The sequence below is a fragment of the Peromyscus maniculatus genome, chromosome 11, assembly GCF_049852395.1.
Source record: "Peromyscus maniculatus bairdii isolate BWxNUB_F1_BW_parent chromosome 11, HU_Pman_BW_mat_3.1, whole genome shotgun sequence".
NCBI classification, from domain to species: Eukaryota; Metazoa; Chordata; class Mammalia; order Rodentia; family Cricetidae; genus Peromyscus; species Peromyscus maniculatus.
The window spans coordinates 62860050-62930944 of NC_134862.1; the positions used below are offsets into that span (position 1 = coordinate 62860050).

The 70895-nt window shown below is 46.3% G+C and overlaps 3 protein-coding genes and 1 pseudogene across 4 annotated transcripts in view; 3 read left to right on the forward strand and 1 right to left on the reverse strand.

Annotated features, from left to right (window-relative positions):
- Positions 1 to 21925, forward strand: part of LOC102911187 (transmembrane epididymal protein 1A) — a 22589-nt gene extending 664 nt beyond the window's left edge. The window contains exon 2 of the mRNA XM_076547644.1: positions 19414 to 21925. Within this exon, the coding sequence (XP_076403759.1) occupies positions 19414 to 20187 (774 nt within the window). The 3' untranslated portion in view covers positions 20188 to 21925. The remainder of the gene's footprint in view (positions 1 to 19413) is intronic.
- A 9531-nt stretch (positions 21926 to 31456) lies between these two features.
- LOC102910872 (transmembrane epididymal protein 1A-like) lies at positions 31457 to 32821 on the forward strand. Its single transcript, XM_006979913.4, has one exon. The coding sequence runs from the start codon at positions 31576 to 31578 to the stop codon at positions 32491 to 32493; it is 918 nt and encodes a 305-aa protein (XP_006979975.1). The 5' UTR covers positions 31457 to 31575; the 3' UTR covers positions 32494 to 32821.
- Positions 32822 to 39978: 7157 nt separating this feature from the next.
- Glul (glutamate-ammonia ligase) lies at positions 39979 to 50129 on the forward strand. 2 transcript variants are annotated; one of them, XM_006979912.4, is made up of 7 exons: positions 39979 to 40113; positions 42783 to 42961; positions 44755 to 44916; positions 46434 to 46580; positions 47075 to 47202; positions 47604 to 47803; positions 48306 to 50129. In XM_006979912.4, the coding sequence occupies exons 2-7, from the start codon at positions 42796 to 42798 to the stop codon at positions 48622 to 48624; spliced, it is 1122 nt and encodes a 373-aa protein (XP_006979974.1). In that variant the 5' UTR covers positions 39979 to 40113; positions 42783 to 42795; the 3' UTR covers positions 48625 to 50129. The 2 variants fall into 2 exon arrangements, with proteins under 2 accessions (XP_006979974.1, XP_042114258.2); XM_042258324.2 differs by lacking the exon at positions 39979 to 40113 and adding an exon at positions 40620 to 41224.
- Positions 50130 to 61035: 10906 nt separating this feature from the next.
- On the reverse strand, positions 61036 to 61981 carry LOC102925074 (pre-mRNA-splicing factor CWC22 homolog pseudogene; annotated as a pseudogene).
- Between the last annotated feature and the right edge of the window lie 8914 nt (positions 61982 to 70895).

The window sequence follows — 70895 nt, forward strand, 5'->3', positions numbered from 1 at the left end:
ACCATCCACTTATTTATGTTCCAAGGCAGTGTGGATGGAAGGGACTATTTAAGTTATCTCTGCAATCAAAAGGACAAAGCTCAGACGAATTTAAATCTCTCAGTCAGCTTTTGTGAGTCTAGAATTGGGGAACATCTCGTTCTATAAAGTAGCAGACAAAGGGGCCGAGGGCAGCAGAAATGAACAAAAATGGGCTTAGTCATTGCCTTGTCATTTTCTTTGTGAACTTCAGAGAGAAAACCATTCATTATCCTGTTGGCTTACATTGGCAGCATTTGGCAATTATCTCTCCAGATCTCTTGGGATGTCAGACAAGTTGATGGCATGGGACTTCATTGTGGGTTGACTTCATTTTGGCTTGGCCTGTTGGGCCTGGTGTACCAGCTCAGTCCAAACCAGTGGCCTCCTATAAATTACATTGAATGGCCGTCACCTTGACCCAGGGTTTGAGGAGGAGGAAAGTGTGTGGGTGTAGGGGACAGGGGTTCTCCTAAGCAGTCATGAGTATTCAGCCACTGGAAAAGCATCCTTCAATGTTGACCAATAAGTCTACTACCAGCCAGTCCCTTTGGAACATAAATAAAGTAATGCGGTAGGGTTTCTGGATCTGTAAAGCAACTGTGCTGATTTTGCTTAAAACTTACCCTTGCCCTTGTGGACCCAATCCTGCCCCCAGTCTGTCTTTCTGCCATTCCAGCTGTAAGAACACTGGTGCTGTTCAGTAATATATTTTCTTTAAAAAAGGAATGCCCCAGCATCCTTGGCCCTTCCGCTGCAGCTCGGCAAAGATATACGAGTCACCTGCCATTAGCCAGAACTGTGCTGGCAGCTGGTAGTAGATACAGAAGATGTTCCACTTGCCTTTAAAGGAACTCAAAGCTGTAACCCCACCACTCAAAGTGGTCCATAGGCCTCCAGTGTCAATATCACCCAGGGTGTGTGAGATATGTAGAATCACAGACCTGTTGAATCCAAACCTGTATTTGACCAAGTTCTCCAGTTGATTTGGGTGCATACATAATACATTTGAAAAGCATTGGTTTGTACTTAATTAAATTAGTCTTGATTTAGATTTTATGGTGGTGATGTAGTCGGAACATATAAATGTGACTGATGATCTTTGCAAAGCATTTGAAGATTGTTTGGAAATTGGAGTTGAACTGATGGGTGTCTGGTAAATGGGGAGCGGTTAGGGTGGGGGTTTTCCGGTGGTGAGGGTTGTTGGGGGTGGTGCAGGGGCAACAGATCGCATTGGCAGAACAGGACAAAAGTCTTTTAAGGGCTCTCACATCTCTCTCCGGCATAGATAGCCCTGCTCAACCTGCCCACATGTCCTTGGCACTGACCTATGTGGTAAGTCCCTCCAGGCCCTTGTCACCTGACTTCCTCTCTTGTTGTCCACTGGTGTGTGGACAAGGAGAAGCTTCCCAGCTCCTCACCCTCGGTGACCCCTCAGGGAGAAGGGGCTAATGCTTGCAATCAGCAAAGGGTACCGAGTCTCAGATCTCATGCCAGGCCATCTGGTCTCTGGCAGCAGCTCTGAAGATGTGGTAAGATGTGGGTGCAGGATCCACGTGTATTCCAGGTAGTCCAAACAGCCTATGGGGAGAAGGTTTCCTCTCATGCAGACCATAAGGGAAATTGGCTCTAGAGAAGGTAGAAACCCAGTGAAAAAGTTGGGAAAGGGACCCCGGCCTGGGCTCTTGTGTCCCTTCCAGGCCCGAGAGCCTGGAGTTCTGGCATCATCTAGACAATTTGGGAAAGGTCTGCCATTTTTGTCTTTTTCAAAGTACTTACATTTCCTCTGAATTCACTTACCAGTGTCAAAACCAAAACATTCTTCTTGGGGACATGATCTCCATCCACATCACAAAGGCAGTGTTTACATTGGGGTGTTCATCATGGTTACCGCTGGGGGAAAAGTCTATTGGCTAATGATGTTTGTTATTAACTATCTTGTGAGCAAATCTATCACTTTTCTTCATAAAACAAAAAAGAAAAAAAATCTACTGTAGTGTTTGGAAACTGAGTATGTTCTGGCCAAGTGTTCTGATTCATGTCTTTGAAGAGTCTGATACTAGGAAAGAAGAAATGAAAAGTTCCACAATGAAGTGTTTTATTAATAATTTTAACATTTCACAAAGCTAAACACTTTATAGGAAATACCTCATTTGTTCCGCACAAATCGATGAGATAACTCATTTTCTGTTATTTGGGTTATAAATAATAGGAAACCCTGATCTCATTGACTTGAAGTTTTTTTGTTTTGTTTGTTTGTTTTTTGAGACAGGGTCCCTCTATATAGCCCTGGCTGTCCTGGAACTTGCTTTGATTGGCCTCAAACTCAGAGATCCGTCTGGCTTTGCCTCCTGGGGGATTGAAGGTGTGTACCACCACAGCCCTTCTAGAACTTTAAAAAAAAAATTTACTTTAATCTAACAAGCGTTCCAGAGGAAACCTACCACTTGAGCTGGTGAATCTGGTTGGAGAAATGATTAGGATCCAGGTTATTTCTAGTTTGTTTTCCTCAGCCATTCATAACTAGCCTTTGTCCTCAGATTAGAGAGCACCAGTTTCAAGATGGCTGCCACACTTCTAGCTACCACATCCGCACCGCTTCATTTTACGTATGTCAAGCTGTCTATATGGAGACATATTTCTTCATGCTCCTCATTCATATATGTGATAAGGGAAGGCCTCACCCAGAGGCCCTGTAGCAAACTACCATTTCTCTGACAACATCTTCATTTTACACCTGTCCCTGAATTCGTCACCAGCGAGGGAAATCGCGTGACTGACCGGGTGAGACCCTTCCTTACCATAACATATAGGGTTGCCATAGCGCTAAATAAGTGGACACTATTATTTTGAGTGAACTAAATTTAAAATTAAAATCTTGCATAGTATATCACAGTTTTCAAGGTACTCGCTTGGATTTTGTCAAGTCCGGTCTTTCTAACCACAGTATTAAGTGAGGGCTGCTCCCTCTCCATAACAGCTGAGGAACCTGAGTTTGAGCCTGAGTGGCAGAGACTCCCCTTGTCCAGATGGCTGCATTTCTTGACCGGGGAGTTTCTTTTCCATCATGAGTGTATGCCCGCTGACCCTCTTTGTGGATTCACTCTGTTATGAGGTGAATTGTGTATTCATATGCCAAAGTCCCCAGCGCTACAGAAGATAATCTTATTTGGGAAAAAAAAAAAAAAAAGACTATTGCAGATGGGATTGTCTAAGTTGGGTCCTGTTGGAGTAGGGTGGGCCCCTGATCCAATATAGCAGGTGTCCTTATTAAAAGAGAAGATTTGAATGTACATCCAGGGCATATGGACCAGCACACAAACAATCCGGGTAGTGTTTCTGTTGCCTTCGGGAATCAGTGGCTGGGTGATGCCTTGCTCTCTTTCTTACTCTTTGTCTCCAGAACTAACAGTAACTTCCTGTTGTTTAAGTCACTTTGTCTTTTGGACTTTGTTCCAGAGGCCCTGGCGAACTCCTAGGTCAGAGCTATGTAGATGATCAGGAAACCCACAGCAGCTGAGGGTGTTTTGTCCTTTGGGAGCCTCCTCTGTTCCTGCAAGGCACCCCCAAATTTCACCAATTAGATTTTTTTTTATTGTGTCAGATTTTACATCACTGTCTTGGTTGGGAGCTTTGCGCTACCTAAACTTGAATAGCATGAATTTGGAGAATTTCCAGAGTCTCTGCTTTGCTGGTTTCTTGTTTCCCCCTCTTTGATCTTGCTGTGTTTCCAAGGATGACTTTGAACTTCTGGTTCTCCTGCCTCCACCTCCACAGTGCTGGAATCATAGGTGTGTGTCACTGTGCCGGATGCTGGGGAGGAAACCCAGGGCTTCATGCATGCTGGGCAAGCAAACTAGCACCGGAGCCACATCCCCACCCCCTTATTTTATTTTCTGTCTTGAACTAGCGGAGAGCAGCTTCCTTGTCTTTTGTGAATACATGGGTTGTTTAGTCTTTCTCATGCTGACGGGGAGCATTCTCAAGCTTCCAAATCCAGCCTTTATGTAGGAATTCTGTTCCCATTCACTAAGACTGTACCTCCTACCCATCAACATTAAACTCCCATATATGGGTCCATCCCCACCTGCTTTGCCCCAGAATTAACCCATAAGATTGACGTCTAATTATTAATAGTGTTTAATATTTTATCACCTGAGGATTGGGGTTTTGATTTTGACTAAAAACAAATTTTCCTGTTCCATCAATCCATCATGTCTTTTCCTGAAGGAGTGGGTGGGGGCAGGTTAGATCAGTCTGCATAGGTCCGTGGAGTGGGATTTAGGGAGGGTCTTGTTTTCTAGGGAGAATGGAGGTGTTGGGGCAGTTCTTCACATTTATTTATATGGGTCTCTTCTTCCTTCTCAGGGCAGGGTCTGTGGATGCTTCACAGTATGGAAAGAGCTGCTTCTGGGGGCAGAAGTTCCTCCCACATTTCCATCACAGGCCTTTGGTACCCAGGGAGTCAGAAAACATTGATGCACAGGTACTGAGTCCCAGGTCACCTAAAAAGGATTTCTGTACCTCCTCACTTGGGAGGAAAGGCTAAGGAACCAAGAACAGAATATCCAAGCTACTTGAGTCAGTGTTAGAGGCAGCTTGACTATATCAGGTGAACCCCATAATCTGTTAATGGTCATGATTAAGAGGACCTTCCCACTCTTGTTAGCAACACTCTGACCTGGAGCTAATCTTCTCATGTGATTTCTCCTGCAAGGGAAGGGTGAGTGTGTGCTCCTGTTACTTTAAAAGTCTCTTAAGAACCCGAATTCCCCTCAAAGGGTCTTGAGCACCTCTCCACTTGCATCAACATAGAAAATGCTGGGCCATGACTTTGAGACTGGGCCTTCCTGTAGTCCTCTGAGAATAAAAATGTTCAGTACATGCTTCTTAGTGATCAAAAAACCTTCTTCACCGCCACCAATCACTCAGAGAACTAGAATGGAGGTAGAATAAGGGATAATGAATTTCTTCTTTTCTTTTTCCTTAATTTTTATCTGGTTTCAAGATGAACCTGAATGTATTTGGACATCTCTGCCACTATTTTTTAAAGATTTATTTTAATTGATGCATGTGTGCCTAGTGTGTGTTTGTGCACCATGTCCATGCAGGTAGGTGCCCCTGGAGGCCAGAAGAGGGCACCAGAGTCCCCGGTACTGGAATTACAGGCAGTTGTGAGCCACCTGCTGTGGGTGCTGGGACCCAAACTAGGGTCCTCTCAAAGAGCATCAAGCGCTCTTCCTGCCCAGCCATCTCTCCAGCCCCTCCACTAGTAATTTTTTTTGGCAGTCCTGGGCCTTCCTGCATGCCAGCCAGGTACTGTACCCCTTCTCTGACATCTTAATGAAGTGTGTTGGGTCTAGTTTAATTTCTGTTTCTTCTGGCTCACTTACTTGTCCTATTTCTATGGACTGGACTGTGGAAACCAGCAGTGAGGGGAGCAGGATGGGGGGTGTTCTGTGATCATCTGCACAAAATCCCAAACTTTTATTAATGTTTAGATTTTGTTCTGCATGTCAGTTTATTCTTTTGCCAGTATATTATCTAACTCTTCCTGCTGTCAATTTCAACTTTATTTTTCAATTAATATGCATCTTATAATCCCCCCAACCTTGGGAATGAATCAGTTGGCTAAACTGGTGAACAGTGTCTAAAGAGTGACTGGACAGGCTCCAAGTTATGTGATTATCTTCACGAGATGCATACTTACCACATAAGATCCCTGAGGTTTGTAAGAGTGACCTTCTGTTCTCTTTGGACATTCTCCCTCTTCTGGATGGTTTCCCATAAACAACCTATCAGATCACAGTAGCACATAACTGCGTTTTCCCTCAAATGTCCTACTACTGAACATCTAATTCTAAGCGTTTGAGTACAAATTTGGGGCACCTTTTCATTTTCCCTTTCTGCATGGACTCCATCTTCCACCATGCCTTCTTTCTCATGCCGACATCATAAAATCAGCTTTCAAGGTTGGACCGTGAGGTTCAGTTCCCAATCTTTTCTCACTACAACTTGGAAAGCAGCATAGCTGATCTGAATATCACAGTCACCATATATTTAAAAAGAGTGCTAACTCTTAGTCACCAGGGCGTTGCGAAAACTGAGAGGACAATGCTTATAAAAGCATGATTAAGATGTCCTGCTTCCCTCTTGGTACCTCTGTGAGCTGTGCACGTACACACTCAAGCTGCACACCGTCTGCACTGTGAACTGGGGCGTAAAGTTCAAAATGAAAAGGACTGGGCAGGGAGGGTATAGAGATGGCTCAGCGGTTAAGGGCACTTGCAGCTCTTGCAGAAGACCCGGGTTTGAGTCCCAGCACCCACGTCGGGCAGCTCATAACTACCTGTAACTCCATTATATTTTGTGCATGTGGATTAGTATATTAGTGATGCCTGCTAATGTCTGAGTAAAACAACTGTTCTTGCTGTATAGCAATGTTATCTCTTCTTCCGATTTTCATTTAAACAAATACCTGACGGAACATTCAAAACTTGTGTGGGACATCAAAGATCCCTTTTGCCTGAGACGGTCTCATACATTATGGAATGTTCAATATCTCTAGCCTTGGTCTATGTAACAGCAGCAACATTTCCAATCATTATGAAACTGAAAATGCCCCTTAAAACTTTCAAAGGGTTCCCAAGGAGAATTCCACCATCAAAATGTTGGGGGGACAGTTCTCCATGGAGCCTGTTTATTTCTTTTTCCAACACACACATATATATTCTATAACAATATGATATATATATATATATATATATACATATATATATATATATATATATATCACATATATATGCAAATATAGGCTCCACCTGTCAAAGAATGTTTATGATCCTGTGTCTGGCTTATTTTACTTAATCATTTTCAGTTCTATCCATTTTCCTACAAATGTCATGATTTCATTTTTCTTTTAAAGTTGTTTGTTATCACATTTATTTGTTTTGTGTAGATGTGTGGGGGTTATGCGCATGTGGAGGTCAAAGGACAACCTGAGGGAGTTGGCTCTCTCTTTCACCATCCAGCTGTGGCCTTTTCATCAGGTGATTATCTCCTTTGCTGTATGGAAGCTTTTTACCGTTATTTTGCTTATTTGTTTATTTTCAAGACAGGGTCTCCCTGTGTATCCCTGGCTGCCCTGGAACTTTCTCTGTAGACCAGGCTGACCTTAAACTCAGAGATCTGCCTGTCTCTGCCTCCTGAGTGCTGGGATTAAAGGTGTGCAACCACCACAATGAGCTAATACTTTTTATTTTTTGAGACAAGGTCTCACTATGTAGCCCTGGCTGGCTTAGAAGTTGTACATAGACCAGGCTAGCCTTGAACTCATAAAGCTCTGCCTGCTTCTGCTGCCTAAGTGCTGTAATCAAAGGCATGCATCACCAACAAACACACTGGCTTCAGTTTGGACTTTTTTTCAAGGATATTGAAAGGCAAACATCTTTGGGCCTGGAGATAGGGATCCCAGAGCAAAAGGTAGCATGCTGCTTGCTATTGCAAAAGATCCAGTCTTGCTAAGCTTGGAGTTCCTTCCTGTATGCAGTCTCTTGTGTGGCTAAGCGTCGTCTGACGTTCTCCACACTGTCCCTGAGAACTGTGGCTGGGAAGCAGGGCAGGAAAGCGCGGGTGCTCTGGTTTCTGCTATTGGCATAAATAAAGTTCGTAGTTTGTAAACTGGGGGCCTCTAGTTGCCCGCAAACACACACGAGACTGCTGGGCTAATGTTCAGTTTACAAACAGGGTAAAGAAGTTTTATTCTTTTACTGTTCTTGACCACTGCTCCCTTGAAAGTCTCCAGAGCCAGATGTGCTGGCTCACACCTGGAATCCAGTACTCAGGAGGCACAAACCGGAAGATCCGCGCAAGTTTGATGCCAGCGTGGCCTATATGGCCTATAAGACCTTGCCTCAGAAAGTCAAAACCTAATAAACAGACAAACAAAAAGGACTCATCGGAAGTACAGTTAACACCCCAAAGTATATCTTAGCATATCTAGTCCCAAAGTCCAGGCATTTATAGCAGATTGCCATCAAAACCTGAATGTCAGACTTAGGTAAACTGGTCCATTTGATAATCTCCCACATCTTATTAATCCATCTTTGTTCATTTCAACAAAATGCAGATTTATCTTTCCAATTTCTTGCCCTAAAGCTTTGCCATCTCCTCCATGTTGCTCTGTCTGCCATACCAAACACCCGACTCATCTGCACGTCCTCTTGACACTGCCTTCAAAAGCACACAGAATTTGAGCCCTTCTTTTCCTCATTTCCCTCATCTGGGTTTTTACCACCCCCAGTTCCCTTCTAGATAACTGCCAACACCTCCCATGGTCTCCTGTTTCCTCCCTGGCTCACTTAATGCCTTTTTAAAAATTAAATTTATTTATTTATTTTTATATCTTATGTGTCTGAGTGTTTTGTCTGCATGTCTGTCTGTGCACTACCTGCATGCCTGGTGCCCGAGGAGGCCAGAAGAGGGCTTCTGCTTGCTTACATTTTGTTATCAATATCCTCCCACTTAACCTATTACACTACAAATCATTAGATCTTTATAATCAAGATTGGCCTAGCCCCATTTTACTTATGAGGAAACCAAAGATAAGCATGACTGAGCAAATTTTCCCATAAAAACATAAATAAGAGGCTGGGGAGATAGCACAGTGGGAAAGAGCACTTGCTGTATAAGTGAGTGGAGCTGAGTTCAAATCCCCGGGACCCATCAAAAAGCTAAGCACGGCTGCCCGAGCGCCTGTAACCCCAATGCTATAGGGGTGGCAGAGGAGTCGGAAGGACTGGGGCTTGCTAGCTGTCAGCCAACTTGAGGTTCAGTGAGAGACCCTATCTCAAGGGGATTAAAGAGAATAGTGGGTTAGGAGAGAGGATAGCCTTCTCTGACCTCTGTAATGCATATACATCACACATACATATACCATACATATTCATAGCCACACCAAAAGTATTTCAGCACCACACATAAGTCCAGGTATGGTGGTGCACACGTATAATCTTAGCACTTGAAAGTAAGAAGATAATGAGCTTGTGGCCAACCTGAGCCATGGAGCAAGACCCTGGCTACACACACACACACACACACACACACACACACACACACACACACACACACACACACACACCAAACCAAATACCAAAAAGCAAAGATAGAAGAATCAGGGAAGGTAGCACTCGCTGTGCTCAGAACATCCTCTGGACTTTTGAGGCCATGCTCATAGCATGTACTTCACCTGGCACATTGGCTCAGACTCTGTACTCTTAAGAGTCTTCCTGAATAGAACTTCCCCAGTCCCCGCAAGGTGGGTGTAACTGTGCATTCCTCTACTGGACAGAAGCTGGCATCTCTTTTATGACACCCCCCACACAGCCCCCTCTTCTTGGGGAACTGTGTGCTGTTTGTGCGCACTCCATTGTCGTTCCTGAGCATGGGATTCTGGGAACGGAGACAGTGTCTTCTTCATCAGGCACTACCTACATCATGCAGTGAGGGAATCAGATCAAGTTTCTTGCTCGAAGTAGATGTCTGGCTTTTGTTTGCTCAGGGCGGCACACAGAGGCATTGCAAAAGGTGGAATCCAGTCTTCTGGTACCACAGCCCCTTGTTTTCAGCTCAGATGGATGAGATCTGAGGGTTTACTGTCATCAAAAGCAAACGCTGGCCGAGTGCCAGAGGGCATCTGCCCCATCCTGGCTGGCGCTTCAAAGGTCCCCCAAGTCCCAGCCGCGGCTCTCTTGATCTTTCTTTGTTTGCTCATTAAAGTTAATTTGGGACATGAAAAGATCTGGGACTGAATATTTCATTAAGGCCAGGTCTTCCTAATTCAGCAACTACAGACTAAACAGGTAAAAACAGGGCAAAAGTGAGAGGCACAAGGCCAGTCACTCTAGCACCTGCTTAACTCTCAGGCCCTCTGTTCAAAGGCTGCAACTTTGGGGATGCTAAGGACACTGAGGGACATGCCTCTGTCTTCCAGAGACACGATCCATTTTCAAGGAGCCCCGCTGCAGTCCTTAGGGAATTTCTGTGAAAATGGTCGTGTCCAGCATCCTGGGCTTGGGCTAACATGCTCAATGTTGCTATCAGCCACCATTTCTGGAGTTCTTGCTATGTGCCAAGGGTTTTGCGGAGGTTTTTTTTTTTTTTTTTTTTTTTAATTTAATAGAGTTTCTGTGGTGGAAGTGGGATTCCAGCAGATTCTCAGAGCATACATAACTCACTACCTCACTCCATTGCTTCTTAGGTGTCTAAAAACATTTCAGTCTTTCTCACTGACAGGGAAGACACTAACTAGTAATGGCTGTGTTTTGTGCTGTTGCTGAGGTGACATGACCTTTTGTTTAATTTCATTGTTTAAAATCTTTTTAAAATTGTGGGTGTGTGAAAGTGAGAGAGAGAGAGAGAGAGAGAGAGAGAGAGAGAGAGAGAGAGAGAGAGAGAGAGAGAGAGAGAATGTCAGGGGTCCTGCTCCAGCACTTTTCAACTTACTTCCTGGCGTCAGGGTCTCTCACTGAATCTGGAGCTCGGCTGGCAGCCAGCAAGCCCCCGAGATCTTGTCTCCCTTTCCCTGACCCCAGAGTCCTTGCCCAGTGGGGGCTGGGGGTTTGAACTCACATTTGCATATCAACTGCTTCTATCTGCTGAACCATTTCTGAAGTCCCCCAAACTGCATTGATTTGAGGAACAAAAGAACAGAGACTGTCACACAAATTCTGGGTGTTCTGAGAAGCCAAGAATAGCTCTGCCTAGGTGACATGTCATGATTTTCAGTGACATAAAGTTTTACACAGATGAGAAGTGATGAATATAAAGACATGTCACTAATCTAAACTTAGTGGACTCTCTCTCTCTCTCTCTCTCTCTCTCTCTCTCTCTCTCTCTCTCTGTGTGTGTGTGTGTGTGTGTGTGTGTGTGTGTGTGTGTGTGTGTAACTGGCTGTCCTGGAACTGCTATGTAGATCAGATCAGGCTGACCTTAAAAACTCACAGAGGATGGCCTGTCCCTGCCTCCCATTGCTGGGATTAAAGGCATGAACTACCATGCCCTACCTGGTTTCCACCTGGTTTTTAAAGGAAGAATTAGAGCTTAAAATTCAATAATAAATCCAAATGCATCAATAAGCATAATAAATTTAAGTATCTTAAATTCTGCCAAAGTAACACAATTGTCTAGAACAAGGTAAAATTCTAAGTCAGACTACATAGTATTTGTGAGGCATGTGATTAAAACAGTGGAACATATACACACACGTAAAGTAGAAATGTAGGCCTTAATGGAAAATAATGATGTTGTTGTAATACTACCATGAGACAAAAGAAAATGCAAGGTAAGGCCATTAGCAATGAAGAGGGACAAAGACATTGTCCTTTTCTATTATGTTCACTCACCAAGAAGATGTAACAATTATGAACTTAATAAGTTGACAGTGTGGTGAGGTATTTAAGCATATATGCATATATATATATATATATATGCAGAAAACAAAAACGGTAAAAATAGACAGAGCCATAGTCAAAGAGCAGAACTTACCCACTTAGACGTAAATGTATCAGGTTAAAGTTGATATGAATATAGATGATTTGAATATTGCTCAAGGAACAGATATAATGAAAAGCAATCTACATATTTCATGAAAATGGAGAAATAACATCAACGTAAAAGGAACTGAAAGAGGGATGGTGCGATTTATTTTGAAATTAAAAGGTATCTTTCTAGGACCAGTGAGATGCCTCAGTGGGTAAGGGTGCTTGCTATCAAGTCTGACCATTTGATCCCTGGGCCCCACAAGGTGACCGGAAAACCAAGTCCCTCAAGATGTCCTTTGACCTCCACATGTGATCTGTAGCATGTGCATGCATGCATGCATGTGCGCACATGCCCCGCCCCCAACACTCACACACACACATACACTAAAAAACCATAATTAAAAAAAAAAAGACATTCTTCTAGATAGTTTTGGGGTTAAAGAGAAAATACAAACAGAAATAAAAAAAAACTACTCCTCAAAAAAGAAGGATGGAAACTCCATGTATCAAAACCTACATGCCTGCAGAATGGCTATTCTAACTGTATAGAAGTTCACTGAGGTGCACATACTTTGGGTCTGATTAATTTTACTGTGCAATATTTTTTTTTTGTTCACAAGCTCTTTATAAGAAATTTAAAACAAAAATAACAAGAATCAACCAGTCATGTGAAGCTACAGTGTGATCAGAAGAAAAAGTACTACAAGTCCCTATGATTGGGGCAAGGGATGGCTGAACAGCTTCTTTCATCCAGGTCCATTCTCCTGAACCTTCCCACTCCTTACACTACAGTGTCACAGTTCAGCAGCTGCTAGACATGGGTCTTAAGGAAATTTATTATGATCAAGTAAAATGTGAAACTCAATCCCTTAGTTGTAAATTGACATTTTTTACTTGTTCAATAACCACGATAGCTACAAGATTTGGAACAGTACAAATACTAGGAAAATTCCCATCACCGCTGAAAATTCAATCTGACAAGAGTGATGGTGCAGTTTTGACATGCCAGTTTCACTAAATGTAGATAATGTAGATATCTCCTCCTCCTCTTCCTCCTTCTTTCCTTCTCCTTCTCCTCCTCCTTCTCTTCTTCTCTTTCTCCTCCTCTCCTCCTCCTTCTCCTTTTTCTCCTCCTTTTCCTCCTCTTCCTCCTCCTCCTTCTTCTCCTCCTTCTTCTCCTTCTCCTTTTCTCTGTCTCCTTCTCCTTCTTCTTCTTGTTTGTTTGGTTTTTGAGACAGAGTTTCTCTGTGTAACCTGGCTGTCCTGGAACTTGCTTTGAAAACCAGGCTAACCTCGAACTCCCAAAGATCTGCTTGCCTCTACCTCTCGAGTGCTGGGATTAAAGATGTGTGCCACCACTGCCCGACGGTAGCTAGTTTTTAACTGGCCCACTGAACAGATGACTTACATCTCTCTTAGATGTCTCACCTCATGTTGATAACTGTGGTACCATCAGCTCCTTAGTTTCACTGCACGAAGTCAAACATTTGTACTACTGCAAGAGCCAGCAATCCCTTTGGGCGAGGCATGCATTCATCTTCATCCTCTGCCCATCTGAGTTGGATGCTTCAGGCTTTCACTTTGTCGTCTTGCTCTATGCACTATCTTGGGTTGCATTTTCCAGTGTGACCCCCTGCAGTAATAAAGATGCTCTATGTCTGTGCTGTGCTGTAGCATGGTGTCCACTTGGACGTTTGCCACTAAAGTGACCGAATTTTGTATTTATTTCACCTTCAAGTTAATTTAGACATTTTTAGTTACTTGAGTGTGGAAGCTAGCAGACGACTTTCAAGAGTCACTTCTTGCCTTTCTCCGTGGCTCCCGGGGATTGAACTCAAGTCATTGGGTTTGCATAGCAAGAGCTTCCACCCACTCACCACCTCACCAGCTCTAAATAAATAGTTTAGGTTAGCATACAAAGTCATGGGTTTCATTATGACATTGTTATACATAAGCATCTTTGTTCTAATTCACCCCCCTTCTTCATACGTTTTAGTTGATTTTAATTAATTAATTTGAATGTAAATAGTCACAATTAGTGTCTACCCATAATGGACAGCACAACTGCTGTGCACTGCAAGCTGATCCCCAAATGTTTGGAGTCACTATTGAGAGCGCATCATGGAATTGCCAGGGTCGTTTCCCCTCTCAACCCTCAGTTCTCCTAATTGCAATTCAGGCAATGAATAATTATTAATCAAATTAATAATCAAGGAGTAATTGTGATGTCACTATGTGGTAAAAGCTAAATGTCACATTTTTCTCTGAGAAGGAGATTATACATGCATTTCTCAAATACATGAGGAACTATAGTGGGTAGTTTTATACAACTTGACAGAAGCTAGAGTCGTCAGAGAGGAGGGAGCCTCAGTGGAGACAATGCCTCCATAAGATTTGGAGGCAAGCAAGTAGGATATTTTCTTAATTAATGATTTATGGGGGAGGGCCTAGTTGATGGTGGGTGGGGCCATTCCTAGGCTGGTGGTCCTGGGTTCTATAAGAAAACAGCCAGTAAGCAGTGTTTCCCCAGGGCCTCTGCATCATCTCCTGCCTCCAGGTTCCTTCCCTGTTTGAGTTCCTGTCCTGATTTCCTTCAGTGATGAACTATGATGTGGAAGTGTAAGCCAAGTAAACCCTTTCCTCTTCAAGTTGCTCCGGTCATGGTGTTTCATCACAGCAAGAGTAACCCTAACTAAGACAAGGATCTTGTTCAGAATTCCATCTTGAGGGTCACTCCTGAAGCCACTCTTGATATCTACTACTGTATCATCCACGGATCCAGAATTCCATGTTCCAGTCGAGTAACAGTATTAAATACATTATCTAAAGAAGCATTGAAGGTGTGCTGGCATGGATGCTAAAAGCATCCAAGGGTTAGCAATGGTGAAGAGCTATTAACTGCATCTTCCTGAAGTCCAGGGACATGGGCAGCCCGAGCTATGGGAGCTATGGCCTTCTGTAACCATACAACCAACCTGCCATGAGGGGCTCCAGGGAAAGATTGCTCCCCAGAGTCCTGCCATTCCTCTCATGAATCAAACCCAAGCAGAAGCACAGAGTGAAGGTCTTCCCTGCTGTCCATAAGCATCGACTCCTGAGGTACAGAAGCAGAGAGATAGGGTGGAGAGGGTTCTAGAATAGTAAGCAAGTAGGAAGTAAGCAATAGATAGCCCTCATCCTGGCTGTCCTGGAACTCACTTTGTAGACCAGGCTGGCCTCGAACTCACAGAGATCCCGCCTGCCTCTGCCTCCTGAGTGCTGGGATTAAAGGTGTGCACCACCATCGCCTGGCGCTTTTGTTTAAATTAAGAAAAATCTAGGCTTAGAATCCTCATCAAAATGTCACCTGTGGGTCCCTGTCTAAGCCTTGACCACACGCCCAGTCTTCTTCCCATTGGAACAATGTCCCAGTGGAACAAAATAAGCTACAGACATCGATGAAGGTGGGGATGCTAACAATGGCAGCCAAAGTCGCCGCAGACAGATAGACTAAAAGGCGGTTCTGAAACTACCTTACACTACAACTCTCCCAGTAATCGTCAGTTTTAGGTGCACATCTGGCAGCTCTTCTAACTCTGTGTCTCTCCCATGAATCACTCTGGCCAGTGAAACACTCTTCAAGTTCACTCTAGACAGCACTCACGACATTTTCTGGTTGCCTTCCTTTTCCTGTGTGTTTTGTTTTTGTTTTTTCCTATGCTAGCCTAAACCTCACTATGTCCTCACACTTGTCCTCAAACTGATGCCATTCCTGCTCGGCATCTCAAGGGCTGGAACGATTACACACACACACACACATACACACACACACACACACACACACACACACACACACGAGCCACCACACTTGGCTCGGTATCCTCTAACTCTAAAAACTCATTGTTAATGGACATTTGTGAAGTGTGTTCATGGTGTGTGTGTGTGTGTGTGTGTGTGTGCGCGCGCATACACTACACATTTAAGCTCTGTGAGGAGCGTGACACTGCAGTTAGCAAACTCATGTGAAATGAATTCTGAAGAACTTACCCCCTATTTTATCACCTATTGGAGTCAGACAAATGGCATTGGCTATGCCTGGGGTACCCAGAAATATAGGGGACCCTCGGGTGAGGGAGGCAGATGAGAGGAGTGAAGGACTTCCATGGGTTTCTGTGGTCAGGCTATTTTCCCTCTTAGAATAACTTTCCATGCATTCTGCATCCCCAGATTTTGGAGCCGTCTGGCCGTTCTGCTAATCATTCACCATGTTTGGCTTCCTCCTCAGCCTCTGTGGGTAGTGTCTGGTTTGGGATGAGTGATTCCTATCTTCAAAGTCCTAAGATCAGAATGCTCATGTTTTAATGAACAGCACACAGCCTTGATGTTAAGCCAACACGCAGGACTAAATTTCACAAACGGAACATTATGTGGGGTTACTTGTTCTACATCTGTGCTGCTGTCAACCTTGAACTTCAGGTGTCCTGGGGAATGTTCTGTTCTCCTCCCCTGACTGCTGACACCCCCGTCTTGGTTTCCAGGAAGTTAAGAGATGAAAGTGGTGGTCAGGAGATGGATGGTGTTTGCTTGTGTCCCCACATTCACTGGGTCCCTGGACCCGACAGCCCCAAGGCACAGGAAGTGCCACAGCCAATGGGAAAACACCGCCATCCCCCACACCGCTGTCCGTCCATCCCAGGTAGAAGCGGGATACTCGGAAGCATGTCTATTCATGGAAAACACTTAGTGGGACCGCAGACTCGGCTACAAGGGACCACTTTTACCCAGAGTAGCTCGGGATGTCCCAGAGCAAAAGAAGACTACCGGGGCACTTTCCTCTCTGGTCCTCTCTGTCATCAATCACAGCTTCCCTTTGTACTTCTGTCTGGATACTCACCCTGTGGAGCTTTTTGGCTTATTGTGATTACAAGGTTTTCTTAGTATCTTTTTTATTGGCTAAAAAATAAAACTTGTGGGGGTGGTAAACACTTCTCTCTCTATGTATATTTTTTTTCTTAAGGACAGTTAAGAATACTTACTTATATAGCTGGACATGGTGGTGTACACCTTTAATTCCAGCACTCGGGGGTGGGGGGGGGCAAAGGCAGGTAGATCTCTGTGAGATGGAAGGTGGTGGCAGGCTGGTCTCCCCAGTGAATTCTAGACTAGCCAAGACAGTGAAACCTTATTATAAAATTAAAAAAAAAAAATTACACTCTTACTCACTGAGAGGACACAGATGTCAAAACTCTTACCTTTCTTTGGTAAAGAACCAGAATCTTTAAAAAGACAAGAAAAAGAGGCAATCTGCTAGTTGGGAGAAATTGGGACTGGAATCCTGAGGTAATTTCTAGTTGTCTTTTTTCTTTCCTTCCACAGTCCTGCCATCCACAGCTGTATTCCTACAACAAAAGGCTAACACCATGGGTTATCAGCAGCTATAATGCTGCAGATGCTTTTTTTTTTTTTTTTTTTTTTTTTTGGTTTTTCGAGACAGGGTTTCTCTGCGTAGCTTTGCGCCTTTCCTGGAGCTCACTTGGTAGCCCAGGCTGGCCTCGAACTCACAGAGATCCACCTGGCTCTGCCTCCCGAGTGCTGGGATTAAAGGCGTGCGCCACCACCGCCCGGCTGCAGATGCTTATTTTTTTAATCACATTTTTGCTTGTGCACTAGTTCAGACTTTTCTAGAAGACTATGTATCAGTTTTGCACTTTGGTGAGCTTACAGCTCTAGTAAAGTGATAATTTCCACTCCTTAACCATTCCAACAAAAACTTTGATTCACGTGTGTCCACCAGACTCTTTATTGCTATGGGAAACACCCAAGATCAACAATTTGAAGGAGAAAACTTTTTTTTTTTGGTAGATCATATCTTCAGAGGTTTCTACCTAAGTTCGACTTGACAGAGACGACACAGAGTGTGTGTCAATGGGAATGCATAGTACAAAAAAGCTGCTTGCCTCACACCTCAGGAAGCAACGGGGAATAACAGGAAGGGACCAGAGATAAGAGCCACTGCAAGATCTGGGGAATCCAATGCCTCTGGGATCCATGGGCACTTACACTCTGCACATACACTCAAAAGGCTGGGGGTAAGGGGAGGGGGTGGGAGGGGGGAGAAAAGGGGAACTCATGGCTGATATGTAGAACTGAATGGTATTGTAAAATAAAATAAATAAAATTAAAAAAAGGAGGGTCTGTCATCTTTAACAATGTAGATGAATCCAGAATGCCCTGGGTTACGACAAAGGCAAATGCTGCATTTTCTCATTATTTGTGGAATCTCTTTTTAAAAAGTTGAATTTACAGGAGCAGAGAACAAATGACAGTTACCAGGGACAGTGGGAAGGGTTCAGAGACAGGGAGATGTTGGTCAAGCGGTAGACTTCAGTAGTGTGGGATGGATGAGCTCTAGATTGCTAAGGTATAGCATACTGATTATAGCTCATAATATTATATCACACATTTGAAATTTGCTGAGTGTAGACTTAAGTGGTCTAGCCACAAACAAATGTGACTGTGTGAGATGATGGACAGGTTAATTATTTTGACTATAGTAAACATGCCATAAAGTCTATGTACATCAAAACAATAGATTATATACCTTAATTTACACCAACACACACATACATGTATGCAGGTGGTGCATGCCTGTCACCTCAACTCTTAGGAGGTAGAGGCAGTAAGTGGGATCAGGAATTTGAAGCCAGCCTTGAGTATGAAGACTCAGCTTGGTTGAAGTTCCATGTATGCAACTAGCTGACATCTAGAGCTCTTTCTGCCCTTTTATATTAGACACACAGCGATTATAATTAAAGAGAGAATAAAGTTGAGGTGATACTTCTCATTAAAATATAAGCAGCTGACCAGATTCATATGTCTTGAGATATCTGTATCTGCATTTGGCTAGAATATTCTGCCACAGTGCTCCAAAACTGACCTCAGAGGCTGGCTTGATGAGTTCATCTATTATCCAGCTAAGAATCACAGAAAGGCAGGTGAGCTTAAGGGCTTTCCTGGTAGCCCTTAAGCTTCCTATTGCAAAAGAGTAGAGATGCCAAGTAGGAGCTCAGTAGGAGATTTACATATATGAGCACAAACCCATATATTTTCAGACTGTGGTAGTGCACACCTAGAAACCCAATACTGGAGAGACTAAGGTGAGAAAATCATGAGTTAGAGGCTAGTCTGGGCTACACAGCAAGGTGTATACCAAACAAGAAAACCGCATATATTTGCCTTGAGTACGCGAGCTGATAAATGAGCAGGAGTCTTTAGGGATGCACACAGACTTATGGGTTAGCTCGTTCTTTCCTAGATACTCTCCATGCTCAGGCACCACCCAGCTCCATGAACTAGACAGACTCAGGAGAAATCAAGCCATGAGAGAGGGACAGAGTTGGGTAGAGGCTCTACCAGGGCCCCAAAGGAGAGCTAGAGAGAGCCCACAATCCCACAAGTGTGCTTTCCGAAACATTCACGCCCCCTCCTTTGGCTTCAGTTAGTCAATTCATTCTGTACTAGAAGAGAATGAGACAATGAGACACCCCTCACCCAAGGTGTAGGGCTCCTGTCCAGAACTTTCCATTCTGTGGGAGAGACAAGTGGGCAGAAGGAGATGATATAAATAGGTAGACATTATCTCCGGGCATACAAGCAAAACTGGATGGGCCAGTGAGGGAGAGGAAGGCTGAGAAGTCTCTAGTCCATTCTTTACTTTCTATACAAATAGACCCATCATTTCATGGGGAATGGAAAGTTTGGGGGCCATTTCTGCCCAGGGTTATACATTTTCTTCTATGGACTGTATCAGGCAACAGTGGTCTCCAAGGCCATGATAGTTAATGACTCTCCCATTTATCTTTCATACCTTCCCAAGAATCAAAAGAGATGTTCCAAGCTGTGGAGAATATGCTTTGGAGGTTGGCTGAAGATAGTGACTGGCTCCCTCTTAACATATTACGTGGTCTTCTGTCTTGATAATGAGATGGTTCTGATTAACAAAGAGATGCCTCCAAGGTTTATGTACCCTCAAGAGTGGCAGCACCTCACCATATTCATCCTCCTCACCCTTGACGGCTGTGTAGAAGTCATGAGCAAGAACGTGCCACGGCAGAGGTGGGTGGTCCTAGAAAGAGGTTCCACAGCCCTGGCCTTCTATGTGCTCCTGCTGCTGCTGGTGTCCCACGTTCAAGTCTCATCAAAGATGGAGCTGCAGGTCCACTCTCTCCTCATCTTGGTGGTGTTCCTGCTGATGCTGGTATTGACAGCAGAGCTGTGGGCTTGTGGGTCCTTCTGTCTCCAGCTGATCAAGACCTTCCTGTTCCTGATGATGGGCACGTGGCTGATGCAGGCAGCTTTCATTCTCTTTAGACCCGTCTCCGGCTACCCGTGGGAGGACGATGACATCAGTGACATCATGTTTGTCACCACCTTCTTCTGCTGGCATGTGATGATCAATGCCTTATGCCTGGTGGGAGTCTATGGTTTCTCTTCATTTTGGCATTGTTATTACAGTCCCAGCTTGAGGCTGGGGGCTTCCAAGAGAGTGCTGTACCATGAGAGTTCTTCAGGAACATTTTACCAACTGCTGCAGGATGCAGATGACCAGGCTCTTCTCCCTTCAAAGAGCTCTCCCTGTGACAGGGCCTAGAATATATACACCACTCCATCTTCCTCCTGTGGGCTCTCTTGGGCACTTGTAATGCATCCGTGGTGTCTTAGTGAAGGTAGTGGCCCTGGAGGATGGTAGGTAGTCCCAGCTATTATGGAACTTGTAATGCATCCATGGTGTCTCAGTGAAGGTAGTGGCCCTGGAGGATGGTAGGTAGTCCCAGCTAATATGGTACTTGTAATGCATCCTTGGTTTCTCGGTGAAGGTAATGGCCCTGGAGGATGGCAGGTAGTCCCAGCTATTATGGAACTTGTAATGCATCCTTGGTTTCTCAGTGAAGGTAATGGCCCTGGAGGATGGCAGGTAGTCCCAGCTAGTATGCCCGTCACTGGCTCTTTAACCATTAAGGAGGGAAAAGGATGACCTGGAATAGTGACATGGCCCAGATGATGCTGGTCAGGAGAAGTGAGAGGAGAGAGTGGACGAAGAGGACCCAGAAGAGTGGGCTACAGGAACGACCCACATGGGAAGATACGGCAGGAAACCTGAAAAGACATCAGAGTTCAGCAGGGATTCCACCACCGAGTTTTAGCCAAGGAATAAAGACTTCCCACAGATGGAAATGGCAGTGGTGGGCGTCGCTGTTGGCCAACTAAGCTGATGGTGCTGTGTGGAAACAGCATAACATATAGTACAATTCACTACTCCACTATTAGAATGCCACGTATGTATATTTAATGTGGGTGGATTAGCATTGTTTCCAATACAAATAAAGTAAGAATTAATACTTTCCAAACTCACTTTTTAAAGTTTATGTGAACAAAATTTTCATGAACCCCTACCATATTCCTTATTTTTGACCCCTAGTCCAGGCAAAGCAAAATGTTTGGTGATGATTTATGACCAGCTCCACCAGAATTTAGTAGAATATAATTTACTTTATCTTACATGTGAGTCTTTCCCAAACAACCAAACCTGCTGCTAGTCACATTTTTACCGCAGTTATTCTACACTTAGCATCAACTTCCCCTATACTGCTATTACCAAGACAGCCCCTTCCACAAAATTCTCACACCCCCTTGATCTGGATCTCGGTAGCAACTCTTCTAAGCCCACTGTGCCTTTCCCCATGCGACAGACACAGTCTTCCTTGTCTTGTGGCTCATAGTCTTTCTTTTGGAAAGGTTTTGTCTCACCACCTGAAATGTGGACCCCTTACAAGTAAACAACGTATTGTAGTGTATCTTTGCCTAATTCTGCTGTGGTAGTGCCTCCTAGAGGAGCTTTTGGATGGAAGAAGGGACAGGAGAGAAATAGGAGGAGGAATGGGGGAGCACTAAGGGATAAATGTGAGTCAAGTAAAGTGATGTTTCTATATGAAAAGTTTATACTAAAACTATTGTTTTCTATGCCAATTAACAATTAGTTTAAAAACACATTTTCTATCTAGTTTATGCTTAATAAAGTTTAGTTCCAGAGCCCCTTTTTCTGCTCTTTCTAAATGTAGTGGCTGGCTGCTCTGTGAGTTCCCCTCCACAACATAAAGCATAAATCATGTAAGTACTAGGCCCATTTGCTTCCCTGTTCACGTGGAAAATGAAAATGAGTTACCAAACCATCTACTGAATGTCAGAAGATATGAAAATGTTGGAGAGAAGAAGAAATCCAGAGGCAGCCGGAGGGACATGAGGGGAGAGGATTGGGACGTGTGACTCTGAACAAATACATCACATTCGTGTATGTAACAGCCAACGAATAAATGTATTTTAAAAATAAATTGTATGAGTTCTGGTAAATATATGTAAAGGACAATAAATATAATAATCACAAAAGGATCAAAGAAAAACACCTTTATTTAAATCTCCTATCATCAGAGATGGGTGGGGTAGCACATATTTGCAATTATAACACTTGGGACACAGAGCCGAATGCTTGCAAGTTTGAGGACAGCCTGGATTATATGGTGAGTCTGAGGGCGACCTGTGCTACATCATGAGACCCTGTCTCACAACGAAATGATAACAGGGCACTATGAAGAAGTGTTTGCATCATACACAACAAACAAAAAACGATTTTCAAAATATATAGGTGCATTCAAATTTTAACGATGAGAAAGGTAAGCTAAGGAAGAAAAGGATGTAAGCAGATTATCATAGGAACACTAATCTTCGGTGGTCCTCGTATTGTGGTGAGGGGGAAAATCAACCCAGGACTTTGTGCAGGTTAGGTTCACAAACACTCCCATGGAGGTACATGCCCAGCTCTTTCAATTATATTTCTAAACTTTTATTCAATTTAAGTTTGTGTGTGTGTGTGTGTGTGTGTGTGTGTGTGTGTGTGTGTGTGTGTGTGTATCTGTATGGGGTTCTGTACACATGAGTGCAGAAGCCCATGACTGACATGGGTGCTGAGAGATGAACTTGGATCTTCTCTAAGAACAGAACAAGTTATTGGCCGCTAAGCCATCTCCCCCTAGCCTACCCTCATCCCCAGTACTTTACATCTCTGTTGGTGTTGTGTTACATCTCGTGAAGTTGCCTAGATTGGCCTTGCACTTATCCTGTAGAGCTTGTCTTAATTTGTGATTCTCCTGCCTCTGTCTCTGGAGCAACTGGTATCACAGTCCTGTGTCACCAGGCCTGCCTAAGAATAATAATTATAGCTTAATTCATTTGGGGAAAAACAGATTCTAATAAACTGAGATCTCTTCTTTCCATATCACATTGTCAAAACACCAAAGAAACTATTTTTATCATGGTAGAAGATGTAGGGAGAGAGAAGTCTACGGTGTCGGCAGCAGTGGAGACTAGTCCATATTCTCGGGAGGTTGGTGTGACAGCATGCCAAAATGTGAGGTGCAATTATCTTTTGAGTAAAGAATTCCATTTCTTTACCAGCTCCACGCTGTCGGGTCCATTTCTCCCGTGTTAGGCTTTGACTCTGATGTATCTGCCAAGGCTCAGGTATTCAAATGATGCTATTTTGGGAGTTGTGACATTTTTAAGAAAGTGGAGCCTCGGTGGAGAAAGTTGATGACTGTGGCATGCTTCTGAAGGTTTTATCTGAACTTCGGTTCCTGTCTGACTTTCTGCTCACTGCCCATCATGATGTGAATAGCTTCTTTCCACTCTATGACCCCCCCGCTTCACCACAATGTTCTGTCCCCGTGCACGAGGACCAAGCAACCATGGACTGAATCCTCTGACACTGAAGCCAAAATAAAGCCGCCATCCTTCAAGGTGTTCTCTCAGGTCTTCAGACAGAGCAGTGGAAAGGAACGCGCTGGCATAATTTTATTTTCAGTAAAATAAAATTATTCTTAGTTAGCATGGAGACACATGATCAGTCTGCTTATACAACCTACTCATGACTTCACATGAGGGAACTAACTCTGCATGACACTTCCGTTGTGCCACACAGGAAGTAGCAAAGATGGCAGCCTCTGGAGGTTCCTTCTCATACAGCTGGCCTGTCCGTAGTGCATATTGGTCCATGGGGCCAGTGAAGGAGTCAGCTTGAGTGCACAATAGTGAGGTGCTAGACGTGGGTCTTTCAAACTTAACCCGGAACCGTTATCCATCCCTCACAAAGATGCTGTAATGAACCTGTTTGATATACTCCTTTTCTCTTGCAGCAGCCAGGATAGATTCTTGCTATCTGTAGATGAAAACTCTAATATAGCTACTCTAGAAACACACATATACACCAAGGCATGCAAAAGAATGCAGCAGGATGGTCTCTATAACAGTTTCCTTAGGAAAGTTTAAGTAATCAATGCTCACCAGCTTTCTTTTAAAAGAGAAGCCGGGTGTGGTTGCATATGCTTTTAATCCTAGCCTTGGCTACATGGGGAGGTCAAGGTCAGCCTAGGCTAGACAAGACCCAGTCAATAAATCTGACCTCCTGTGAGGTTTGGAGCACATACAAAAAACTAGCCAAGTTTCTTGCCACAGTGTAGTATGCATGGCCTCAGTCCAATCCACAGTGGAGTCCGCATTCCCATCTGCAATCCATGAGCGCTTAATACTCCTATCCGTAGTCTTGTTTCTGAGCTCCCACCAGGATTACCCAGTAAGCTGAACTAAATGCATTCTAAGTTTATCTAGCCCCATCTTTAAAATTTTCCAATTCTTTTTTTTTAACAATTCCAAAGCTTCTATCCACATGGTCTGTCAGTCACAGAAAAGACCCCACTTCTGGCACCAATTTTAAATGTTAGTCACACCTTTTACCTCTGTGACAAATACCTGAGGAAGAACAGTTTAAAGGGAAGAAGATTTATTTCTGGCTCATTATTTTAATCCATGAGCATCTGGCTGCCTTGTATCTGAGCCATTGTGAAGGGGAATGTAAAGGCAAGGAACAGAGTACAGCTGTTCACCTTCACATCCAGAACACAGAGAACAGAAAGAAGGAGCCCCGGACAAGATACCCTTCAAAGGACAAAGTTACTATGCCTTTAGTGACCAACTTCTTCCATTGCGACACCACTTTCTAACATCTCCAATTCCTGAAATAGTTTCAAGTCTTATCAAAGGAGCATAGAGGGAATATTTTAGCTCCAAGATATAACACCTTGTGCCATAAATGTTGAGTGCTATAGGACAGTCAGAAGAGAGGGTTTGTTTGTGTTTTTATTTTGATGATTGTGGTGACTTGACTCACCATATCCTATTGCAATCTCTGCCTCTATCTAAATAGTGACATGATTGAATAACTAAAGTGACCACATGATTTATTATTGAAAACTGGACACTTAGAGTAAAAAAAAAAAAATCACTCTTTAGTTGGGGAACTGAGACAACATGAAAAAGTCAAATTGCTCCAAACGAATCAGGATTTATTATGGTTCCTCTCCATAAGCCTCATTTCTTCAACAGAAATGAGCCGCACAGCCTAGCTCCTGCTGGTCCTGCAAAGTCACCTTCCACTCCTTTTCACCTGGCTCTTTGTCCCAGGAGGCTGACAGACTCTCTAGCACATCATGGAGCTACCTGATCCTCTAGCCTATGGCAGGTCTTGGACAGCAATGGGTCCCAGCAGGAGCCTAGAAGTTAGTAGGAGACTAAGGAGGCTGGGGGGGGGGGACTCTCAGTCTGTGACTAGCTTGATGCCACCATGATGCCATCTGTGTTGTCTTTACAAGATGCCCCAGCATTGCCACATGGTGATGGGAAACAATAGAACACCAGGCAGCAAGCTCTCACAGCTCTGAATGTTAAAAGTTGAAAATCAATGTAGAGGCTCCAAGGCAGACTCAGCAGCATGCTGTCCTCGTTTGGGTGGCGGCTGCAGCCAGGTTTTGACACCCTGGCTTACAGACACAGTACTCCAGTTTCTGTCTCTATCTCTACTTTGTGTTAGTTTTTATGTGTCTTTACGCCTTAAATCTGCCTCTGTATTTTTGCAGACATCTATCATTGGACTCAAGACTTACAAGAAATATAGGATGGTCTCATTTTGAGATCCTTAGCTAGACCTGAAAGGGAGCTTTAAAGAAAAAGGACACATGTATGATTTCTGGATTTTAGGACTTACCTGTTTGAGAGCCACCATTCAACCTACTACATCATCCTTATACATGTCAGGATTTCTCCCAGCCTGTCTCCCAAGTTCTTTGGTGCCTAGAGACAGTAGCATCTCTATCTGCTACTCAATTATCCCTCTATAGGGGCACATACCCTGCTACATCCTGGTAACATGAGGATGATGCAGGCACAGGGGAGAAGCAGGTGTACAGGGGGTGGTGAAGCCTCAGCTTCTAGTTTTCAGAAGTAAAAGAAAGACTCGGGGTTGGGGATGTAGCTCAGTGGTACAGCGCAAGCCCAAGGCCCTGGGTTCGGTCCTCAGCTCCAGAAAAAAAAGAAAAAGGAAAAAAAAAGAAAGAAAGAAAGTCGCAGTTGTTGAAATGTATAGGTTGAAAGGCACTTGAGATCAATGACAACAGAGGTGGGCAAACGGCCCTAGTGATGGTTTGTTTTGAGACAGTGTCTCTCTACATAGCTCTGGCTGTCCTGGAACTCACAGTATAGACCAGGCTGGCCTCAAACTCACAGAGATCTGCCTGCCTCTGCCTCCCAAGTGCTGATTTAAGGGCATGCTCCACAAAAGTCTGATTTATTAACTAAAAATTTAAAAAACACATTTCACTTTTGTTATTTTGTCTAAATGTGTGCAGCCCATTATGACAACCACTCTTAATACTGCTTCTAATCTTCCAGGCCAGGGTCCACGTGAAATGGGGGTATCAGAGCTTACCCCTGTCCTGCCCTCATTTCCTGAGCTGGGTCTGGCATCTGTGAGCAGAGCATCAGTGGTCAGAGTGGGGAGAAGAGCAGCCCTGAGCTCACAGCAGTGAGAGGCTGGAAGTGGCGGATGTTCGGGGCATGCCACCCTCTGGGACTGCTGTCTGAAGTGATCAGATCCCCACTTCGGCCAGACGTCATATTGGTCACCAGCATGTGAGTACACTTACTCAGTCACACATGTAATTGGAATACTGAGACCTAACCTGTCTTTTTTGTTTGTTTGTTTGTTTGTTTTGTTTTTCGAGACAGGGTTTCTCTGTGTAGCTTTGGAGCCTGTCCTGGAACTCAATCTGTAGGCCAGGTTGGCCTCGAACTCACAGAGATCCGCCTGCCTCTGCCTCCCAAGTGCTGGGTTTAAAGGCGTGCACCACCACTGCCCAGAGACTTAACCTGTCTTGAGATGTGTGATGAGTATAAAATAGAAATATTGGAGTTTATAAGATCAGTATTAATCAGTTATAATTTATATATAAATTACTTGTTGAAGTAATGTTTTGTAATGAAATAGATGATAAATACATCCCATGGCATATGGCTATACCCATAGATCTGTGCATGGACCAATACTCATCACAGGAGGGTCTTCTTTCAGTAGGTGAGAATTAACACAGACACCCCCAGCTGGACAATGGGCAGAGAATGAGAGACTTTGGATGTCTTTATCAACCCCTCATCTCAAGGCTCAGGGATTTGTGCAGAAGAGGAGACTAGAAGATTAAGAGTCAGAGGTGATGGAGAATTTCAAGGAAGCAGCGTCTTCCAGACACAACAGGACTGATGCACATATAAACTCACAGAGACTGAGGCAGCATGCACAGGACTCCACAGGTTAAAACCAGATGAGGTCCCAGCACCGAGAAGGGAGAGTAGACGTGGGGGTCCCACAGCCATCCACGAAGCTATTTGCAATTGATAATTGCTGGTAAGGAAAAGTCAGTTTTCTCCAATGGAGGGTCACTGGGTGTATCAACAACACTCCAGGGTAGCCCCATGCCTAGGACTAGTCCGCCAACATAAACAGAACCTCATATGTGTGTGTGTGTGTGTGTGTGTGTGTGTGTGTGTGTGTGTGTGTGTGTGTGTTGTAGACCTTTGCTTTATTTTGGTAATTTCTGTCTTTTGATTAATTTTCATTTTTTGTTTGTTTTTTAGAGAGAGAGAGAGAAACATGAAGTTGGGTGGGTAAGGAGGTGGGATGATCTGGGAGGATTTGGGGGAGGTACATGGTCTAATTTATAAAGCATTTCAAAAAAATTTTTAAATAAAGTAAAACAATTATAATATCTCACTAATTCTATACTTTATATTTATCGAATGAGGTGGTTAGAAAGTTAAAGTATTGTAATTCTATGGTGGAAAGATGGTCTAGATGGTGTTAGAGTATTCACATGTGCATAAATGCATTGTGCTTTCAGCTAAATTGTAAGCTCTCTGGGGATAAGAGCTATATCTCCCAGTTCTTTACATGCCTTCACACACACACACATACACACACACACACACACACACACACACACACACACACACACACACACACACACACACACACACACAAACAGTATTCCAGCAGTCAGTGCCTTCTTGCTCACTCTGGAATCTCATGATGTAGTCAGTACAAATGGCACCAGCCACTGGGAGAGTCTGCTGAGTCCAAGTGTGGAGCGGTTAGACTATGGCAGACCTTCAGGTTTCTGTGGTTAAGCCTAGCTTTCCCAACTGAACACCTTTTCAGTCACTCCATGTCCCCAGACTGGGCAGCTGTCTGGAAGTTTGGCTAATCGTTCACCTACTTAGCTTCCTTCCACACTCCTGTGGGCAGGTCTGGTGTAGGATGGACAAGTCCTGTCTTTGAAGCCCTGAGATCAGGATGCTCATGTGTTAATAACAGGATGTATTCTCCAGTGTTTGGCCAAAGTGGGGATCTGATCACCCCAGACGGCAACCTCAGAGAACGACTTGCCCTACACAGATGCCCGTTTCAGCCTCTCACTCCTGTGAGGTCAGGGCTGCTTTTTCCTCCTCTGATCACTGGTGCTCTGCTCACAGCTGCAGGCACAGCTGGAGAAATGAGTGCAGGGTGGGGTGAGCTCTGACACCCCACCTTACCACAGCCCTAGCAGATGAGAAGAAACACTCAGGGCTGGGCATGTGGCTCAGCTGGAAAAGTGCTTCCCTGAATTGATGAAGCCCAGGGTTTGCTCCCCAGCCAGCACTTAACCCTGGCCAGGTGGTGCATGCCTGCAATCCCAGTACACAGGAGAAGGCTTAGAAGGATCAGAAGTCCAAGGCCATTCTTCAATATATTTGGAATTGGAGGCAAGCTGGGGCCACATGGAACCCTATCCCCACGGGCCGATGATATGCAGAACAAGGAGTCCCATGCTTCTTCCAGGGTGAATCCAAGAACTGAAGTGAGACCCAGAGTGGTGTCCCCCACGCCAGTGGTCAACTTCAGATGTGTCACTGGAGATTGTTCCCTTTGAGTGGCCTCCTATGAGCATTCAGCTCTACCATGCTTGGTGTTTGGCTAATTCACCCAAAGGGAGAACTCACCACTCACCTCTACCCAGCAGCATCTATACCTTCTCACTTCCACTCTACAGGAAATGAAGTCCAATCTACCTCCTCCTCCTCCTCTTCCATCTCAGCACTTGGAAGGCAGAGGCAGACAATCTCTGTGTGTTCAAGGCTACCGTGGTCTACATATTGAGTTCCAGGACAGCCAGAGCTGCATAGTAGAACCCTGTCAGACGTTCAAGAGAAAGCTAATAGTAGAATCTAAATTCTGACTTCCAGATGAATGGACAAATGTATTTCCCACTTGTTTGTGCCTTTAAGTCTGAGTTGCCACCTCACTGGTGACAGTAGTCACACCAGGCTGTAAGATTACAGATGATTTCTAATTTGTCTTTTAAAAGAAAGCAAGGTGGGCGGCGGCACACGCCTTTAATCCCAGCATTTGGGAGGCAGAAGCAGGCAGATCTTTGTGAGTTCAAGGCCAGCCTGGTCTACAGAGCGAGATCCAGGAAAGGCACAAAGCTACACAGAGAAACCTTGTCTCAAAAAAACAAAAAAAAAAAAAAAAAAAAAAAAAAAAAGGAAGAAAGGAAGAAAGAAAGAAAGAAAATTTTGAGAAGAAACAATTCCCTGGAACCAGGAGGGGAGCTGGAAAATAAAACTGGGTTGCCCTATGGGCAATTTTCAATGTTCTTTTTGCCAATATAGTTTCCCTGATTTTCCTACAATGATTGCACACTATGCAGTTTTAAACTCAAATAAGCAAAGCAGGTCCATTTAGAAGGCAGAATGAAGCTTTATTTTCCCAGTTTGTCTTCACACTCATTCCCCAGCCTACCAAATTCGTCAGCAGCCGGAAGCAATCTGAGTTACTGCCATCTTTAAGGGCAGAGGGAGACGTCCCCGTTTTCTGGCATTAAGCCACCTTGAGAAAGAACAGATTACATTGGTCCTGTCCTAGAATGGCTTGTTTCAGGATTTTTTCAGCACGTGGGTAGACTCACAACTCCTAGTCAGCTGGTGATCACAACGTCAAACCATGACATCTACCGTGCACTTTGTTGCTGTGATGTTTTGAGGTGTGTGTGTGTGTGTGTGTGTGTGTGTGTGTGTGTGTGTGTGTGTGTGTTCATGGGGGTATGTGTGCACATGTGCATTTGTGCACATAAAGGCCATATTGGGTGTGGCTCCTCGGTCACCATCCATCTTGTTTTTTGAGGCATGCTCTCTTATTGGCCTGAAACTCACTGAGCAGGATAGGCTGACTGGCCAGAGAACCCCAGAGATCTGTTGTCTCTGCTTCCACAGTATTGGGATTACATGCACACGTCACCATAACTGGATTTTTTTTCACGGCTTCTGGCGATTGAACTCAGGCCCTCATGCTTGTGTGGCATGTGCCTTAGCAATGAACGACCTCCCTAGCCTGGTGCTCTGCAGATGCGGTTCACTCGTGCTGTGACAGGCTCATCAGGAGCATCGATCTGGCTAGGAGTGAGAGCTGAGGGGTGGTGCTGTGTGCTGGGTACAATTGTCCTTCCGCCCCAACCGGATACTGTGAGCACACAGATAGGGTAGCCTCTGCTCTGCCTTTGGGGACAGTGTGAAGTGATTAGGCAGAAGGTGAATGTCAGCTTGGCTCGTGATCTTTGATAAAGTTCCTGATCTCTCAGGACACCCGTTTTCCCTAGAAAACTCCTATTCCGTGTGCAGTAAATCCAGAACCATTTGTGTACTGCACACATACTATTCCCTGTACCTTGACCCCTGCAATCCCCTCTGCTCATGCTCAACTGGCAGATAATTGGTATCAGAAAGAAATGAAGCAGGTTGACTGTTTCCTGTTTCACTATAAAGGACCCGTGTGAAAACTCTACCTGTAGCCAACCTTTGTGTGGAGCCATGTGGGGAAGGGAATTCTGGGAAACATCATTCAAACTTAGTTTTGTTGGCACATGTATACCATCACGGTCACTAAAAAGAAAACCCAGAATGCACCTCTGCAGGTTTGTCTCTAGGCCATAAAGATGGTGATGGGTTTGTGACAGTCGTGAAGGAGGGGAGGAGAGGAAATTTCTCAGAAATTCTACAGAAGACTAGAAAAGCCAGGTGGATGCTGTTATATGGTCTCCTATCTCAATGGTTAAACGTCTGTGCCCATATCAAAGGCATCTGCCTGTACAGATAGACTGAAGTGAGGTCTGAGGATCACTACAGGATGCTTGGGAGGTTAGGCAAGCACAGGCTTTCTCTGAGAACCAGTGCACCCCACCCCACCATCCCTTCCCTGCCTTTCACTTGAGCACCAGGCTGCGTGAGAGGAATCAACTTGAGCCAGGGACAAGCATGAGCTAAAGCCCCTCAGAAGCCACGGAGAGGAACCCCTGGAAGCCCACTCAGTTCTCAGTGTGCCAGAGTGGAACGGTATAATGAAGCCCCATTTCCACCCAATGTGTAGGCTTGTCTCAAGAAATGCTTCCTCTCTGTGGGAGAGCAGTGGGTGAGGTGAGATGATAAAACCCAGTGGAAGGCAGTTCCTCCCAAAGCCTAGAACCTGTGGTGCCTGCACCTGAGTTTTGCATTTTGTTAGATTCGTAGCTCAATGGGAGACTTTATTGGCCATGTATGTCCAGGCTTGTTTCTGGCCTTATATGGACTGTATCAGGCAATAGTAGTCTCCAGAGCTATGATATTCAGTGACTCTCTTCTGTATCCTTCATACCTTTCTAAGAATAAGGGAAGATGGGCCAGGCTGTGGCAAATAGCCCATACAGGCTGCCTGAAGGCAGTGACGGGCTCCCTCCTCATAGTTTATGAGATCACCTCTGTTGAAGGAGGATTGAAATTAATGAGCAAAGAGATGCCACCAAGGTTTATGTTCCCCAAGCAGTGGCAGCATCTCACCATGTTCGTCCTCCTCACCCTTGACGGCTGTACAGAAATTGTGAGCAAGAATGTGCTGCGGCAGAGGTGGGTGGTCCTAGAAAGAGGTTCCACGGTACTGGCCATCTACGTGCTCCTGCTGCTGCTGGTGTCCCATGTTAAGGATTCATCTGGGGTGGAGCTGCAGGTCCACTCTCTCCTCATCTTGCTGGTGTTCCTGCTGATGCTGGTGCTGACGGCAGAGCTGTGGGCTCCTGAGATGCTGCACCTCTGGATGATAGAGACCTTCCTGTTCCTGATGATGGGCACGTGGCTGATGCAGGCAGGCTTTATTCTCTTTAGACCGGTCTCCGGCTACCCGTGGGAGGACGATGACATCAGTGACATCATGTTTGTCACCACCTTCTTCTGCTGGCATGTGATGATCAATGCCTTATGCCTGGTGGGAGTCTATGGTTTCTCTTCATTTTGGCATCGTTATTACAGTCCCAGCTTGAGGCTGGGGGCTTTCAAGAAAGCGCTGTATCATGAGAGCTCTTCAGGAACATTCTACCAGCTGGTGCAGGATGCAGAGCAGCAGGACAAGGATGACCAGGTTCTTCTCCCTTCAAAGAGCTCTCCCTGTGACAGGGCCTAGAATATCTGTGCATATAGGCCATTTATCTTTCTCCTGTGGGCTCTCTTGGGCACTTGCAATGCACCTTTTTTCCTTGGTGAAGGTAATGGCCCTATGGGACAGCAGCTTGTTCCAAGTTCATCCCACTTGATTAAAAGTCTCAAAAAAGGATCCTGATGGGACTTTTTAAGAGGGAGGGAAGACACAAAGCCAGGGAAAGAACATGCAACAGAATGGCTTTCAAGGGAGGAGTCTCTGCCAGAGCCCAGAATTCTATGGTCAGAGCTGTTTCTCTGGGCACCACTGATTGCCTTCACCCGAGGGAATAAAGATTGCTCACAGCTCAAAAGTAGAATCAGTTGTCTCATTCTGAAAAGTAGATCAAATCTTTTTATTACTTTATTTTTCATACCGGATCTCAAGACATTGCCCTGGCTGGCTTGGAACTCAATATAAATGTAGACCAGGCCGGCCTCAAACTCAGGAGATCGGCCTGTCTCTGCTTCCTGAGTCCTGGGATTAAAGGTGGGTATGGCACAAGTTGAGATTATATTCTTTTGGGCTGGTATCAGAGCTCTGTTGACAGAATGCCTGCCTAGCATGCGCATTGCCCTAGGTTCAATTCCCAGTACCACAAAAACCAGGCATGGTGGGGGCATACTTGCAATCCCAGTCCTCCTGATGGCGGCAGGAGGATCAAGAGTTCAAAGTCATACTTGGTTACATATTGAATTCTAGACCAGCTGGGGGAACTCCTATTCCAGAAACAAACCAGGAAATCCCATCTTTCTTTGTGACGCTGTTCCCTGATCTCTTTGACCCCCTGATCTTTACGGATGGACTTCATTTTAAATTTTGCGGTCATTAACAAAATAAATTTATTAAGAGCATAAATTTGCATAATCCAACCTTTATTCAGTGTCCATGCTTGGTACTTTCCCAACCCCTTGTTTGAGCATGCCGACTTTTTCGAAGCTGGCTATGCCCCCTTCCGTGTGGACTTTATTACACACCATCCTTGAGTTTGGGGGCTTTCCCCTTCTCATCTCCCATCTCTGTCCCTATTTTGTCTGTCAGTAGACACAGACTGTAACCCCTTCCGTCCCCGAGGCAGCTTTTCCTGAGAGCTCCAATGGACTTCTTGGTTGGAGTACCGGGGGCACTTACAGAAAATCTGCCTTATTTTTCCAAAACAGCTGAGAGACACATCTGGCTTTGTCCTGGTTTTGAAATAGTTTCCCTGGGGGAGTTTTTCCTCACCAACTACTATGTAGGTTTCGGAAGAATAAGGACTTTGTAGGATCCAAGTTGCACAATTCCTCCTGTGTCTTCCAACTGTGTGACTCCTGGTTACTAAAGGCTGAGCTGGTCCCACTGCCCACCCCCAGCCCTCCTTCCTTCTAAATGTGTTGCTCAACAGGTAAGAGGTGCTGCCAACCCCTGGGCAATTCCAGCCTTCCTAAAGCCTGACATCATCATCTTCTTGGTCATGGCCTGCTCTCTTTGTTCTTGGGGAGAGTAAACACCCCAAATCTGTGCCCAAACTGTTTAGCCTTTTGATGTTAATGGTGGGACTCTGGTTGTTTAGTCCTGAGGGTCGCACCGGAGGCTGCTGGCTCTCTCCCACAGAGCCCCACTCCCAGCCCTCAATACCAATCATCACTCCTACTGTAAGTGCGTCTGGATGGAGAGTCTAGAAAACGGTCTCTATTGTGGGTCCACGTGCTGGAGACAAGAGATAAGCCAACCGTTTAAGCCCTGGGTCAGACTCAAGTCTATGACAGTATCATCCAGGCTACAGAGACCTCCCTAATGGTAACGAAGAAGGAAGTGGTCCCTAAAATTAAACAAGGACTGAAGGGAAGGGGGGAGGGAGGACAGGGAGGGCCAGACAGAGGTCCTGGTAAAGGAGGTGGCACAGTGGAAATACCACAGACACCCCTAAGGGCCTAGTTTATGCTAGACTCTCTGCCCAACCCCAGTTGCCCCGAGAACAGAGTCTGGCATAGTCTCAACTGTTGGCTTGGTTTGTTTCTGGGCTCAGAGCCAAGTGAGGGCTGAGGGTGAGACCGGAGGGTGAGCCCTGTTAATGATCAAGTCTTTGAATCAGTTTCCCCTTTATTCTTGGTTCCTGGACTCTTCTTAATTGATTTTGCGGACAGTCCCTTTCCCTTCACCTTCCTCCTACACTGATGTGGGCGAGGCACAAGTCCAGTTTGCTGCCCATTTCTGGATAGCTGAAGATTAATTTTATGATAAACTTCTGGTAACGGGGCAGCGATGGGAATAAAATATCTCTCCAACAGCCGGTACAGGCATAGCATTGGGCATTGTTAATGTATCATGTATATAATGTGTAACAGAGGCCCGTGAAGAGAAACCTTCACACTCGAGCCTTCTGGGGAGAAGTTTGAAATTCTCACAAGTCTCCACCAGAGGGTGCTATGTCACCATCCCCTGGTCCAGGCACCTGGTTCCGCAGCCCCCGTAAACAAACTTTCAAGAATCAGTTTAAAAAGAAATGGGGGAGGAGAAGAGGGGACAGAAAAAAGTCCAGAAGCAGGCTGAATGTTGCTCAAGAATTCAAAATACCATAGGGCTATGTGTTTCCTGTTACAAGTTGACAAGCATGAAATAAACAGGGGTCCAAACAGCTAATGGGGTAAGGGATAAAAGACTGTGGGTAGGGCCAGTCCTTTGAGAAGGTTACCAACTGAAGGACACATTTTGATCCAAGCAATTTTTCTACCCCAGACCAACTTTCCCTAAACTTTCAAGTCAGCTTCAATAAAGGTTCCAAAGCATCTAGAGGTCAATCTAGAGAAGAAAGATAGAGCTGTATATCCACTGGGAAATTTAAAAAAAAAAAAAAAAAAGGCCAGTAAGATGGCTCAGTGGATAAAGCCTTCACTGTGCGAGCATGCCAGCTTGAGTGTCGTCCCCAGCACCTACAGTGGAAGGAGAAAACTGACTCCAGGAAGTTGTCCCCTGACTTCCATACATGCACACGTGTGCCCCCCTATCATCAGCATCACACACACACACACACACACACACACACACACACACACACTCACGATAAATTAATTGATTTTTTTAATTAGTGACAGATTATGGTAAATGAAAACTTGCTCAAAACACAGTCTTCCTGTAAGCTGGGTGGTTGGTGGCACATACCTTTAATCCCAGCACTTGGGAGGGAGAGACAGGCAGATCTCTGAGTTCAAAGCCAGCTTGGTCTCTAGAGCAAGTTCCAGAGCCGCACAGAAATCTTGTCTCAAAAAAAAAAAAAAGGACTGGAGAGATGGCTCAATGGTTAGGAGCACTGACAGCTCTTCCAGAGGACCCAAGTTCAATTCCCAGCACCCACATGGCAGTTCACAACTGTCTGTAACTACAGTTCCAGGGGACCCGACATACACACAGGCAAAAGACCAATGCACATAAGAATAAAAATAAATAATAAAAAACAAACAATAACAGCTAAAAAAGATGGGCTGGGAATACAGTTCAGCAATAGAGTACTTATCTAGCATGCCCAAGGGCCTGGGTTCACCTTCAGAACCCAGGGGATGAGACAGGCTGTTCTGTCTAGAAGGACGTGAAGGTCCAATTCTGGAACTGTGTCTGTGGCTTTCCTAGTCCAGTGAGACTCCCTTTCCCATGATGTCTGATAGACGAACTTGGCTCTTCCTAGCAGAGGTAATATTTGAGGAAGAGCTCAGACAGACTCAGCCCTTCCACCCTAATGTGCAGGCTGAGAAATGGGGTACTCCCTCTCTGCGAACATCTTCATTGAGCATTTGGTAGACTCCAGTCAGGTGAAAGGTAGCTGACTTCTGACTTTGAATTTCTTCTCTGGAACTAAAGAGTATCAAGTAAGTAAGCTAAGTAAGAAAGCTCTTCTCACACTCGGTCTTAGGTTACTGGGTTCAAGTGTGATCTGCTCTTTCCTTCATTCACTGCGCAGAGAGGGATTTGAAAAGCTGACTTAATACAACTTCCCAGAAAGACACACTTTACAGGATCCAGGAATGCGCTCCATCCCCAATGCTCTCTCGCCCTTCATTCTCTTGTTTGAGCTTGGCTTGACATCTGTCAGGCTCTTATTTTTTCGGCCAGAACTAATCTGGGTTCCTAAAAACCAGAACAGGTTACATTCCGGGTTTGGTTTTTCAGGGTGACTGCAACTCCAGTTCCCCACTGTATTTCTTTAGCTTGGTTGAAAGTTTTCACCGATGGCCCACACCACTTCCCGGCAGCATGTTATAGTTCAAGGTTTGGGTTGACCAGAGCCATATCCTAAGCTTGGCATCGCGAATGCAAGGCAATCAGGCAGGCTTGTACTCAGGACTCTAGAGTAAGAGCTTCAGACACGAAGATAAAGAAGTGGGAAGAACTCACAGGGAAGGGCCTACCCAAGACAAAGCCACAGTGTAGGCGGCCAAACACCACTAACGGGAGGTGTTCAGTTCGGGGTCATTTCTGCAAATCTGGTCCGAACCCTTGCCCTGCAATACTGCTCCTCCCACTCCACCCACCCTTGGGACAGGGGAACCCCACTCGGCAAGAACCTCATCTTCAAAGCTCATGCCACCAGACCCCCAGTTAGCTTTGATACCATGTGTGCCTTGACGGAAAAGTTCATGGGATCAGCCATCTTGCTGCTTTCACGGAGGGGGCAGAAAACGGGGGTGGTGGCAATTTAGGGAAGAACAAAGGGGACAGAGACCCGGCAAAGTCAAAGGGGAGGAGACAGGCTGTTCTTTTAACTTCTCTAAAAAGTACAGGTCACTTTTCTGAGGGCAACCTGATTAGGGGACTCTGTTCTGCTTTTTCTCCCACGGGACACTCAGAAGTTCCCCAGTCTGGTCCTTGAACTTGTCTGGGTCCTGCTTTGGTGGGTTTAAGCTGACCAAGGGGGCAAAGCCTCTTGTTTACCCCTGAAAGTCCGTGGTCACGTGAGATGTCCCCGGTCATATGAAAGGATCAAAGCAAATCCACTTCTATTCTTGGAAACAGAGCACATGCTCTCTTGATACCGCCACCGCTGACATTTCTGTGCGGTCAATACATGTTTATTGACCACTCAGTCTGGGCACTCTTGGGGAATATGAAATTGAATAAGCAGCCAAGGAGGTTCATCTGTCTAGCAAGGGAAAGGATGCACTCGCATAGCAGAAATGCAAGAAAGCTAAGAAGAAGAACACATTTGCTGCTGAATATTGCATTTTCTATTAGGTTCTCTGTCCCTCCTTTGGTGGCTGGTAGAGCCCTGAAGGCACTGCTTTCTACTTGGCAGCTGGCAGCTGGAAGCCAGTCTTTTCTAAAATAAGAACATCGTCTCTCCCTTCTTCGGATCCCCTTTCCAACCACCTAAGCTGAAGAGTTAAAAGAAGGCAACGGGAAGACAGCCGGCCTTGGTACCAGGACTAAACTTCACGTCCTCTATTAAAGTAATGGTGCAGCGTGATAAGGCCTTTCAGGAGTGGTCACGGAGGGCCGGGGAGATGGCTGAGCTGGTGGAGGAGGACCTGAGTTCCGTCCCTGGCAACCATGTAAAAAGTCAGGTTCAATAGCCAAGTAACTGTAATCCAAGCCCTGAGAAGGTAGACACAGAAAGATCCCTGGGAGCTGCTGGCTAGCAAGTCTGGCTTCGTCGGTGAAGGGCCCCATTCAAAAAAAAAGGGGGGGGGTGATAGGCAAAGATGCCGATGCTAGCCTACACACACACACACACACACACACACACACACACACACACACACGGAGTAATCATGGAGAAAGAAGTGGTCCATTCTCTTCAGATTGATAACTGGTGTTTTCTAAACACTCTTCACGTTCCAGGTCCCACTGGAATCCCTGCTATATATGCTAAGGCTGAGGCTTTGTGTGGCTAAGTTATTTGGCTATTAAGGTGGACCAGAGGTGAGGTCCAGATCTGATCTTGGGTTTGTCTGATCTGGAGGCCCTCTACTGACGAACATCACCGTAACATGCTTCACACAGCACCGAATAATGGCATGGAACTTGCAAGGTGCCTTTCCAGTCCAGAGCATACCAAAACCCCCATCTGGGATGAACGCTGCTGCTGTGTGCCACAGTGTTAGGCGTACTGAAAGGGAGTAGATGGAGGTTGACCCAGGAAGCCAAGTTATGTGTGTGTGGTCACAGGCAACATTTCTTTTTCATATTTGTGGTGCAAAACATAACCAGAAAAAACAAACTTCCTTTCCTCTCCCAAAGGCACCGAGAGCATAGATTTCTGGTATTTAAACAGAAAATCTCAAATACCAGGGCTCCTGAAAGATTAATAAAGCCCACATGGATTTCACGCACTAAAACAGAATGCTCAGGACACAATACTAATAACAGCATGGGGCCACGTCTATTCTTACAGGTAATTTCTGCACACATTGTAGTACATCTCATTATAGTAGTCACACATTATCTCAGCCATCACAGCAGAGTTAGGACAGGGAGAAGACACTCATTTTTCTGACTTAAAACAAAACAAAACCACAAAAACCACAGTAACTTGGGAAGCAGAAGCAAGGGAATTTTTTTCATCTTTTTTTCCCTCCAAGACAGGGTTTCTCTGTGTACCCCGGCTTGTCCTGGAACAACCTATCTTGTAAGCAGACTGGCCTAGAACTGGCCATTGTCTCCCGGGTTAACATGTCTTTGGGGAATCTTAAATGTTTGGTTTCAAAGGGGTCCTGGAAAGAACAGCTTTCCTTTAGCGAAGGAAAAGCACACTTTCAGCGGTGTGCACCCTGACTTCAAGTCTGGTGGACAGCTCTCAAAGTCCTATCATCTGATGTATTTTGCACATCTGAGGAATCTGGGGGTTGAAAGGGGAACGAGGTGACACCAAACAGGTCTCCTGTCTATGGATCCCCAGAATCCTCTGCATGGAATTAGGGAAACACTGCACTTGTGTTTAAGCCATGAAATCACAGTTCTGACCACTTCCCCAAATCCACTCAGGAAGACAGGCTCCTCCAGGCTTTGAGAACCATGTCTCTCTCCAGGCCTGACCAGGGCTCCCTGCCTCCCCCCATCCCAGCCCGCCCCCAAGATCTCGCTCAACAAACAAAAGGGTAAAATTCGGTCCTGGGGTTCTGGCTTTTCATCTACTCCTCTCCTCGAAAACCTTTGCACCGTTAGGCAGCAAGAGCCGAGGCCCGAGTGGCTCTGAGGAAGCCTTAGCTGGGGTCGGAGAGTCCAGAGGTCGCTAAAGAACGCAGGCTGCAAAACCTTCCAGCACCTTCGGCCCCGACCCCACTCAGCCGCGGCTGCATCCCCTCCCCCACTCCCCTTTCTCTTTCTTTCTTCTCGGTCTCGCTCGCCCCACCCCGCGGTTCCCGCACGGCTCCTCGGCCAATGGCCTCGGGCCCCCGGCGCGCAGCAGCTGATGGGCGCGGGTTTCCTGGCCTGGGCCAGCCAATCAGAGCGCCGCGGGGCGGGCACGGGCTGCCAATAAAAAGTACCGAGGAGGCAGCGTCCCTGCAGAGCCGAGAATGGGAGTAGAGCAGAGCTTCTGAGCCCGACACCGATCTCCGTCTCTCCGCTCTCTTCGCCTCGCTCTCGCGGCCTGTCCACCCCCGTCCATCAATCATCCCGCCGGCCACCGCTCAGGTAAGCGCACGGAGGGTGCATGGCCCGGCGGCCCGGCGGCCCGGGCAGTGGCGTCCCCACGCTGCCTCCCATCTCCAGTCTGCAGCTGCGCGGCCCGGGGCGCCGCGCTCGTGCCTCCCGCGTGCTTGCAGCGTGCGGCCGGGACCGGCTCGGCTGGGCTGTCGGGGAGCGAGCTGTGGGCCAAGCTCGGGGAAGGGCGGGGTCGCGGGTTGTTTTGATCTGCTCTCCGCTGGCGGCCGGAGGCGCCGCCCCGGGAGGCGGGCATCCCGGGGTTCGGGTTGGCGGAGGCTCGCGGATCGGGCGGCCGGGTGGTCCCTGCGGGAACGCACTCATTCTCTTGGTGGGCGCAGGCGCCTCGATCCTCTCTTCCTGGGCGGCGCGTTTTAGGGGGGGAGGCGTCGTCACGCTGTGGGTGGTCTGGTGGAGGCCGGTGGTCTTCAGGGGTGGTGGCGCCACTCGCCGGCTTCCCAACGCGGGGTCCTGAGCCTTTACAGTATGACCGAACAATGGAGAGCCAGGGCCCCGGAGTGGCCCGAGGGCTCCGCAGTGGAGACACCGGGCCGGGCGGAGGCAGCAGCGGCGCGCGGTGCCTCCCGCGGTCGCCCCACTCTCCACCCGGCCTCTGCCCTCGCGGGGTATGGCCCCCTGGGAGAGGCCTTGAGGTCAACGCGGGCCCGAGGGTCGGGGCTCCGACTTTCCGGACATTTCAGTGGGAAAGGGCTGCTCTCAAAGTGGATTACCCCAACTCCTCCGGGGGCGGGAAGCGGGGATCCTCCCCCAGCCGCAAATCCTCTAAGAAACCCTCTATAGATGATGAAGAAGATGGAGATTCTCGGTCCTCAGAGTCCCCTGCCAATTGCTTCGGCTTCGTTGCCTACTCTGTGAACTCCGGAGAGAAATCACGGGTTAAGGTTAAATCCCACCAGCCTCCTTATTCCAGCACCTCCCCTTCCGAACGCTCTGGGTCCCCCACTCCATCGCCCTCGCCCAGAAAGCAACGTTGCTTGGACCAGCGAGATATCGAGGCTGAGGAGAGGCACGAACACAGCTCTAGAAAGAGGAGGTCTAGAGAGGGCAACCCCACAAGTACATATAATTCTCTGTGGCTAGGGTGAGTAAAGGGGCAGGGAGAAGGACCCCGGTACCGCTGGTAACAGCAGAAACTACTCAGAACTTCCGAACCCATTCCATGTGAACTTGGCCTCATTTTGTACAATGTACACTAGGTGGCTGGCACCCAGCTGGTCTCGAGGAAAAGGGTTGGAGGAGGAACCCGGGCTCCCCTAACAACTGATGAATGCTGAATGTGTAACTCAAAGGCTGAGGGGGGATAGGTGTAAGCTGGAGGCCACCCCGAGTCGCAGTCCTGGTCTCTAAGGGCGGTGCAGGCAGAGGTTTTACTGCTCTGTAGGACTTGACCACGGAGCTTCATCTGTTCCCCAAGGGAAGGGTGAGGCTTTTGGAGGGAGAAGCAGTTGTTTTCACTTGGGCAAACATGGACAGTTGCCTGAAGAAACTTCGCCACTGTACTTGAGAAAGTTGCCCAAGTCATTGGAGAACAATATGTTCCCTTTCCAGCCATCCTGGGCGATTAGGGAGGGGGGCATTTCCTCTTGTGTTGAAGCTGGTTTTGTAGCTTCAGATTCTTAGAGGGTGTTTTTTTTTCCCCACTCCTGTGGCCTGTTAGTCTTGCCCCACGTCTTTATTACGAGTGGGAATTTTCTACTTAGCAGAAAATATCACCTAGTGAAATCTTCAACGACTGCCGTTTTTTTTTTTTTTTTACATTGAAGCCAGAGTTTGACTGTGGAGTAATGACTTTTCATCACACCAATGAAAAGTCAGCAGTTGAGACCTGGCGTGGAGGGGCACGCTTTTAATCCCAGCACTCAGGAGGCAGACACAGGTGGATCTCTGTGATAGACCCTGGTCTATCTGCATAGTCAGTACCAAGACAGCCAGGGCTATGTAGAGACTCCTGTCTCCAGAAAAAGTAAAGTCAGCAGTGTTGTGCTCCTTGGAGTATGGTGTTACTTTTTACCGCCTTGGTGATGGCAAATAGTATAGGTCTTTTTTTAATTTCCTCCCAGGAATATGTTAGCCTTTTAAATCCCAGTCCCCTTATTTCATCTTTATGGAGGTGTGGTGGTGGCACACACCTTTAATTCTAGCATTCAGGAAGCTAAGGCTGGCAGATCTCTGCATTTGAGCCTGGCCTGCATAGCAATTTCCAGGGCTATACGGTGAGACCTTGTCTCAAATCATCTAAATGTAGGAACCTAGCAGGTGGGGTGGGATGTATGCTCTTTAAAGCCATTGCAAGAATAGAAGGGAAAGGAAGACACTACAGTCTTGATGGCGGTAAGGTAATTGTATTGGGTGGATCAAGACATTCTGTTAATTGTTAACTTTTTGTTCCCTCTTGGCACCTTTCTCAAAGTTAAGGGGTATTAAAATCCCTTAACTTGCCCACCCTGAGGGGGATGATCTTTGTCTAATTATAAACTTTAAACTAACTCTTGAAAGCAGAGTGAATAATGTACCCTTCAGTGTGTTGACTTCCAAAGGAGAGATCACCAGCACACTCCCGGTTCTCATGCCTCTTAAGTTATTCCTGCAGGGGATTCCCCTCTGGGTAGATGTTAATAAAATGACTTGTGTCTCTCCAGAACACCTTCCACCATGGCCACCTCAGCAAGTTCCCACTTGAACAAGGGCATCAAGCAAATGTACATGTCCCTGCCCCAGGGTGAGAAAGTGCAAGCCATGTATATCTGGGTGGACGGTACCGGAGAAGGACTGCGTTGTAAGACCCGCACCCTGGACTGTGAGCCCAAGTGTGTCGAAGGTGAGCATGGGCAGGAGCAGACCGTGCCTGGAAGTGGGCAGGCAGCCCTAGATGTGACCTCCTTCTGTTCTGTTGGCAAAGCCTTTGAGAAGCAGGGCTTTTCAGACCTCAGTCCGTCACCCGTAAGCCGCTGCGTGGTCTGGAGGCATAGCAACAATGGGAGCCTTTATTTAGATGGAATCTTGTGTGTGGCTGGTACATTGAAGAGAAAAAATAAATTAGGTCATATCTGTAGGGGGTGGGAGGTTGGAGTACTGCTAACCTGGCCAGCTCCAGGAAGCTCGCTTGAAAGAGCTGTTATAGCTGGAATGTGCTGTCTAGTTTATAGAGCAGTGGTTCTCAACCTTTCTATAACGCTTTGACACTTTTAGTACGGTGCCTCGTGTTTGGGGTGACCCCCCCCAACCTCTGCTGACTTCTTAATTGTAATTTCGCTACTGTTATGAATCATAATGTAAATATCTGTGGTTTGGGGTGATGCTCTTAGGTGACCCCTGTGCAAGGGCTGTTAGACCACCTTCGAGGGGCTTGTGACCCACAGGTTGAGAACCACTGTTACAGACCCTTTTGAGTGCTGTGTTTAGTACTTCTATGGTGGAATTCTGGATGCAGAGCACATGCTCCAAAGTCGTTTTTCTAGGACTGGCCATTTGTTTTTAATTGGGGGGTGCTTATAAAAACTTTCAACGGATGAGTTAGCTATACTTCTGAGACCTGTTTTATTTTAGTCGTGGCCTTTATTTTTCCGTATAGAACAAACAAGCCATAGCTGTCCGTCTTCGGGGAAGGGTGGCTGTCACCATCTGCCTGGTTTAGGATGAGTTGCCCCTCTAGAGCTGTTGCTGTTTGGGTGAATGGGTGGCTCGGCGACAGCGTGGATTGTGTCCTTGTTACTCGGCAGAATTGGGGTGGGTCCTTGGGTCTCTGCCTTCAGGAACTCAACGGGAACTGGAGAGACAAACTGGCCTCTGAAGCGGTAGGAAAAGGAACAGGTGGTAGGGGACAGCTGTCTGCTCATCTGTAAGAGCACAGCTTGAGCTACAGACAGTCAGGCCCAGGGAGGGATGAGAGAAGGGAGGCGAGATGGCCTCCTGAAGGAGCCAACATCTTTGTCTGTGTCTGACTCGCTGGAAGTGGTACCACAGTGCCTGGTGCACGGTAGACTTACAGGGAGAGGGGTCATCTGTGATGCTCAGGTGGTGCTTGTGGAGCAGTGCTCTTGGAAATCTCCGATGCGGAGGGGCATGGGGATCGGTGGGCACAGGCATCGGGTCGTCCCTAATGATGATGTAGGTCGTCATCCCTAAGGATGATGCGTTCACATGCACGCCACTTCCCAGAAAGACAGAGTAGATCTTCAGCGATGGGAAGATAAATGAGAGGCTGGCTGTCTTGTGTGTACACTGAACAAAATTGTGTGTGTGTGTGTGTGTGTGTGTGTGTGTGTGTGTGTGTGTGTGTGTGTGTTTACCATGTGTGTGCAGTGCCGGCAGAGGTCAGAAGACGGTGTGAGAATCCCAGGAACTGGAGTTACCGACAGTTGTGAGCTGTCCTGTGGTTAAGAGTACTTGTTGCTCTTGAAGATCTGGGTTCAATTCCCAGCACCCACATGGTGGCTCACAACCATCCGTAACGCCAATGCCGGGGGATCCAGCCCCCGCTTCTGGCTTCTGAGGGCTCCAGGCACACACCTGCGCGCACCTGCGCACACATAAATGCAAGCAAAACACCCGGACATACAAAAATAAATCCGTCTCCTTAAAAAATTAATTTTCTGTCTTCATTTGTCCCAGAGTTACCTGAGTGGAATTTTGATGGATCTAGTACCTTTCAGTCCGAAGGCTCCAACAGTGACATGTATCTCACCCCTGTTGCCATGTTCCGGGACCCCTTCCGCAAAGAGCCCAACAAGTTGGTGTTCTGTGAGGTGTTCAAGTACAACCGGAAGCCTGCAGGTGTGTATGGGATAGGTGTGGGTGTCCTCACTCAGTCTTGTGATTTCTGAAAAGGCAGAGACTATCCTTTCAAAGGCCTTGTAAGAATCTAGGGATGATTGGATGTTCATCCTTCTACCCTCAACTTTCCTGCTGAAAACAGTGTGGTCCATCCTTCCATGGTCCCTTTCATTGGTCGCATAAACGGTGTTGAATCTTCTCCCATCTATTTGCTGATAGGAGTCCCCAGTCTCGACCTGCTTGTGCATTTAAAAACCTGTCTTCTGCACTTAAGCTTTCTGGGTTTAAATACCAGATTAAGTGACCTCGGCAGACTTTCCGCCTATGCTTCTGTTTTGCTGAATTGTGTGTGGTTGTGTGTGGAGAGAGGAGAGAGACAGAGAGCATGCTTGAGGGGAGGGCAGACTGCTGGGTGTGTGGAAGTCAGCTGACTGACAACTTGTGGAATTGGTTCTCTCCTGTACATTTGTGGAGTTCGGGTCGCCAGGGCTGTGTGGCTGCCGCTCTTCCTCTTTTAAGATAAAGTCCATCTCGAAGTCATTGGAAGATCAAGTGGATTGTTTTGTGCAGATCATTTGGGAGTACTGTACCTCAACTGTTAGTTGCTGTTTTAGCTCAGCTTGTTGAGTCTGTATACTCCCGAGGATTGAGTATTGTGGTTCCCGGATAAGCTGTTGGCCCATGAGGCTTCACTGTACCTGCACGTGTGGGTTTTTGGTTTGTGCTGCACCTACCCGGACTCAGTTTCCAGATAGCTTCTTAAACCTGAGGAGGTCTCACTTCTGTGAAATCTCTGCCAGCACCGCCTGAGGCTTGGTGGCCTTGTACCTTCGGTGCCTCTGTTTTGAAAGGAAGTATTGTTGGTAAAGGGCGTGCACCCTGAGTGTGGCAGCCATGGGGTCCCTGGCTCTGCTGCTCGCCCTGTTACCTGGGCATGCCACCTGACACCCTCTGTCAGGGCTTCCTCTTCTCATTTGTGAAAATGAAGATTGCTAACACTCACCTCAGACTCAGTTTACACTTTCTAGCTTGGCAATTGTTTCCAGTTACACTCATCTCTCCCTCTCTCCCTCTCCCTCCCTCCCCCCCCCAGCCAATACTGTGTAACTTAGCATTTAAACTCACCTGGAATGTAAACATAATGGATAAATTATTGTCAGTACAGTGACAGATCTGGCCTTAAGTGCCCGAGAAACTAGGGGAGCCGTTTGACAGCTAGAAGCAGCTGTCTTGTGAATAAGGGTGTAAGTGTCTGGCATGTGGTGCTTGGAACGTGGCCAGCCTGCAGAGAGGGTGAACACTGCTCTGACTCTGTTCCCAAGGGATGTCATAGCTGACTTTAATTTTAAAAGGTCTCTCAGCCTTTTCCTGCAAATGTACAGTTACTGCTTCTTTCATTTCCCTTGGTGATGGAACATGGTGCTCGGGCCTAGGTCAGTCCAGCCTGTGATAACTTCAGCTGCGTAAGAGTTACGAGGAACACTGCTCCTTACAGCTTGCCGATGCTTTATTTCTAGAGACCAACTTACGGCACACCTGTAAACGGATAATGGACATGGTGAGCAGCCAGCACCCCTGGTTTGGAATGGAACAGGAATACACTCTCATGGGAACAGACGGGCACCCTTTTGGCTGGCCTTCCAATGGCTTCCCTGGGCCCCAAGGTAAGTTCCCTGGGCGAAAGAAAAGCTTCCTCCCCTGAGTTCTTACTGTCCAGGAAACCCCCTTCCCCAGAGCTGGGAGCAACTCCCGAATCAGAAAATGGAGACTGCCCTTGCATCCCTCAAATCCAGAGGTGATGAGAATTTAAAGTGACAGGGGAACGATGAGTTGGCTTGGTGGGTAAACCAGGCTTGACAGCCCGAGTCTTATCCCAGAAATGAGTCCCTCAGGTTATCTTCAGACTGCACCGCACATGCGCGTACACACAAAGAAAGTGAAAAGCGATTCAGAGTGGGCAGTGGCTCTGAGGCTGTGGCGGAAGAGGAAATACCTGTTCTCCCACCTGCCGTGAAGGCAGAACCAGCCACCGACCGGGGAAAGCGAGGATTAGGACCTTCTATTTTTATTTTTATTTTTTTTTATTTTTTATTTTTTTTGGCTTTGGGGGTTTACCAATTTTCTGACTCTGCGCTGATTCGTCCTGATTGTCCTTCAGGTCCATATTACTGTGGCGTGGGAGCAGACAAAGCCTATGGCAGGGATATCGTGGAGGCTCACTACCGGGCCTGCTTGTACGCTGGAGTCAAGATTACAGGAACAAATGCTGAGGTCATGCCTGCCCAGGTAAAGAGCGTTATTCTGTCACCTTTCTCCCCTCTGAAGGGACGTGGGCACGTGGGGACTTCGGCTTGTAAGGGTGGTGACTTAAAAGTGGCTCAGAGTAGAGGTAAGTAGAACGCGCTAGGAGCTTGAGTTGGCTTGAACAGTCAGTTGGCCTTATTTTTTTGTTTGTTTGGTTTTTGTTTTAATTTTTTATTTATCACACATACAGTGTTCTGCATGCATGTTTGCCTGCACACCAGAAGAGGACACCAGATCTCATTATTAGATGGTTGTGAGCCACCATGTGGTTGCTGGGAATTGAGCTCGGGTCCTCTGGAAGAGCAGGCAGTGCTCTTAAACCCCTGAGCCGTCTCTCCAGCCCCTAGTTGGCCTGATTTTAAAGGTCAACATTTTCTTTCTAGTGGGAATTCCAGATAGGACCGTGTGAAGGAATCCGCATGGGAGATCATCTCTGGGTGGCCCGGTTCATCTTGCATCGAGTATGTGAAGACTTTGGGGTGATAGCAACCTTTGACCCCAAGCCCATTCCCGGGAACTGGAATGGTGCAGGCTGCCATACCAACTTCAGCACCAAGGCCATGCGGGAGGAGAACGGTCTGAAGTAAGTACCCGTCCTCTGGCGCCATCTTTATTCTCATGGAGTGGGCAGGGCTTTGTGTTAGGCTTGGGAAAGTTGGGCCTCTCACAGACTAGACGCCATGCTCTTCATATTTGTCGTAAGCTCGTCATTTTGTACCCGTTGGAGAAGTGGCCTTATTCTAGGAAATAGAATCACAGCTGTGATTTGGGAACGTTGTCACGTGGGCTCAGGCATTTGAAAGCCTTTAGTAAGAAGAACTAAGTAAACCTATAAGCACCACGTGGGCAACTTAGTTCTTCCTGGCGGGAAGAGGGAGGTGATGGGGGTCTTCCCATCCCACAGGTGGTCATTTGTCCCTGCATGCTAAGGGTTGGTCTGAGGCTCTGAGACACACAGGCCCCAAGACAGACGCAGCCCGCGTGGAGCATTTACTGTTTCCTTTTGGGATTCATACCTGCTCCCGCCCTTGAAGGACAGGTTTCTAGCCGAGAGGTCAGACCCTCATCTTGACTGCTTCCACTAGGTACATTGAGGAGGCCATTGAGAAACTGAGCAAGCGGCACCAGTACCACATTCGCGCCTACGACCCCAAGGGGGGCCTGGACAACGCCCGGCGTCTGACCGGATTCCACGAAACCTCCAACATCAACGACTTTTCGGCCGGCGTGGCCAACCGCAGCGCCAGCATCCGCATCCCCCGGACTGTCGGCCAGGAGAAGAGGGGTTACTTTGAAGACCGCCGTCCTTCCGCCAACTGTGACCCGTTTGCCGTGACAGAAGCCATCATCCGCACATGCCTTCTCAACGAGACCGGCGACGAGCCCTTCCAGTACAAGAACTGAGTGGCCTAGACTTTCAGTGATCTTGAGCCCTTCCTAAGTTCACCCCGCTCCACCTCTTCCCCGTCCCAGTTTGTCCTCATTGTAACTCAAAGGATGGAATATCAAGGTCTTTTTATTCCTCGTGCCCAGTTAATCTTGCTTTTATCGGTCAGAATAGAGGGGTCAGGTTCTTAATCTCTACACACCCAACCTGCCTTTTTTTCCTGTCTAGCTTTCTAGTTTTTTTTTGGGGGGGGGGGGCGCGGATTAGGGGAAGGTACCCACTGCTTTGACTCATCAGGAATGCATGTCCAGTAGGCGTAGCTGTCACAAAGCGGGTGTTTTTGTGGAGGAGGACTTTTTCTTCAGAATAGTGGAAAGAGCAGGTCCACTGCTCGGATTAACAATTCCCTGACGCTCGAGAGCTGTTAGTGCTTCGGGTAGAACCAACTTTTTTATTCCGGATGGAAGTTAGGGGAAGGAACATTGGAGGTTGTCCCCTAGTATCACGTTTCCCTTGCCTGGGGGAGTTCATGCCCTCCGTGAAGACAGCTCAGTGTTATCACCTGATGGATTAGCCCTACTGTAAAGGAAGAAAAGGTTCTGATTTCTGGGTCCTCCATTTATAACACAAAGCAGAGTAGTATTTTTATATTTAAATGTAAAAACAAAAAAGTTATATATATGGATGTGTGGATACATGTGTATTTCTAATTGAGAAAACCACCCTAGTCATGGGTTTACCAAGTGTGAGTGGAAGAGCTTGGCTAGAGTGAGGCTGTCTTGAGCAGGGGTGAGGATGCAGTACCAGGAAAGTTGGTTATCTGGGGCTCAGCTCCATCACCACGTAGGGTTTCCCTGGCCACTCTGCAGGAGCAGATGCTGGACAGGTAGCAGGGCCGGGGACCCAGTGCTTGCCACCTCCTGCCCCCTGCTGAGGCTAAGATACATATGTATCCACACGAGTTAGAAGTATGAGTTGGCTGGTCAACTTGAACATTGTTACTGATGGGGGTGGGTGGGGGTTATTTGTTTTTTTTTTTTTTTTTTTTTTTGATGGGACTAGCATGTCACTAAAGCAGGCCTTTTGGTATATTAAATTTTTTAAAGCAAAACAAGTTCAGCTTTTAATCAACTTTGTAGGGGTTTCTAACTTTACAGACTTGCCTGTTTGTTTCAGTGTCTCCTCCCACTTTGCTCTTGGAGAAACTGAGGACAGGCCTGGAGTTAAAACATTGGTCAGTTTGTATCCTGGTCTCTTTCTCCGGGAATAGTCCTTTCCTCCTTAGGAATCCTGTGGAGTTTTGGTTTTGTCTTTTATAATAAACATACCCCACCTCCACCCCAGCTCACCCTGCTGTCCTCTGGTTGTTTGTATGCCGTCCGCAGCAGGCTGCCTGTGGTTTTTCTCCTGCTATGACGACTTCTAATTGCCATGTACAGTATGTTCAGTTAGATAACTCCTCATTGTAAACAGACTGTAACTGCCAGAGCAGTGCGTATAAATCAACCTAACATTTATAAGATTTCCTCTGACTTGTTTCTTTGTGGTTGGGGGGAAAGAGAAAAAGCCAGCTTGCAATACTTTGTTCCTTCATTTCCTATCGAAAGAAAGGGGAGAGGGGATGGTTCTGTCTTGTTGACAGGCAGAATAAGCTTGTCTGTCTGCTCTTTTAGTTTTTAAAATGGAGTCATGTTGGCCAGCTTTTTCTTGTCTCTGTAATTTGGGGTAAGGTGTGAGAGTTCCGGGTATATCCCTGGCTGGCCTGGAGCTCTATGTAGACCAGGCTGGCCTCTGACTCCCACTTCTGCTTCCAGCAAGGGTTTACACAGTTAAGTCTGGCCAACTGGTAGTTCAGTGTTTAATCTTTTCCCATTTCAAGGCAGTGTTGTGATCTGCGGAATTCAGGCTCAAGAATCAAGGCAATCAAGTTCCACAAAACCCTAAACAAGAGTTTGAAATGCACGGTGGTTGTGTTGGGCCAGGCCGCTTTCACAGCTGTCCACGCCTCCGTGTGACGCTGCAGGGTGGATGGGCTAGGATTTCCTGGCAACTTTGGACCCCCTGCCTCCCTTCCATGAATCAGGACCGCCCTGGCTTATCAGATCATTTAAAACCGTGTGGTCAACTGTCTTACCGCCCCCGGTTCTTGAGATCTTCCTGGATCCGGCTGCCGGGAGCCATCTACACACAGTAAACTTGCGTCCTTGTTAAAGCCGCTGAAGGCTGGTGTGCTCAGGGCATTTCCTGGATTTTAATTTGCTGAGCACTAGCCTAGTGAACTTGTGGTTCTCTGAGGCTTTGTCCTGTTTTGTTGTCGGGACATGGAGTCTCCCAAGTTTCCCAGCCTGGTTTGAAAATCCTGGGCGTCCAGCAGCCTTCAGCAAGCCCAGACTACAGCTGTGTACCACTGAGCCCTGATTCCAACCTCCGGTGTTTGCACCTCTGTGCTTGGCTCCCTGGAGGTTCCAGTTTGGAACTCATTAATCCAGGGGTCGGAAAGTCTTGATCCTGTCCCCACAGTGTGGCTCCAAGCCCGGCTAAGCCCTCAGACTTAGTTTGCCCAGCTGCCTGAAGCCCTTTTCTCAGGAGGCTAAAGATAAAAGGAGCTTCCTCCTTCACCGTGGTGCTGTGGGCATGCCCAGTTAGGGAATGGTGGCCATCGACTAGCTTATTAGCTCCACTGTTCTTGCTCTGTTGTGTTTGGTTTTTGAGGAAGGGTCTCAATGGTGTATCCCTGGCTGGCCTGGAGCTCTTTATAGAGACCAGGCTAGTCTCAGATCTGCCAGGTTCTGCCTCCCAAGTGCACCACTGTGCCATGCTAATTACTATTAATAGCACTAGTACTGTCACGGGCAGACAGGACATACGACCACTTTGGAGTCGGAGGCCTGTTGTAACAGTTCTTAAAGTGACTGTTTTCTTCAGGCACGCGTTCTCTTTTATATGACAAGGTAGAGAGAAACTTAGTGGTTTACTGAGCATGGCCCCTGGTTACCACCTGTTAATCTGGCAGGATTGAGTGAGTGCTCTTATGCTGGAGAGATTGCTCATCAGTTAAAAACCTGGATGCTCATGTGAGGACCCCAGTCCAGAGATCAGAAAGCTCACAACCACTCGTAAGTCCAGTTCCAGGGGATTTGGGTACCCATTTTCTGGCTTTTCCCTGGGTGTTGGGCATGTAAAATGCTGCATATATATACATGCTAACTCTCACGCACATAAATCCTTTTTTTTTTTTTCCTTTTTTTTAAGTGCTCTCTTCACCTCAGCATTTTCCTGGTCTTCGTGTTAAAAAAAGTTACCCTTCCCTCTTCTTCCTCCCAGCCACAGAGTCCCTTTACTGGGTTACTCCACAGGTGGACTGAAGAGCGCTTTTGATTGTAACTGATGATCTCTAGATTACTTGGAAAGGAATTCTAACTTAATAGGATCAGGATTTGGATGGGAAGTATTTCCTTCTCCACCTTGGAGCCTAGAATTAGGTTTGAGCTCCAGGTCATAGTTCAATCCCCTTGTATTTCTAAGGTTTTTTTTTTTTCTTCTCATTTAACAGACGCAGTTACACGGTAACTTTATCAGTGATAGATTAAACAGAATGGGGGCAATATTAAACACTGTTTGCCAAGCCCTCAGCCTTAAAGAGACAGACGGGGGCCCTAGCTCAATGGAGTAGTGCCTTAGGGTATATAAGGGCCCGGTTGTCTCAGTACTGTGAGGTAATGGATCACCATGCTTCACAAACCCTAATCATGAATTCCCAGGCCAGAGCTGGCGCTAAGCTGGAGGATGCTTGCCTAGCAAGCGGAAAGCCATGGAAGTCAGGTATGTGGCGGTACGTGCCTGTAAACCCAGCAGAGACAGGATCACAGGTTCATTTCAGGGTTAGTCTCTACTACAGAGCCCGTTTGAGGCCAGCCTGGTTTACCTGAGACATTCACTCTGAAAAACAAACAAAGACAAACCATGAATGAGTGTCCTGTCAGTTACCAAAGGAGGGCTGAAAGGCATCCCAAGTTGCCAGGGTTTTAAGGAGTTCCTTACCATGTTAGTCAGGGCTTTCTGTCTGGTAGGATGGAGCACTGGATGAGGAGTTCGACCTGATGCTTGGTGCCAGTGCTCCAAATAGCTCCCCCGAAGTTTCACAACTCCAGCTACTGCTTGGCCCCTGCTCCAGCCCGGTGCAAAGTCTGGAGAATAAGAGGCTGTCCCACAGAGAGCAGACGCTTTGCTCAGAAGGGCTTTTTCCCTTGTAAACGTCATGGAAGTGGGGACTTGCTTTCCTGGCTCACCACAGTGTCCCCAGACCAGTCACGCTGCCTGCGGTGCTGGTTTTAATGATTCCTGTTTAAGGGTCGTTCCGTTTGGTGAGCTTTAAGCCTACAACTCTACTGGATATGGTTGTCAAATCTACGAGGCCCTGGTCGTCCGGGTGTGTGGAACTCCAGGGCTGGAGTCTCTACAAGGCGAAGTCCTGCTTTAATGAGCGTCAAGACTCGAATGTGGTATTTTTTCACTACCAACGTCATGACCCATCTGAGGCCTGGGGAAGCATGTGTCGAGAGGAAGAATGCCAGCTTGCTCTTGATTCTGGCTGAAATGAAGCTGCCATGAGCTTCACGTTGCTTTAAGGATTATAACTAATATAAAGTGGCCATTCATCATATAACTCCCAAAGGCTTCAGGCAAATGGCTACTGTAAACAAAGTGAGCAGATAAGAGCCCTGATACTTTATAGCCTTAGCTCAGTCACCAACCATAAAAGTCTAAGTACTGAAAGTATGTGGATAAAAAGAACTCACATTTCACATATGCAGACAAATGCATGTACACATCTGCACAGCACCAAGTTTGTAAGAGCATATATATGTACACACGTTAAATACCCAGTACTGCTCCTGTTTAGGATCCCTCCCACCACACCCACCAAGAGACAGCATCTTCCCAAGGAAACCAGGGGCTCGGGAATTTATCCTCCAGAAATTGGCTGAGCTGAAAAGCTGGAAAGACAAACTGCATTTTAAAAATTTATTTTGAGATAAGATTTTGCTGTCTCACCCAGGCTGGACTCAAAGCTGTAGTAATCCTCCTGCCTCAGCCTTCTGAGTGCTGAGAATGCAGACCTGTGTTACCATGCCCAACTCTCTATTCTTAAAGTAAGGCTCCCAACTCCTCTCCCTGGTGTCTAATCAACAAGGCTCTTAGACCCTGTCTGCAGTGTGTTCCCCACTAGTAAAAGAGAGTGGTGGTCCAGTCCTATGTGACAGAGGAAGTGTCTGTCCACCTAGTTCCTATTGTCATTCTGGGATTGGCTTTTCTGGGACCCTTGTCACTCTGCAAGCTCCCTTTGGGGATTACAGTGAGTCTCAGCATGGCGGGCTCCTCGGCAGCCGAGGCAGTACTTGAACTCAGTGGACCCTCAGTCACCACACCTCGACTGTGTTGAGGGCTCTCTGCATTTGCATTCTGGTTCCGGTTCCAGTTCCGGTTTAGGATAACTCCTCCCTGTGGCTCTGTCATTGTGCCTTATTGATGCTAAATCAGAGAGGTATGGAAGATACTGCTGAAGATTTAACAAGTTAATGGGGTAGGGTCGGGGAAGATAACCCAGTTTATAATTCTCCAGCATGCAAGAAGCCCTGGGCACCACGTTAAAAACAAGTTCTATGAAATACCTGATCCCAGCACTCAGGATGTAGACAGAAAGCTCAGATTTAAGTTCATCTTCTGCTATGTAGCCAGTTTGAAGTCAGCCTGGGCTATATGAGACCCTGTCTCAACCAAGCAAATGAACATGAAAGCAAATTGGGGTCCAAGAAGCACTATGTGATGTTTTGGTGAAAGCTTTTGACTGAGGAGTGGGAGTGGTGGACGAAGAATAATACTTATTCTTCTTCCTCTTCTTCTTCCTCTTCTCTTCTTCTTCTTCTTCTTCTTCTTCTTCTTCTTCTTCTTCTTCTTCTTCTTCTTCTTCTTCTTCTTCTTCTTCTTCTTCTCTTCCTCCTCTTCTTCTTCTCCTTCTTTCCTCTTCTTCTTCTCTTCTCCTCCTCCTCCTCTCCCTCTTCCTCCTGTGTCCCATTCTTAAAGTATGCACCTTTCATTGGCACTACCAAGAAGTGTGAGGTCTCTGGAACTACCTGCCATGTATACAAATTAATCCTCAAATGGTTGTGTGGGCTGTTTGGCTAATACTCAAATAATGCTACAGAAAGTTTACAATATCATATCGGGGAAGGAATGGAGTCTTACATAGAAGTCAACATGACTCTTGTATCTGAGAAGGAGCTTGTGATCCAATTAGGAGCTAAATTTAGAGACACACTTCAGTAGGAGAAACCAATCAGAGCTTGCTTGTAAAACAACCCATCTTCCCAAACAAGCTCATTCCTAAGCGATTTTAAGGTCTAGGAACTCTAAGGCCAGCTTATTAACGTTTCTATAAATACACGTGGGGCCAACTCCTTAGCCAAGGAACTCGTTAATAACTTGAACACAAATTGTCAGAGGAAAGTCCTTGCCAGGACTCCTGGAATTGTATACAAAGCAGGGTAGGGGTGCACAGAGGAGTGGGGGGTGGGGGCAGTTAACTCACAGGTATTAATTTCAAGTATTAATGGCTTATGTGTGGGAGCCATCACACTTAATGTCAGTTACCTTGCCTGGAACCATTTTTCTTCTCCCTGATTCCAAATGTGGCTATTGATCTGTTAAATGATTAACTTCTACAGAACCCGATAACATCCTTATGGAAATCTGACGGTGATAAGCCTGTACACCCCCCAGGTTCTTTCTAGATTTAGAATTCCATTCCAGGAGCCATCACACCCACACTGAAAACACAAACAAAAAAACAGCTGGGTCAAATTTGTGTTTTGGAGGGTAAGAGTGTACTTCCAATTTATGAGGCTTTCTGTATTCCTTGTTGGGGGGGGGGGGGAGAAGGAGCCAGTATCTTCTATTAGCAATAAATAAGAGGAGTGTTTGACCATGGGCACTTTAACCCACTTCTTTCAGGAAGGTCTATTTTTCTCTGAGCACTCTGCCTCTCTGTGCTGGTGCTATAGGAAATCTTTTTTTTTTTTTCATTTTTCTTTATTAAGAAATTTTCTACTCATTCCACATACTATCCACAGATCCCCCTCCTCCCTCATCCCTCCTCCCACCCCCCAGCCCTCTCTCCCAAGCCACCCCGCATCCCCAATCCCCCAAATCGAGGTCTCCCATGGGGAGTCAGCAGAGCCCAGCACACTGAGACTAGGCAGGTCTAAGCCCCTTCCCACTGCACCAAGGCTGTGCAAGGTGTCACACCACAGGCACCGGATTCCAGAAGCCTGTCCATAGACCAGGGACAGATCCCACACCCCCTGCCTGGGTGCTCCCCAAACAGTTCAAGCCAAACAACCATCTTCCGTATCCAGAGGGCCTAGTCCAGTCCCATGGGGGCTCCACAGCCACCAGTCCACAGTTCATGGGCTTCCACTAGTGTGGCCGGTCATCTCTGTACATCCTCCCATCATGATCTCGACGTCCCTCACCTGCAGTATCTCTCTCTTTTCTCTCATCAATTGGATCCCCAGAGCTCAAGCTTTCTAAACTCTCTAATTAGCCAGAGAGCTAACCTAGCACTTTCCATCTCCGAGGAACCTACATCATTGATTGACTCATCATGTGCTTCCTATCATTGCCTAACCAGCTACCTCCAAAGCAGCTTAGTGCAGTGAAGGTCATCGTGATACTACTTCCCAGGATGGGGAAGGAGCAGGCACTTTTCTCAGTGGCTCTCTGCCTTGGGGTCTCAAGTGGCTGCAGGTGGGGTGAGGAGGTGGGCACACACTCTCTGAGGGTGGACTGGGTTCCGTTCCTTGCTGCAGGGAATCTCCTCCATAGTACTGCCCCTCTGGTAAGTTTCTGCCCAGATTGGTGCTCAGAGGGAGAGGATGAAAGGCTAAGTTCAGTCCACTCAAGAGGGAAGGAAAACTCCACTTTAAGATGGAAGGCGTTAGGTCCCAAAGAAACCTGGGACAAAGGTTCACTCAGTACCTGTGGGTTCTCCCAGCACACCTACCCTAAACCTCTCTAGCCCAGGACTGGGCTTCCCTTCCCCCAGCTTCTCTTTCCTGCCATTTGGACCATGTGCTCTTTTGGTCTTCATCTCCTCTCTTGGTCTATTTGTCCTCTCTCCTCTTCCTCTCTGACCCCCTCCCCCGACCATGCCCCATCTCTCCTCTCATGGTCTGGTTCAGTCTGTACCCTTCCAGATGCCTCTGTCTGAACTCTCCCTCATATCTACAATAAAACCCATCTCCTCAACCATGCCCTGGAGAGGTCATGACCTCCTTTTCATTTAGAAGGCCAATCAAAGAATCTGTGAGCATATTTTTACATCTACAATGGGCAGTTTAGTCCCGAGACCATAGACCATGTTAAAGTGTTACCCTGGAAAGAAAGTCTTTTATTTAAGGTGTCTGGTTTCTTTTGATGTCTTTAATTCCTTTAATCCCATAATTCCTTTAATTATACCCTCTTGTCTGTCGGGAAGTGACATCAAGGATATCCAGTTCAGGCTTCTGACATAGCTCAGTCATAGAGTGCTTGCCCAGCTGCATGACTCTGTCAGATGCAGGACACCACACACATACAAAGAATTTCCAGGACTGTGTCTTCACAGATTACTCCTGTCTACTTCTCCATCCCCAGACACCTGGAAGGCCAACTAGAAGCCACTTAACACAGGTGAACCAGGGAAGCATGAAGAGACAATATTGTTGCATGAATCCTAATTGGTCTTATAGTAAAAGCCTGGAGCCAGATATCGAAGTAGATGCTGAAAGATCAGAGGAAACAAGCCACAGCCACTTCTTACCTCACCAGATCCTCAGTTGAAAGAAGAAGATCCTGTCTCCACGAATCCTCAGACTGAATGCTCCTGAGTCCTCAGCCGAAAGGACTGAGTTCCTGTCTCCTCCCGCCTTATATGCCTTTCTCTGCCCAGCCATATCACTTCTTGTCTCAACCTTCCTAGTGGGATTAAAGGTGTGTGCCACCACTACCTGGCCTCTATGTTTAATCTAGTGGCTGGCTCTGTCCTCTGATCTTCAGGCAAATTTTGTTAGCGTACAAACAAAATATCACCACATTTCCTTCTTTTTTTGTCTAAAATAATAAAAGAAGGTTATAACTAATATAAGAAAAACTATATACAATAAGTATAATAACTATATACAATATTTAAGGCAATAAATACATCTATAATGTCTAGTCCATTAGCAATTGAAAAATTCAGAGAAAATACTCCATTAATTATCCTATTTTGGTGAGTTCAAAGTGTTGTATCTAATTTGTTTTCTATCCTAACCTATATGACCAACCAACAACTATCTTTTGATGTCTTTCAAACTTACACACTTTACACCTCTTTAGTGAGTTTCTTTTCTGAATTTGTTAACAAGGAAAACTATAACTATAGCTATCTAGTCTTCAACTCTCTCAGAAACTCAAGAAGGAAATAACATTAACTGAGTAAGCAGGACGTGCAAGCAAGCGACATCCAAAAACTGTGAGAAATGACAGAAACAGTTAGGTGCTTGGACAGTCACCCAAGGTTCTTCTGCAATGTTGGAGCATCCATCTTCGGCCTACAGGCCTAGAATATCTGACAGACTTATCTGTGAAGCAGGATTTTCTGAAGGTCTGTCCTACCTTGTCTTGACAAGGTTCAGCAGTCCTTTCTTTTGTGTCCTGCTTGTCCATTTGGACAGCATACTGTTAGCAGTCAAGGTAAGGACATTTTCTTGCCCAGTGGCTAACTTTTGCCACAAAGAAAGTAAACTCCATACGGAGTTTCTTTGATGCCCATCGTCTTCTCTGAAGTAGATTGGTGCTGCCAGGAGCAGACATGTCTCATAGAAGAAGAAGAAGGAGGAGGAGGAGGAGGAGGAGGAGGAGGAGGAGGAGAAGGAGGAGAAGAAGAAGAAGAAGAAAAGAAAAGAAAAGAAAAAAAGAAAGAACCTACGTGATTAAAACATCTTAAACGCTATATTCTGTAGGTCTCTGAAGTGTTTGAAGATGACTTGTCTATCTAAAATATATTTCTGTTTGACCTTAAACATATCTAAGGTGGGAAGAGGAAGGAGGGAGGAGGTGGGATCTGTGGGTGGTTTGTAGACTGAGTAGAAAATTTCTTAATAAAAATAAATAAATAGAAAGAAAGAAAGGAAGGAAGGAAGGAAGGCAGGAAGGAAGGAAGGAAGGAAGGAAGGGAGAAAGAAAACATATCTAACATCTAACCCAACTACAAGTTCGATTATAATAGGTGACTAACTACTAACTTGCATTTCTTTATTATTCTAAATAGTTTGTAATAATAACTTTCAGCCAGGCATTGGTGGCACACACCTTTAATCCCAGCACTGGGAGGCAGAGGCAGGCAGATCTCTGTGAGTTTGAGGCCAACCTGGTTTACAAAGCGAGTTCCAGGAAAGGCGCAAAGCTACACAGAGAAACCCTCTTGAAAAACCATTAAAAAAAAAAACTTTCAAGGACTAGCAATTTGCATTACATTGTTAAATGAACTATTTACAAAGATACAATACCTTGAACAAGACTAGGAGTATATGTACAGTATGTTCTAACAAAATTAATCTCAACTTTGTATCAATATACACAATTTGTATGCAATATACAAACATCCAATCCAATGTAAAAATATTTAAAACTAGTAGTTGCTTTTTGAAAAGTACATTCAATAATCTACCTTTTTATCTTATATCTATATCCTCCCTTTTTCTTTTCAGAGTAGATTCAACAATCTACCCTTTTGTCCTATCATATCTGTATCCCCTTTTTCTTTTTCTTCCTTTTTTTTTTTTCAAACAAGAACCCTGAATCTAATCTCCTTTGTTTGGCTTTTTTTCCCCTGACCATTACCAATACAACTTGTAACCAACCACTCTAAACAATGACTAACATCTGTAACCCATTGAATGCACAAAACCACCCACCCCACCTCTTGGGAATATGGGTGTTGTGTTCTTACATTTACTTCCTGCTGTCTGGGGGTGAAGGTGTCTTTAGGGGATCCTGGAAAGAAAAAATTGGGGTTAATTGTCAAGTCCTGGGAGAGGGAGCTGTATCATTTGTTGTCCAGACCCTGCATAATGGGAAAGTGCTTATCTCAAGTCCTGCCTATAGCAGTCTGTGAGGGTGGATCTTGTCAGGTAGCCATCTCGAAATTATCCGGGGCAGTTTGTAGTCCAAAGCCAATCTCTAGGTGGTGTTTGTCACCTTAGCGACATTATCACAGTCCATGTGGAATTGTTGTTGTGGGGTCCCATCATCGGACTTCAGAAATAGCATTAGGTCAGATTATTCCTTTTTGTGGTAAAAATTTCTGGGCAGTTCCCCCTTCTTCTTTGGATGCTTATTTGTCCAAAGGTCTTTAAATTCCTGAAGATTATTTTTATTTTCCTGGAATGACAAAAACAAATCCCCTTGGATGTTCAGAGGATCTGGTAGATTTTTCCCATCGTCTCTCAGCACCATTCTGATACCTGTCGTCTTTGTCATCACTTTTATGACCCGAATGTCTTCTACTCCTTTCCCTTGACTTGGAGTGGTCTTTTCTTCTGACGCTTTCACTGTCCTGATTTCGGGTTCTTTGCTTCTCATTGTTGGAAAAAGACTCTCTTCTCTCTCTCCGCTTCTTCTTTGGCTCACCATGCTTGTCTTCCAGCTCTCAGCACATCTTGGTGTCGGCCACTCCCAACTCTACTACAACTATTTTCTTGGGAAGGAAGGCTTCTGTCGGCCATGTTCTTTGCTAGGGGATCTCTCCTGTCAGCATTTCATGAATTTTGAGCTCTGTGTCTCTCAGACCTTGCTCTCTCACTCCTCCCTTCCTCCTTCTCGTGTCTGCTGGCCCCTGGCTGCTTTCTCTGCTTGTAGCAGGAATCTTAAAAGTTCTTATTAATAAAATCAAACCCGAGGCGAGTTATTGGGGTCCATGCTGGTAGATCAGAGAGACAGAACAAGCCACAGCTATCTCACCTCGCCGGATCCTCAGCTGGTCTTGTCTCCTCAGACTGGAGGCCTCTGAGTCCTCATCCAGAATGGGTCTCAGCTGAACTGCTGCTCGAAAGCCTGAAGCTTAACCAGCCAAATGCCTCTAGTTTCTGGTCCTCACGCCTTATATATCTTTCTGCTTTCTACCACCACTCCCTGGGATTAAAGGCTGGCTTTCTGGGATTAAAGGTGTGAGTCACCATGCTTGGCTTTTTCCAATGTGGCCTTGAACTCACAGAGATCCAGAAGGATTTCTGTCTCTGGAATGCTAGGATTAAAGGTGTGTGCTATCACTGCCTAACTAGTGGCTTTTCTGTTCTCTGACCCCAGATAAGTTTATTAAGGTACACGATATTTGGGGGAACACAATATCACCACATCTGCTTCTTCACTTCTGGACTTCCCTCGTCTCTTCTTTTCTTTCTTGTACCTTTAGCTGAGGCAGAGCTCTGACTCCCGGCCGATGAGGAGTCGCTCCCTTCACTGGAAGAGTCTGAGCTGTTCTCACTGCTGTGAGAATGAGTCAGAGGGACGGAAGAGTGGGGAAGGGGGGGGGGTTCTTTTGCTCTGCTTCTGGATTCTGGGCTACGATGACCTTGGATGGATTTTTCAGATGCTCTCGCAGTTCATCCATTAAACCTCCGAGACCTGGGGAAGTGAAGAAGTTGATGGCAAACCAGTATTCTGTGGGTTATCTCGAGGTAATAATCCTTTAAAGAAGGGCTGTAGAGTTTCTTCCTTTAACCTTGCATTCAGTTTAGGAAAACCCATGTATTCACATAGTTCCTGGAAAAATAGTTTGACAAAAACTTTACTAGATGATGTAGTGGTTTCTTCACTAAGCTTTACACATTTAAGAACACTTCATGGAAGTGAATCAGTGTATACAAGGTGAACACACACATCTTAGCAACATTCCTCAATTTGTTTGTTTCTAATCGATGGATGGTATCCTACTGTTCTTTGAATAGACTTTCAAACGATCCCATGTATTCTTTGTTCAGCATGCAAAACCGCCCAGCTAACAAGCCAAAAAAAAAAAAACCTTCCGTAGGTCCTTTGTTGGGCACAGCGATCAAGCACCATGTTTCAGAGTTCTTTTGTTTGGCTCTCAGCGAGCTCCATTCTCAGCCCCTTGGGTGCACGTTCTTCAAAATCTAAACTTGACTGAATAGCAAGATATATTGTATAGCGAAATGAGACTAGATTGATTTCTGTTTTGTCATGAATAGTTACTTTATGTCCTCCCTCCTCTTCTCTTCCTTCTTCCTCCTCTTCGTCTTCACTACTCCCAGCGTCTTGATCTGTGTTCTTCATCCTCTGGTAGGCTAAGCTGCTTTTTTTTTTTTTTGTTTGTTTGTTTGTTTGTTTTTAATCTGTGATCTGTTCCTGTATCATCCTGAGCTTTGGGGGGAGGAATATACGCTCCCCCAGTTTGGGTGAGCAGTAGATCCAGCTCCTCCTCCTCCTCCTTCATGGTAGGTTCTTCCTGAGTAGAACTCTGGGTTACTGCTTGTTCTGGGCTCCTCCTTCCAGGAGATGGGGATTTCCAGGACCTTTCCCCATCACTTGTCTTTCTCTGCATTTTTCTCAGTCCCGATGTCGTGGTTCCACGCTGTCATTGTAAGAACACCCTCTACTTGAATGCTCACAGTCTGACTGGCTGTCATCAGAGTAATCTCTATCCCGGGAGGACCGTTCCTGTTCTTCATGTCTGTCTTCTGGGGAGGGGCTCCAGCGGTGTGAGTTGGGGCTCTCCCTTCTGTTGTGACCAGAGGAGTGTGTCATGTGTGCTGCACTACTTCACTTTTTCTAGTGTCAGGTGACCAAAGAAACTAGATTCCTCAAGTTGGTTCAAGATCTGAGTTCCTCAACTGTTTCCTTTTTCTGTCCCGGCATGTCATCACTGCAGATCCTCAGCCAAAAGGGGAGATCCTGTCTCCACGAATCCTCAGACTGAATGCTCCTGAGTCCTCAGCCAAAAGGACTGAGTTCCTGTCTCCTCTCACCTTATATTCCTTTCTTTACCCAGCCATATCACTTCCTGTCTCAACCTTCCTAGTGCTGGGATTAAAGGTGTGTGTGCCACCCCCGCCTGGCTCTGTTTCTCTTTTAAACTAATCTCGTGTAATCCAGGTTGGCCTTGAACTCACAGAGATCCAGAGGGAATCTCTGCCTCCTAAGTGCTAGGATTAAAGGTGTGTGCCACCACACAATATCCACAGGCACATGAAACCTCCAAAGTATTTATGCGTTGAAGAGAGTAAACTTGACTCTTGTAGATTACAAATCCAGTTGCAGTGTCCATACTCATGTTAGCCTGATCTCAATCCCCCAACTGCCTATTCTTCCATGAGCTAGCCCCTTTCCCATCCAAGACTCCCGTGATGAAAGTTGTTATCAGACTTTACCCATATTAAAATATTTGGACCAACTGAGGGCAGTGGCTCATACCTATAATCCAGAACCCAGGAAGCTAAAACAAGATGTTTGCTGCAAGTTTGATGCCAGCCTGTGCTACATATCAATTTCCAGAACATCCTGAGCTACAGAGCAAAATCTTATCTCAGAAAACAACCAAAAAGTAGACAGATGAGTTGTTGCTTCTTGTCTCAAAAAAAAATGCAAAAAAATTACTTTTTTAATTGTAGAAACATGTACATTAATTCCTTTGGTACCCTAGGCCAAATGACTCAATGGGTCAGTCTTTCTTCTGGCCCTGAGAGAAAGAAGTTAAATCCTCAGCAGAAATTGTATATATATATATATATATATATATATATATATATATATATATATATATGTATAACAGAAGCTGCATAATTCTGTTGTGGTTTTTACTAAAGTGTTCTCAGGAGTGACTCTTACTGGGATTTATTCAAGCATATATTTCTGTTTGAATAACCATGGACATCTCCCAGGGGACAAGAGTACTGAAAATCACTCCTGGGAATCTGTAAATATTGCTGAGGATCTGCCCTTTTGCTCAGAGAACAACCATCCACAAGGACAGGGATGTAGCTCCATGGTAGGGTGCTTGCTTGCCTAGAACACAGAAAGTTAAACATACCTACCTACACACACACACACACACACACACACACACACACACATATACACACACACGTACACATGAAAAACTTCTAGGTGCTACTGAACTAATGTGGATCATGCAAAGTTCATAGGAGAATCCCACAGCTAGTGACGGGATGCCATGAGCACAGGATTCTGCCCTGGTCCTTGTATTATGTAATCCCCAGCTTCTCTTTACCTCCACCGTCTCCCATCTCTGACAGGTTCCCTCTCTGCGGGTCTGGCAGAGTTCCTTTGAAAAGAGATTGAGAACTGGAGCTATAACTGCTTTGCTAGAATGTCTGCATAGCACACACTGTGCCCTGGGTTTGATCCCCAGCACGGCATAAATCATTCTGGTCTGACGTCACACACCTGTAACTTCAGCTCTTGGCAGGGGTGGAAGCTGGAGGCTCAGACATGAATCAAGGCCAGCCTGGGCTACTTGAAACCCTGGGGAGAGGGAGGGAGTGGGAGATGGAGGGAAGGAAGGAGGGAGAGGGAGGGAGGAGAGAAGGGAGGGGAGGGGGAAGGAGAGGAAGAGAGGGGAGGGAGAGGCTAGTATAGGCAGAACCTGCAGGACCTCTCCCCAGCCTCAGCAACCCCCCACCCCAAGCCTCATACTCCCCCTCCGCACTGGACTTCACAGCCTGGCAGGACAGGCAGCAGGTTATTTGGCTTTCATAAGCCGTGTTATGTAACTTATATCTTCAACAGTGGAGCTGAGCCAACCTAGAGGTCACATCAGGAGGGAGAGGGGGAAAGAGGACGATCCCGGAAGTGAAGAGAACGGGGAAGGGGAATAAGAAGGGGGGAGAAGAAAAGGAGCTGGGAGTGGGAATGGGGTGAGGTTATTTAATATCCGCTGCCTGCTCATAGCTCTTGGTCCCTAGTGACAGCATCTGTTATCCTGAAAAGGACCCTCCCCATTTTATCTCGGCATCCGGTCATCTTTCAGCTCACACTCTGGATGATGGAACCGCATGCCAGCAGCCTGCAGGTATCACCCTAGGGTCTGTTCCGATGACTGTCCTTATGGGAGGCCGTGGCAGGCTGATAGAATGCAGCACTAGTGGTTCTGCTAGGAAATAAACAGGCCTGGCGTTGTGGAATGCTGTCTTCCCGGCACATCAACCAGCAGCCCTTATCAGAGCTCCACCTGTGCAGCTGTGGGGAGGGAGGTCCTTGTTCTCACCCATGCTCCAGCAAACCCGCTCAGCTCACTGGTTCCCCAGGCCAGACTTAGCGGCAGGAGTTACTGTGGTCTGTTGTTAGTGTGCTGTGTAGCTGAGCAGGCATTTGTTCACCCACAGGATGGCCTACAACCTTCTAAAACTTCAGTTCCAGGTGATCCAGCACCCTCTTTTTTTTCCTCCATGGGCACCAGACACCCAGGCGGTACCCACACGTACACACAGACAGAACACTCATATACATAAAATAAGAATAAATCAATACTTCAAAACAAAACAAAGGCCCTAGAGAGATGACTCTGTCATTAAGAATACTCCGTATTCTTCCAGAAGTCCTGCCTTCAGGTGGCCCACATCCTCACTACTGAGTGTAAATCCATCTGAGGCTCTCTTCTGACGTTGGAGGGCACCTGCACCCACGTGGCATGCACAGACACACAATGTGTACACAAATAAATGAATAAATATTTAAAGTTACCCAAATGAAGAAAAAAATGAAGCCAAGTGGTGGTGCTGCACTCAGGAGGCAGAGGCAGGTGGATCTCTGAGTTTGAAGCCAGCCTGGTCACAGAGGATGTTCTAGGACAGCCAGGGCTACACAGAGAAAGCTTGTCTCAAAAAAAAAAAAAACAAAAAAACAAAAAAACAAAACAAAACAAAAAAAACAACCAATAAAAAGAAAAGAAATAGAAGAGAGAGGAGAAACAAACAAAACCAAACATGGCCAGGCTATCACGGCATCCCCCTCATCAGTCTGTTTGGTAATGATCAGGGCACCACACACCCAGAACATTGTACCCTGGCCAAGCTTCTGTCCTTGGTGTCACCACCAAGTTTACTAAAGGTGGTTCCAGAATGACATTAGCAGCCCCACACCCCTACTCCAGCTAGCAGTTAATTAGATGTCTGGTTTTTTGCCCAAGGGGGAAGGTTCAGTGGCTAGATGATGCTGGAGACTGTTGCAAACCTCTCTCCAATAGTCCCTAGAGAAAGCGCAAACAAGGAAACCTAGGGGAGGATCTGGGAAGGGGTGGGGGTGTCTCGGGAGTTTGGGGAGCATATTTTCCAAGTCAGAAAGGACATAGACATGTTTTCGGGGGTTGAGGTAGGAAGACAATGGACCCTCCTAAGCAAAAGATTGTAGGGTTTTCTTGAAGAGGCAGGAGCAGAGCACTGAGCAGGCCAGAGCAGCAGCAGCTTTGGAGAGGTGGGGACTCTGTGGCAGAAGCCACCACCTGTCACCTTCCCAGGTAGTTCTTTACTTCCAGCTCTGGCAGGGCTGGACCGCCTAGGAACTCCCAGATAGAATCTGCTCCCAGGCTGACAGAACTTGGGCTGAGAGTCCGGGGACACTCCAGGTTAAGGACAGGGCTGCTCTTGATTGTCACCACAGACAGACTTATCAGACAGAGAGCAACGACATGACAGATAAGCACCCCTGTATCTAAAGGGGGTACATCCCAGGACCCTGGAGGACTCTTGAAAATTCAGATAGGAGACAGTCATGGCGGCATTCACCTTTAATCCTAGCACTTGGGAGGCTGAGTTCAAGGCCAGCCTGGGCCAGAGAGTGAGTTTTTGGACAGCCACACAGAGAAACCCTGTCTAAAAAACAAACAAAACAAAACAAAAATACAAAAGAAGGAGGAAGAGAAGGAGGAGGAGAAGCAGAAGCAGCAGCAGCAGAAGAAGAAGAAGAAGAAGAAGAGGAAGAAGCAGAAGAAGCAGAGGAAGAAGGAGGAGGAGGAGGAGGAGGAGGAAGAGAACTCAGATAGGAATGAATCCCATCTATACAATTTTCTTAAACATACACAGGTTTATTCATTTTCTCTGTCTCTCTGTCTCTCTGTCTCTCTCTCTTTCTCTTGATAAGGTCTCATAAATCTCAACCCTCAGGGGCCCAGAAGATATCTCAGTGATTAAGAGCACCCACCTGGGGCAGCTCACAACCACCTGGAACTCCAGCTCCAGGGAACTCCAGCTCCGGGGAACCAGCACTTCTGGCCTGTGCAGGTGTATGTATGAAGGTGCACATACCCCCTCCCCATAATTAAAAGTAAGTCCTTGAAAAAGAAAACTCACTGCCCTGGGACTCAAAGCAGAGGCAGTCTCCCTGCCGTAGGTTCTTAAAAACTGGGGTGCTCTTGCCTGAAACTCTCACAGCCTGAGGCCTCATAGTGAAAAGAGCACACACTTCTTTTGTCTGTATCATTTTACAACAGGTGACTCGGTTTTTGTTTGTTTGTTTTTTTCCTAAATTTCAGCAATTTCAGCACTTGGTATCTTTTTCTGTCATGAGTTATTTGAGAACTTCCACCCTACCACTTAGGGCAGTCCAAAGGCTTCTCTTAGATATATCCAAATTATCAGCCACCACTCCCGCCCTTACTAAGTAAGACAGGGTACTTAACATGGAGTACTTAACACAGGCACTGTGATCTGAAGATGGAGATTGCTGCTCGGTCGAGGCTTAGCATTGCTAGCACAAATACTTAACAAAGGAGGACTCATGACCCAGGCAGGGCAGAGGAGGGTGGCTATTCTTGCTACTCAGAATGCCCTGGGTACAATTTAAAGCTTGGGAGTTGTTTGTCTTTGGATGGAGAGGGTCAAACCTAGAGCTTCGCTCATGCTAGGCAAGCACCCTACCTTTGCGGCCAGGGATTCTTCACTTGGCGTTTTCAGATGTAGCATTCTCAGATGACTGAAACTTGAATAAGGGAGCAGCTGTGGGATGGGGTGCATGTCCATGTATTTATGCACCGTAGAATTTATTTATGCTATGACATCTATTCATACATAAATCTATCATACAAATATATTCTGTTGTATATAAGTATACGTATATGCACACTCATGTACAGATATCAAGTACATAATCTGTGCTTTTATTCATAGATTATCCCTGGGAGGTGTACAGTCACTGACGACACCTGCACGTGGTAGTGCACGCTGTTGAAGAGGCCGAACTTAACATTAGTACAGCCATGGCAGGCTGCAGACTAACAACACTGGGACTAGGCCTCACCCTTACAACAACCAGGAAAAGCCACAAACTGTACCCTGTGGGAGACCAATCAGAATCGAGACAAACAAGTACTAGATGCTTTAGAACATAAGGGATAACTTACATCACTTGTATATAAGTCGCCAATTTCCTCGCAGCAACACCAGTACCTATCCCTTCTCTTGCCCAACTCCTGCCCAATCAGGAGTTCAACTCCCATCTGAATCCAGAACTCCCCCCCCCCATCCTTTACTCCTTAAAAACCCTGCCTCAACTGAGCTCGATGTTCTCCCTGGTCCAACTGCTGTGTTGGAATAGAAAGCCCAAGCTTGAGCTTGCAATAAAGGCTCTTTGCTTTTGCATATAAACTCAGACTCCTGGTGGTCTCTGGGGGGCTCATGATGCAGGCATAACACTGTCCTGGGTACGTTTCTATTGCTGTGACAAACACCACAATCAAAAGCAACTTCCAGAGGAAAGGGCTAATTTCAGCTTACAGTTGTGTTCACTATGAAGAGAAGGGAAGTCAGGGGAAGAACCTGGAGGCAAGAACTGAAGCAGAGACCTTGGAGTAATGCTGCTTACTGGTTTGTTTGCCCATTATGACTCAGCCTGCTCTCTTATACCACCAGGACTCAATGCCCAGGGACAGCACCACACACAGTGGGCTGGACCCTCCCTCAATAATCATTGATCAAGAAATGCCCTACAGACTTGCCTACAGGTCAGTCTGATGGAGGCATTTCTCAGTTGAGGATCCTCTTCTAAGATAACTCTAGGGGGTGTCAAGTAGACAAAACAAAAACAAAAATAAAACAAAACAACAACAACAAAAAGCAAGACATGTGCTTAGAATCCCAACACTGGGGAAGTAGAAGAAGAGGATTGGCAGTTTCAGGCCATTTTCAGCTACATAGGGAATTCTAGACTAACCTGGGCTACATGAGCCCCTGTCTCAAAACACCAAAATGCAAAGGAAAAAAAAAAAAAAGCAAAGTAATGATTACTGATAGCAGTGACATTCCGGGAAAAGAACCTGGAGACGGTGATAGAAAAGAATTGTTGGTTATCTCTTTTTCTCTACAGTTTGGAGTTTTTAAAATCATGATCATCTCAGAAAAAAAGCATTGAGATTCTGGGACACTTGGGTGGTAGAGGAGAGCATCCAATCCTGTCACTTTTTGGGTACGTCACTTTATTAATCTCTCTGAGATTCAGTTTCTCATCACCTCTGAAGTGGTTATGTCGACGAACGGTCCTCAGGACTAAGTAAGGCCACTCTGCGGCTGTGCCAAAGCACTGTGTCAGGAACATAGCAGATCCCTTTCTGTCCTCCACTCCCCTACCCGCCCCCAGGAGGTAGGTAGAGCCCCACGGCACCTCAGCGTTCATGGCTTGGGTTTCTCTTCTCCAGCCAGGAAAGTCGTCGCTCCGGTGACAGCTATTTTAAGCCAACTGACCTTTCCTGCAAACGCTCCAGATGCCTCTATCTTAGCCTGGTGATGACAAAGATGGCCCATGGCAGAGGTTCCTGGGGGTGTGTTGGGAGGTGGGGCAGGGGTGGGGCTCTACGTTTGTCAGACCCATATGATCTCCTGGCTCCTGGTTTCTGCAAACGTCTCCTGCTGGAGATGCCTGCCTGCCAGCAATCTTGGAGAAGACAGAATTAGCAGCTTCCAGTTCCAGGTCCCCTCCTCCCTTTGGCCCAATGTAGCTGGAGCTTTGGTTTCCTCCTGCTGTCTTGCTGCCTTGAGCCCTCTCCTGAGGGTCATGGAGCCTGGTCAGAGAAGCAACTTTGGGCTGGCAGACAGGCCTTCCAGAAGACGTGATCTGGAAAAACTGCTTCATCATTTCCTTCAGAGGCACTGTCAGGAGCCCATTTCCTTGTCTGGTTCCTGCAAACGTAGGGACACCATCAGGAGAAGGGCTGGGGTTCTTTTGTTTACTTTGGGCATGGGTTTTATATAGTGCAGACTGCCCTTAAGCTGAACTAAAGGGGGGGCGGGTAGGAGGGCAGGGGTGCAGGCCTTTAATCCCAGGCAGCCATGCAGATCTCTGTGAGTTCGAGGCCAGCCTGGTCAACAGAGCGAGATCCAAGACAGGCACCAAAACTACACAGAGAAACCCTGTCTCGAAAAAACAAACAAACAAAACAAGGAAGGGAGGGAGGGAGGGAGGGAGGGAGGGAGGGAGGGAGGGAGGAAGGAAGGAAGGAAGGAAGGAAGAAAGAAAGAAAGAAAGAAAGAAAGAAAGAAAGAAAGAAAGAAAGAGAGAAAGAAAAGAAAGCTCTACATAGTTGAAAATGACCTTGGCCGCCAGCCCTTCTGCCCTTACCCATGTGCTAGCTACCCTCACTGGGAAATCCAGGGTTCTGTAACCCTCACCAAACTCTCACCTTGACTCACTGCACCAGCATCAAATAACCCAGACAAATCCGGTATTTAGCCAAATCCGGGAGTGCATGTCTGTAATCCCAGCCACCTGGGAGGCTGAGGCAAAAGGATTTAGAGAGTTGGAGACCAGCCTGTGCGATGCAGCAGGACTGCTTCAAAACAAGATTTAGAAAAGAGCTAAGCATGTCACTTACTTGTCTCTCACCACATGAACCAAGGTAAGGTGGTCCACTGCTGTGGGATGATCCTCTTGTACGCTGTAAAGATTTGTCACTTGAATTGGTTTAATAAAACACTAGCCAGGCAGGAAGTATAAGGCAGAGAGGACACCAAACTAAGAATGCTGGGAAGAGGAAGGGCGGAGCTGAGAGTTGCCAGCCAGATGCAGAGGTGGCAGGATGAGAATGCCACACTGAGAAAAGGTACCAAGCCACGTGGCTAAACATAGATAAGGATTATGGGTTAATTTAAATGTAAGAGCTAGTTAGTAACAAGCCTGAGCAACCAGTTGAGTATTTATAAGTAATATTAAGCCTCCAAGTCAATTATTTGGGAAGCAGCTGCTG

Bases quoted from the DNA above. Each gene is read 5' to 3' on its own strand.
- Glul (XM_042258324.2), top strand. From the start codon at position 40,620: ATGGAGAGCCAGGGCCCCGGAGTGGCCCGAGGGCTCCGCAGTGGAGAC. The intron at 42,962-44,754 runs GTGAGCATGGGC...CATTTGTCCCAG, and splicing joins TGAGCCCAAGTGTGTCGAAG to AGTTACCTGAGTGGAATTTT. The intron at 47,203-47,603 runs GTAAAGAGCGTT...TTTTCTTTCTAG, and splicing joins CTGAGGTCATGCCTGCCCAG to TGGGAATTCCAGATAGGACC.
- LOC102910872 (XM_006979913.4), top strand. From the start codon at position 31,576: ATGGGAGACTTTATTGGCCATGTATGTCCAGGCTTGTTTCTGGCCTTA.